Raw genomic sequence first — 72,089 nt, 5'->3', positions numbered from 1 at the left:
TGTTATCAAATATACCAGTTATCAGAATTCAGTTATCATTCATGATATGTGATCAGTAAATATATGTCATCAGTATTCATACTCAGTAGTCATGTTATCACGAGCTCAATTTCAGGACTGTTATATATGGTTAATCAAATCAGTTCTTCATGATCAGAACTATCAGAAACAATCATTTCTTTATCAGTAATATAGTATCAGTCTCCCAGTATTCAGTAGTATAGTATCAGCTCCTCACTTATTAGTGAATTACATATCAATATCAGTAAACTCAGTCATTCAGTATCTCAATATCAGTAAACTCAGTCATTCAGTATCTCAGCATTAGTAAACTCAGTCATTCAGTATCTCAGCATCAGTAAAATCATATTGTCAGTATTCAGACTCAGTAGTTAGTATCACCACGAGTTTAGTTGCAGTTACGTATGTATATATGTATTCTCATGTTCATATCAGTTAGCATTGTTCATGCATATAAAACCCTTTGCATTTAGCCTACCTCACTCGTATACTCAGTACATTCAGTCGTACTGACACATTCGCGCTATGGTGTTTTATTTGATGTCATAGGTAGAGAGGCACGAGTTTCAGAGCAGCAGTAGTATTGCAGATTTCAGCAGTCAGTGCTCCTCTTCATTCAAGGACAATATTATTATTACTTTATTACAGTATTTCAGATTAGTTTTTCAGTTCATAGAGTTAGTTGGAGACATATTCCTGCAACTCCTTATTCAGTTCAGTTAGAGGCTTTCAGACTAGATGTCAGATTATATGTTCAGACTTCAGTATTTATGTTTCTTTTTGGTAGTGTTATACTATGTTTTTCAGATATGTATCAGTATTGAACCTTATGGCCTTACAATTCATGTTTCTGCATATTTTATGAGATATTATGCAGTTTATAGGTACAGATATCAGTCATGGGTTAGCTTGTGGTCCTTCGGGGTCATGAGCACCGAGTAGCATTTCGATTTAAAAATAGGGGCATTACAAAAATATAGTATGACATCATGCACAAGGTCACTAAGACCAACCTCACATCGGTAAATATGAGTTTCCAGTTTTAGTCCCCCCGGGACCTCCAACTTCCACAGCTTTACTACACATCCCGCCTTTATTTCCCAAATAAAACCATTACCAAGCAACCAACCTATCCATTTACTATTTATTAACCAAGGCCATTTAGTGGTGGTATCGTCATACCGACCATACTTGCAAGTACTATCCATAGCCAACCACATATAGGTTTAAGGAGACTTCCAAGTGCCCTTGCATTTACCATATTAAACCACTTAGAGAATTCCATGTACCCCACAAGCATAACCATTTTCATAGCCACCAAGGTTTTACCATTTAATCCTTCCAAACCATGTACACCATTTATACCATTTAAAACCATTTCCAAACCATTTTAGACCATTCCAAACATTTAAAACATTTATATCATTTAAACCATTTAAACCATGCAAAACCATCAAAATCCATTTAAGGTTTCATTACCAAACCAAGCCATGCAAGAGTTCCAATGAAAGTTTAATAATAGAGTGAAAACATTCTTTGAGGCATTTTATCAAACATGTTGAGGGTATCCCTTTACCAAGAACAAAACCAATTCATACACCACCATAATTAGGGTTACTCAAAACCCATTTGTTAAGCCATAACCAACTAATAACCACATATGCAGACCATTACCAAAAATCTATAAAAACATAGTGCAAACCAATACCAAACCATGTACATCAAAACCCTCAACATATATTTTGAAAACCACCATTCATGATCCATAAATCAATGTTTAAAACACAATACGTATGCCTTTATTTGGAACTTACAATGAGGGAAGGAGTACATACCTTAAACGAAGATGATGATGGAAACAAATCACCAAGACAAGCCCCAAATTAATCCTTTTAGCTTCCCTTGTCCAATAGCTTTTGAGAGAATTATAGAGTGTTTAGAAAAGTTTCTAAGTGTTGATGAATGGAATAATAGGGTAAATAACCTCCCAAGTAGGTTAGAAGTCATGGGACCTTATAAGGATAAGTGGGAAAATATCCAGAATACCCCCACTTAAGTTACACAAAATCCTATCCCAAGGGTATGACTGAGCCTCATGAGTCATACCCTCAAATACTATTGGTAACCTCCACTCGTATCCTAGCCTCAGCCATTTGGATCCAACATTGTCCAGCAGATGAATCATCCATCCAAGTTGTATCTGAAGCATACAATCTGTACCCTTCACCCGTATCCCTGGGTAAGACTCGTACTCTGGTTTACGGCTCATTGTGAGCTACTCTTACTCAGCTCCAACCTAAGTAACCAAGTTAAGATTAAGTTAAGGAACCAAATGATTCGTATCTAGGAATACGACTTATACCCCTAAGTCGTATTATTCCAGTAACCAAAATACATCCCACTAACCAACATTGGTCAGCATACAACTGGACCTTACCATCCGTACCCCAACATACGACTCGTACCTATATGTCGTATTAGGTCTAGAGACCAGAATTCTAGAAAATTTTCTAAGGGTCAAAACCCAGGGTGTTATAGTCTCCCCCACTAGGAACCCTCGAATGATGGGTAAGGGTAAGAACAAACATGAGATAATGCATTAACACACATCAAACTTTTCTCAACCAAAATAAAGAACAAGAACACAGACCAAGATGAGAAGGTCATCATATACCGCGAGTATGATTTACACCCAGAACCTTTATTTTGACCTCTATCTAAGTTAGAAAACAAAGATACAAGAGGAACCATTCCTCGCTTTTAACCAAGTTAAATACCAAGATATGATAAAGAACACATACCCTATGCATGAGTTTCTGAAATAAAGAACCAATGCGGATACTTGGACTCCATGTCCTCCTCTACATCCCAAATAACTTTCTCTAACCTTTAGTTCCACCATGGAACCTTTACCAAAGCCATACCTTATTTGTTCGCAACTGGCAAACTTACCAATCCAAGATCCTCATCGGGACCTCCCCAAAAAAATAAAGAACCTAAGACACAAATACCACCAAACGGAACCAACCAACTTAGGACCATCCACACCTTTCCCCAACACAGCACATAGATTACCGAATGAATGGACTTATGCTAAAGGGCAAGTCTAAATTGATTTAGAATTTACCAAGACAAACCACCACGAAAGCTTGAGTCTAGCTATACACCACCGATTCCATGTTCAAGCCTATCCAAAGCACGAAAGAGCTAACTTAGGCCACCATGCTTTACTCCTTACCCTTACCCCGAAACACTACTCTACTTCTATCACCATTATAATATGGGAACCGTGAGTAAAGTACATGGACAAACCATATCGAACCATTATAACCAAAACCTCCATCCTATAATTAAGAACCCAAAACCATACTATGATCAAACCATGAAAGCATTGTATAAAACCGTGCCTGTCCAAACCTCTCAAGTACCCAACACAACTATTGGTATATCTACCAATCACAACATTCAAGCCTACGACTTATATACCCGTGGTATGCTCTATCCTTCCAGAGATCTAACACTATTTCATATTTCACAACAACATCAATTAAAATTATTAAATCCTAAAACATTATATAATGCAGGATATTTTTCTACAGATAATCAGCTATATAGACATTATAGAGAAGAACAAATATCAGTTATAGTAGAAGATTTTAAAATACTAGACTTAGTAAATGCTAAATCTTTAAGACATAAAAAATAATAAAATGATACTAATGCATATGGGTTTAATTGTTATAGGAATAAAAGGTCTAACTAGAAAAAAATCTAGGATCTAAAGTGTTAATAACAATATATGATGATAGATGGTCAGACATTAAAAAATCAATAATGGGATTAACTGAAGTAGATATGACAAATAATGGAGGAATATTCTATATAAGTACAGATTTTTTAATGAACTTAAAAGAATTTGGAAAAAATATTAAAATAGGAATCCAAACTAAAGGGTATGAAGAAATGAATAGTGGTAATAATTTATTAATGTGCATAGGATTTATCGAAAATTAACTTCAAGTAGTAATACTAAATTTAAACTAAAAGTAAATGATGAAGTTGAAATAATGGGAAATAAAGGCATAAGTTTAATAAAACCAATAAAAATAGACCCAAAAGTATATGCAGGTTTAGAATGGAATCTAAATAAATTTAATAAACCAAAAATCCTCACACCAGACTCTCATTTATTATACACTACAAGTAAAGGAGAAACTTCAGTTAGATTTACAGATTATAGTTGTATAACTAAAATAAATTTAGACGATGTCGAAACAGAAAGTAATATAGAAACAGAAAGAGAATTTATAAATATAGAAATTCTACAAGAAGGTTATGAAGTAGATATGGTAATAGAAAAAGCTCAAAATTTAGCAAAAGAATATAAACATATAACTTTTAAATGTAAAGGATGTCAAAAAGATGAAATGAAAATAGAAGAAAGTATCGAACATTTTAAAAATTGTTTAGAAAGAAGTGATAATTTAGGATATAGAAATAATAAAGAACTATTCTTGAAAGAAAAGATGAAGACACAATATCTGCATTAAGTTTTACAATAAGTTATAAAGAACTAGCAGAATTAGAACCAACTAGCTCGTCAAGTGCTAGCCCATTTCAACAGACAAACCCTAATCCTCAACCAATAGATTATAGTACAGGTAGTGTACCTAGAAGACCGACAATTAGGATAAATCCAGATATAGAACTTAGAGGAGATAATATAAGAACAGCAAGTAAAAGAATGCCAATAGAAAAACCAATTAAACTACAAGAAGGAGGTAGTAAAGGTAAAATTCTAAATATAGCAGCACACGACCCACAAATGTGGGATATAGTAATAGATCTATGGAAAGGAATAGTAGCAGCAGATTACTTAAGACAGTATACAGAAACGGATACGGAAACAATGTACAAATATATGGAAATCTTTTTAGGAGAATCTGCAAAAGCCACATGGGAAAGTTTTAAGACAAACTGCCCATATGATTTTCAAGTTCTATTAAGTATGGGATCAAACCCCTATAATTTCACAAATAAAATGCACATGTCATTAACCGGAAAAGATCCAAATAGTGGATTATTAGCATTACAAAAAGAAGCATTAATAAAACTAGAACAACTAAGCATTTCACATTGGTTATATATAAAGAAATTTCTACAAGACTATTTTTATTATTGTACTGTCAACGGAAACACTTTAATAAAGAATTAGTCAAAAAATTATTTAATAAATTACCTGGAGCTTTAGGAAGAGAAATAGAAGATAGATGGTATAAAAGAGATGGTGTAGTAGCCAACCCAAACCTAAAATGAACAATAGGACATAGAACACAACATATAATGGATATACTAACAGAAAAATATACAAACAAACAAACACAAAAACAATTAAAAAGAAATGAAATGAATTTCTGTAAATCTGTTATATACACAACCCAAAATTATGATTAAAAACAATATAGAAAATATAAAAAGAAACATAATCAGAAATCATATAGTCGTAAACAATACTTCTTAAGAAAATCAAAAGCCAAAAACCATGGTTAAATAGAGATAGACATGTTAGAAAATATAGAAATGATAGAAACTATAAAAATAAATTAGAATGCTATACTTATGGAAGCATAGACCATTTAGCTAATGTATGTCCTAAAAGAAATAATAATAGAACTAGAAATTCTCAATTAATAGAGGACTTCCAAGAAACTTTACTATATGTAGACGAATACATGTCAGATACAGAAAGTATATACTCAATAATAAGTATTGATATAAATGATAAAGATAATTCTAAATCTGATTCTTCAGAATCAGAAGAAGATAATTTAGTAAATGAATTAGGACAGGAGATAGAAGATCTAGACTTAAATAATCTAGTAATCAACAATTTAATGAATGTCACACAAGAATGTGTACATGAATTCCAAAGAAACAAAGGTTTAGATAGTAATAGATGTCATATATGCAATTGGTATCCAAGTAAAGACAACAGAGCTAAATGTAAAAAATGTTATTTAGAAGCTTGTATAAATTGTATAGAAAACAATTTAAAGTTAAAAATAGAATCAGAAATAAATAGCGAACAGAAATATACAAATAATCAAATCTTAAATTTAAGAGTATCAACTCTAGAAACCCGAGTAAATAATCTAGAATAAAAATTAACCATCTTAGAAAAAGGAAAAACCAAAATCACTATAGAAGAATCAGATACACAAGAAGCTACACATTTAGAAAAATTAGAGGCAGAACTTATGAACTTGGAAGATAATGACACTAGCCTAATATGCAATGAAGATAAAGAATTCTCCACCATAAAAGTATTAGTAAAAATTAAAATTGAAGACGTAGAGATAGAAACTTTAGCACTAGTAGATCTCGGATGTACTAGCTGTCTAATTAATAAAGAAATAGTACCAGAACATTTACTAAAAATACTGGAAAGACCTATAACAGCTACCCAAATGGATGGATCACAAAATATCTACAATTATTGTATAGAAAATGCACAAATAAGTTTCTTAAATGCATGTAATAAATTCTACAACCCAATTTACAATGTTAATAGAATATTAGCAAGGGATTTAAACATAGGCTTAGACTTTGTTATAGGACTACACTTTTGTATCCAAAATAAAGGAGGATGTCTCTTAACAAGAGATGAAATAATGCTTTTTAAAAATCTAACTTATACACCGGTACAAATAGTAACATTACCAACATTATATAAAACATTAAAAACACATAAAAAGAATTCAATTTCTAAACCATGTTGCGAAGACTACCAAAATAACCAATGCCAAAATAGCAACCTGTTAAAAGAAAACAAAAATTTAGAAGATAACTTAAAAGATTTTAAAAATTATACTCTGCTTAATGCAGAGGGGAAAGAATGCTTAAAAGACATAGGAAAAGACTATACTTTAATAAACATTGAAACTCAATTTGACAACTTTAAAAAAGGAATAAACACAATAGGAATAATAAATAATCCGAAAGACTTAGACAATGTAATAGCAATTTTAGATAAAATAGAAATAATAGGAGAAAAACCTTTGGCACATTGGCATGCTAACGAAATAATGTGTAAGTTAGATATAATTAACCCAGAATACATCATAAAGACAGCATCAATAGAAGCTAATAATGAAGATATAGAAGAATTTGAGAAACAAATTAAAGAATTGTTAAAGTTAGAAGTAATTAGAAGATCAACATTTAGACACAGATCAACAACATTTATGGTAAGAAACCATAGCGAGCAAATCAGGGGAAAAGCTCGTATGGTAATAAATTATAAAAGACTAAATGACAACACTAAAACAGACGCATATAAGCTACCAGATAAAAGTGAGTTAATTAATAGAATACAAGGTAAAAAGATATATAGTAAGTTCGATTGTAACTTTGGGTATTGACAGGTAAAAATGCACCCAGATAGTATAGAATTGACAGCATTCACCTGTCCAGAAGGACATTATGAGTGGCTTGTTATGTCGTTCGGACTAAAAACAGCCCCACCCATTTTTCAGAGAAAAATGGATGATATTTTTAGAGATTATAAAAACTTTGTGTTAGTATATGTAGATGACATTTTAGTATTTAGTAGAGATATGCAACAACATTTAGGACATTTACAAATGGTTTTTAGACTATTTGTCAAACACGGAATAATAATTAGTAAAAAGAAAATGAAACTATGTAAAACACATATTAATTTTTTAGGAATAACTCTAGGAAATGGGAGGATTAAACTTCAACCTCATATATCCAAAAAGGTATTAGAAATGCCAGATAAATTAGAAAATACTAAAGATCTACAAAAGTTTTTAGGATTAGTAAATTATGCAAGGAATTTTATTCAAGACTTAGGAAAATAGCCGGACCTTTATATGCTAAAACTGGAAGCAAAGGTCAACAACATTTTAATAATAAAGACATTAACTTAGTTCAACAAATAAAAGAAAGAGTAAAACATATTCCAGACTTAAAAAATCCACTAGAAACTGATTACTTAATTGTTCAAACGGACGGAAGCAAATTAGGTTAGGGAGCCATATCAAAAGCAAGACCTAATAAATATAGTAATAAAAATGAAGAAAAAATCTGTGCATACTAGAGTGGACAATATGAAGAAAAAGAAAATATACCTAGCATAGATTTAGAAGTATTAGCCATAATATATGGTTTAAATAGTTTTAAATTATATATCTTAAATAAAGAAGAAGTTTTAGTAAGAACAGATTGTGAGGCAATAGTTAAATTTAGTCAAAAGATAAATGATAAAGCTAGTAGTAGAAGAAGATGGTTAAACTTTATAGACACTATATTAGTATATTAAAACATTGTTTTTGAATATATTAAAGGAAAAGAAAATGAATTAGTAGATAAATTAAGTAGGTTACAATTAAAAATATAATCTGTTTAACCGGCTAATATTTGTTTTAGCATGCGATCAGCTAATCAACATGCAGCAGACAAAGGCAAGGGAACAACGTCTTCCTCGTCTCAAGACATTTATTTTCAGACAATGCTAGGAAACGTTAGATTTAGATCCCAAAACTCTAAGAACTCCAAAACTCCATGCAACCACTGGAGAGAATAGACTTTAGGCCTTTTAATTTAATTGCTTTCCCACCTAGTAATTATTCTTTTAACCTAAGACCAGAACATATTTTAGATAGACCCCAAAAATGCCTAATAGACAATTTGTGGATAACACACCATAAACTAGACCATAAACATTTTTTAGTCGCCATGAATGCTTTATGTCAATATATATCAGATAAAAGTAAGCCTAGATTCAAATATTATGTAATTATACATGGTAAGACAAATGAAATTTTTCAGACATGGATAGAAGTACTAGACTTTATAAGTGGTATAAAAAATCCTCTTTACAAAGGTTTCAATGATTTCTCTGAAGCTTCTGATTATACAAGAGGACACCTAGGACCTAATTTTTTCTTATCTCCAGCATTAAGACAAAATCCTAACCAGATTCCTCAATACAATATCCCAAAAGACTCAAGCCCCAGATATATATATATCGATAGTCCCTTAAACTTGTCCCTAAAATTCACTTAGACCCCTAAACTAAGGCTTGTTGTACCTATCAAACCCTTAAACCGCCCAATTTTGTTTCAATTGGGTATTTTTTGCTTATGTGGCACTCCGCGTGTTGTCCACTCACTAGGGGCGCGTGAGACACGTTTTTTAAAATAATTATCCAATAGAAAGGTGCCAAGTGGCACTGAGCCCCAAAAAATATTAATTGAAAAATTTATATTTAAATTAATGTATTAATATAATTTTTAATTTCTTAATCTTTTTTTTTTAAAAAGCACCCCACCCCCTGGTATCATCTTCTTCACAGCACCCACCCCCACCCCACCCCCTATGTCTTCAACCCCACCCCACCCCGCATCTTCATCGTTTTCAACCCCACCATATCCCCGCATCTTCACATAAATAATTTCTTTCTAATCCACTATAATTATCCTCATTTCTTGAACAATTCCAATAAAATTAACTTTTTTTTCCTCCATTAGTAGCGCCATTTCTTAAAAAATTACAACAAACATCAATTTTTTGTTGAAAAATTACAAGAAAAATTACTTTTTTCTCCATTAATATCACCATTTTATGAAAATTTTTAAGAAAAATGTTTTTTTAAGACCCCCTTTAAATTCTTGAAGTAGATTTTAAACAAAAATTTTGTGTGTGTGTTTTTGAGGTTCACAGTGAAGCAAAGTGGAAGAAGATGAACACAGGGGAAGAGAAAATGAATGCCAGGAGCGGGGTGGGGTGGGGGGTGGGGTGGGGGGTTGAGAGAAGATGAACGCTAGGGGGGAGGGACTTGGGGGAAGGTGGGGATTAGTTTTTTATTTTCATTTTTTTAATTTTTTTAATTTTATTTTTATTTTTTAAATAAATTTATAATTTCTTTTAAATAATCAGTTTATTATTTTTATTTTTTAAATATTTTTATAATTATTTTTTTAATAATTTGGATGCTCCAATGCCATTATTTATTTTCATTTTTTTAAAAAATTTTATAATTTCTTTTTAATAATCAGTTTTTTATTTTTATTTTTTAAATAATTTTATAATTATTTTTTAATAATTTGGATTCAACGCCATTTTTTATTTTTATTTTTTTAAAATTTTATAATTTCTTTTTAATGATTATTTTTTTATTTTTATTTTTTAAATAATTTTATAATTATTTTTTAATAATTTGGATCCTCAATGCCTTCTTTATTTTCATTTTTTAAAACTTTTATAATTTTATTTTATTTTTAAAATAATTTTATAATTATTTTTTAATAATTTGTTTTTTTTTTTAAATTTTATAATTTCTTTTTAATAATCAGTTTTTTATTTTATTTTTTAAAATAATTTTATAATTAATTTTTAATAATTATTGGACCCACAATGTCACGTGTTAGCTTTCAATTAGCCATTTTTGCCACATCATCGCGTGTGTGCAACACATACTTTCAGGTGTTAGCTGATTGCCAAAAAAAGGTCCAATTGAAACAAAATTGGGCAGTTTAGGGGTTTGATAGGTACAAGCCTTAGTTTAAGGGCCTAAGTGAATTTTAAGGACAAGTTTAGGGCTATCGATGGGTTTAGCCTATATATATATATATATATATATATATATATATATGTATGTATGTATGTATGTATGTATGTATGTATGTTGTATGTATGTATATTCTACACAACAATGATACAATTCTATCGATATTATGTACAAATACATATTTTATACAACAATGATACATATACATATTTTAAATATTAATGATATAGTTTGTATACATATCTTATACCAATACATATTCACTACAATATAATATCTATATATATCAAATACAAAATACATATTATATACAACAATTATATAATTTTTATACACCCTTTATCTGCAAAAACATTTTTAGATACATATTTTATATAAACTTATATAATTTTTATACACATTTTATATATATACATATCATATATAATAATTATATAATTTTCATAAATATTCTATACATTTGTATCTGCAGTAATTATTTAGATACATATTCTATATAACAATTATACAATTTTTATACATATTATATTTATATATATATACATATACATATACATATTCTATACAATAATTTTATAGTTTTTATATAAATTTTATACAGCTTTTAGCTACAATTATTATTTAGATACATATTTTAAATAATAACTATATAATTTCTATACAATTTTTATATTTTTTTTATATAGATACGCACTTTATAGAGAAATTACATAAATTCTATATAATTATATTAAATTATTTTTTAAAAACATTAGATATTTTTTGTTCAAAAAAAGTAGCAAAAAGTAATTTTAAAAAAAATTAAATTAAGGGCCCAAAATAAGTCATATTAAAAATGACCAATAAGTGAAATTAAACGAAACAAATGTGGTGTAATTTGTTCAAATGTCCAAACTTGACCATTTGTTTTTAAAAAATATCCTTTTCCCTTTTTAAATTTCACAACTTTTACGTGGAATCACCCGCCGCGAACATATGAATTTTGCACGGACTGCCTGATAATAGATACTTCCAAGAATCTCCCAACTGTTTCATCAAACACCATTGCTGCAGCCAACCCAAAGAAAGGATGAATGCCTTTTGGGTTACTCTATCTGCTTCTGTTATCCTCATTCTTTCCATAGCTTCACTTCCTCTTCTCAACAACAACAATGCCAATCACTTTACATGTAAGTACTTAGGGGTCGTTTGAAATTTAATGATCCACCTTATACCGCACCTACCAAACAACCCCTTACTTTTATCAATGCTTCTTATCCACTTTTGTTTGTACAATTTCTTTTATTAATTTCCTTTTTCATTTCTTAGTTGCAGACTTATTGAGCTGGAGAAGTTGTTCATTTTTGAATGAAGTTGCAGATTTACTGGTGACAAATGGGACCATTTATACGAGTGATGATACTCTCCCTTTTGCTGATTCTATGGCCATTCGCAATGGCAGAATTCTTCGTGTTGGGAGTTACTCTTTTACAAAGGTTCTTTTTTAATTTCCAGTTTTCCTTGAATAAATTCTCCTTGGATCGCCATAGCCATTAAATAAACCCGTGTGGTTCGGCTTTCTTACATAAACTATTGCCACAGCCATTGTAAATGTTAAAGGCTTTCCGGAGAACCCTTTTTGTCTAGTCTATTAAAGTTGTGTTTGGATATTAGTTCTTTATTTGTGTATGCATTGTTTGTGATAAGATAAACCTTCTAATGCACTAATTTAAAGGAACTTCCTATTAAGCTCAAAGTTGACTAATCTATATCTTACAAAATTAAATATTCCATTGTGATATTTGAATTCTATAGTATAGAAGAATAGAATAAATAAAGTTGTACTTAAGGAGGATGAAATTGAACAGAGAAGTGTAAAAGTGAGTCGTTAATATGTTGGTATGTTGAAAAAGTATTACAGCAGGACTGTTTTCACTTTAACCCAAGGGTCTACAGGAAACAGCCGCTCTGCCTCCAAGATAGTGGCAAGGTTTGCGTACATTCTGCCATCCCCAAACCCCACTGGGAGTATCCTGGGTATGTTGTTGTTGACAAAGTATTACAGATTCACGTTTAGGGTCAAGATATACATTTCTGGACACGTCCAACAGCGAGAGTAGGAGGAGCAATTTGCGATGGACAGAATAGTAGTTTCAGATAAATAGCAGCAGACCTATTTTTTCTCCTTAATTATAAAAAAGAGTGCTTTTTGTCGCTTGCTTAAAATTCAGTGAAACAAAGGTATATTATATGTGATGAGATAGCATGGCTGTTTAGGATGACTAAGAAGGTTTGGATGGGTAAATTTGCAGTAAAGATGTGTTACTATTCAAGTCATTTGCTACACCTAATCATCTAGTGTCCAAGGAGCAGATGCAGGTTTTGCATCTAATTCAATCCCTGAGCAGTCTTTGATGTTCATTAGATTGCAGCTTGCACGTAGTTTGTGTCACTTTAGTTTTGAAGCTAGAAGTTTACTATTTGATTATGTGTATTGCCTTTTTCAACTGATTGATTTCATGAACTTTCCTCTGGATATATGTCGATGCCTTCACGAGATCACATTAATGAGACCCAATAATATAAATGCATGTTGGTGTTTGTGCCGATTTTCAAGATTTGTGTATGATTAGGATCTGAAGGTCTCTTTGCCATCTTAGAGCTAACCTGGGATTAAAGTGCAATTTATATTTTTGGTTTCATGGATGAACATTTGATTTCTAATTTATTTATCCCTTCATCTTTTCTCAAATGCTAAAGAAACACAATACTCCCTCCGTTTAAAAAAGAATGTCCTACTTTCCTTTTTAGTCTGTTTAAAAAAGAATGACCCCTTTCCTTTTTTGGCAATACTTTAATTTCAACTTTTCACATGGCATGTTTAGGATCACAAGATTAAAGGGCATTTTGGTACAATTGACACAACTTTAATTTAAGGCCACAAGATTCAAAAGTCTTCTTTATATTCTTAAACTTTGTGCCAAGTCAAAGTAGGTCATTCTTTTTGAAAGTATGAAGATTCAAGTAGTAGGTGAAGCATACACTCTATTTAGAGCTTATGTCCGGGTTACATGTAAATGCAGGCATTGACAAGACCTTGGACTAAGGAGCTAAATCTAGACGGAAAGATTGTGGTCCCTGGATTTATTGATTCCCATGTGCACTTCATCCCTGGGGGACTACAGGTTTGCAGCAGTCCTATCATCTCATATCGGTGTTTCTTTTCAAGCTTAATCATTTTACTAGGTTCTTCATAAAGTTAGGCTGCAGAGTTGGTAATTTACATACTTTATGCTTGGTTGTGCTACTGGATGCACTGCAGAAATCCTCTTGAGATATGGTAGGGGGTCATTAAAAGTGAAAAAGAAGCTATCTTACTTGAAAGTATCATTGTAATCAAGCCTAAATATCTGAGTGTACCCCTTGGAAACATGGCGGAGTTTAAGCTGATCAACTTGGCCATTTGGACCAACTTCGATTGGATAAACCCAATGACAACTAATAGTACACGACTCTAGTCTAATGTGGATAGACTAGACGAATTAGGTACCATCTTCTGTAGCTTAGCAAACTCGGATGTCCCAAACGTCTATAAGATTAAGTTTGGAGGATCGGCAACTGGACATGCTGCGGAGGAATTATGAGAGGTAAGGTAGTGAAGGCCTTGTGATTCATGCCCTGAGCCAATTTTCTCGTACCGTAGTCCTGCATAACAAAAGAATCATCAAGAAACATTATGATACAATTTAGGACACAAGTCAAACGACTAACAGTTGCAAGATTAAAAGGACAACCATGGACATAAAGAACATAGTTTAAAGTGACAATGGATAGGGATTAGCTTGTGCACTCCTTTTGCTTTAGTTTGGAACTCATTGGCGAAAGTAACAACGGAATGAGATTGTGAATATAAAACATTTGACCAAAGTGATTTATTACCAGAAATATGATTAAAAGTGCAAGTCCAGGACCCACGGTTCCTGGCGTATGTGCATTGATTATCGTGAGTTGAATGCAAAAACAATCAAAGATAAATTTCCTATTCCAGTAATTGAAGAATTGTTGGAGGAACAGTTTGGGGCTAAATATTTCTCTAAATTAGACTTACGCCAAGGTTATTATCAAGTTCGGATGAAAGATGATGATGTGGAGAAAACTGCTTTTGTACTCACCATAGCATTTTGAGTTTCTGGCTATGCCCTTTGGCTTAACCAATGCTCCATCTACGTTCCAGTCATTAATTAATGAGGTATTTCAGCTTCACTTGAGAAAATTTATTTTGGTATTTTTTGATGATATTCTTGTGTATCGTTGTACCTGGATCGAACATATGTATCATCTGCGACTTGTCTTCAAGTTACTCTCAGATCATCTTTTCTGAAGCAATCCAAGTGTTCATTTGCCCAAACTAAAATTGTTTATTTGGGCCACCTCATCACTGCTGATGAAGTTTCTGCGGATTCCAGCAAAATTTCAGCCATGACTGAATGGTCCAAACCTACCACTCTTAAAGGATTGGGAGGTTTCCTAGGTCTCGCGGATATTATCGTAAGTTTGTGGAAAACTATGGATTTATTGCTGCACCATTAACAGCATGCTCCTTAAGAATTCATTCATCTGGACAGATCAATCAACACAAGTTTTCGAAAAACTCAAGGTTGCTATGACAACTACACCTGTCTTGGCGCTATCAGATTTCTCTCAACCTTTTGTTATTGAATGTGATGCTTCTGATCTGGGTATTGGGGCCGTTTTATTACAGAATAACAAACCCATTGCATTCTTTACCAGAGTATTGGCAAGACAACACCAGCTGTTGCCCGCTTATGAAAAAGAATTGACAGGTCTAGTGAAAGCTATTCGGCATTGGTGGTCTTATCTATGGGGGCAACACTTCTTAGTCCGTACTGATCACTACAGTTTGAAGATTTTATTGGAACAAAAGGCACTAACTCCTCCACAACAACATTGGTTGGCCAAGATTCTGGGTTACACATTTTCTGTTGAATACGGGGCTGGTCGTTTCAACGCTGTAGCCGATGCCTTATCCCGTCGAGATAATGATGAAGCTATGCTTCTTGCCATTTCGATGCCTCAATTGAGCCTTTTTGATGATATCAGAAATGAACAACAAAACTCTCCAGTTGTCCAGAAGTTAATATCTGCTATCTATATTGGTAATCCATCAAATCAATGGAGTGTCAAGAATGGGCTGCTTCTGTATAAACACCGAGTATTCTTGGCATCAAACTCTCCTTCAATTCTGACAGTCATGGCTGCCTTGCATAACCAGGGACATGAGGGATACCAAAAATCACCTTTTTGGATTACAAGTGATTTCCATTGGACGGGTATGAAGCATCATATTCGCGACCTTGTTCGTGCTTGTGATGTTTGCCAGCGACATAAAACAGAAACTTTGCAACCTGTCGGTCTTCTTCAGCCTTTATCAGTCCCAGAGCAAATATGGTCAGATGTTTCATTGGATTTTGTCGAAGGCTTGCCTATTTCACTTGGGAAAAATGTAATCGTGGTGGTGGTAGATCGTTTCTCTAAATATTGTTGTGAGAAATATAGGTGAAGAATATTATTGAATGGTTGTATTTGAATTATTACATTGAGATCCTATTTATAGACACCTAAGTTGCTCGGACTCTCCAAAAATGTTCCACACCCGTGTCAGATCCTTCAAAGATACACTATTTTTGGAGGATCTGACACACACCCGTAGACATTTTTGGAGAGTCAGAGCAACTTAGATAGACACCACATTTCAATCCTCTTCCAAATAGGTTAATACATTACAATTCTTTTCAAAATAGGTTACTACATTACAATCCTTTTCCAAGTAAGATTCTATATGCCATTCCTATTCCTACTCATGTTCTAACACTCCCCCTCAAGATGGTGCGTACAAGACATATTTACCAAGCTTGTTATGGATGTAACTAATACGAGGATCAGTGGGGGTCTTTGGTGAAGATATATGCAAGAAAACTAATAAGGACTGCTCTGAACGTCTCGGAGACCTCAATTGAAAAGGAACAAACTGAAAAAGTGATCCGAAAAGTAGTAAACATCGCCGGACAGTCAATTTGTCGCTGCAAAATTGCCGGAAACTAGTATAAAATATATGGGTCATCTTGAAATCAAGAGATGAACAAATCTTGAACAAGAAAGTCACCGAAGAACTGGCTAAGACATGCTCACGCGCCGAATTATTAGATTTGATGGCTGAAAAATGGTTGGGTAGGGTTGGAATGATGACACGACCCTACTAAGAAAAGGAATTATATGGGTAGGGTCAGAATAATGGCACAATCCTACTAAGAAATAGAAATTATATGGGTAGGGTTGGAATGACGACACGACCCTATTAGAAAATAAAAATTTTATGGGTAGGGTCGGAATGATGTCACGACCCCACTGGAAAATAAAAATTATATGGGTAGGGTTGGAATGACGGCACGACCCTACTGAGAAAGAAAAATTATATGGCTAGGGTCGGAATGATAGCATGACCCTACACAAATCAGATCTGAGGAATCACCATAAAGATGCATGGAACTATGCAAATCAGATCTGAGAAGTCACCGGAAAGACACATGGTGCTATGCAACTCAGATATGAGAAAGTAGTCTGAAAAGATGCCCGGTACTATGCAAATTAAATATGTGAAGTAGTCCGGAGAGATTCATGGTGCTATGCAAATCTAATATGAGAAAGTAGTAAGTAGTCACCAGATAGATGCACGATGCTACGCAAATCAGATATGAGAACGAAAAATATACTATGACCCACTTTTGCTAACATAATCATTGGCCAGACTGGCGACATGTGGATTATAGCCGCGTGTCGGCAACAAAAATTCTTTGATTCTTGATCGTGGAAGTGCTGATACCATGTGAGAAATATAGGTGAAGAATAATATTGAATTGTTGTATCTGAATTATTACATTGAGATCCTATTCATAGACACTTCATTCCAATCCTTTTCCAAATAGGTCACTACATTACAATCATTTTCCAAGTAAATTCTCTATATGCTATTCCTATTTCTACTCATATTCTAACGATTGTCACTTGTTGTCAACTGCTCATCCATACTCTGCAGTAAGTATTGCCAGACTTTTCTTTACAATATTTTCAAGTTACATGGCTTACCAGTAAGCATGGTTAGTGATCGTGATGTGACTTTTACAAGTGCTTTTTGGAGAGAGATCTTCCGCCTGAGTGGTACGAAGTTGTTTTTTAGTTTAGCATATTGCCCTCAATCTGATGGCCAAACAGAAGTTGTCAATCGGACTGTAGAGATGTATTTGAGGTGTTATGCCAGTGCACATCCTACCAAATGGATGGACTGGTTGTCATGGGCAGAATATTCATACAACACCAGTTTTCCCTCTTCCTTGAAAATGACACCCTTTGAAGTGGTGTATGGGCGTCCTCCACCACGTCTTTTGCCTTATTGCCCTGGAATTTCCAAGTTGGATGCAGTGGATACGGCTTTACGATCTCTGGATCAAATTCTTCAGTCCTTAAAACAGAATTTGCTACAAGCTCAACAGAGAATGAAGGCTACATTTGATTCCAAACATCGACATGTTGAGTTTCAGGTGGGGGATAGAGTTCTATTGATGCTACAACATATAGACAGCTTTCTGTGGCTGCTCATCGTCACCAGAAATTGTTGCCCAAGTTCTACGGCCCTTACAAAATTGAGCAGCGTATTGGGCCTGTGGCTTATAAGTTGGAATTTCCCATGGGTACAAAACTTCATCCGGTTTTTCATGTCTCTAATTTGAAGCTTTTTCATGAAGGAGAAATTCTAGTAGTTGCTACTGTTCCTTCAAGTTTGCCAGAAGTTCCCTCACCCCAACATTTAACCGTGCTTGAACGTCGGGTGGTTCGTAATATACCCGAAGTCTTGATACATTGGCAACATACTTCTCCAGCTGAGGCATCATGGGAAACTGTTTCTTGTATGCTGCAACGCTTTCCACACTTCCTGCTAGAGGACAAGCGTGATTTGGAGGAGGGGAGTAATGTTAGCACCCCTTTAGTCTACCAACGGTTTACACATGGAAGATTTAAGGCAGTTAGAAAGTAGATTACTACAGCTTATCAGTTTTTAATTTTTCCTATTTATGTGTAGCAGTTTTTTGTAGTAAGGAGGTTATTCCTCCACTTTCTCATTTCAGTTTTACTAGTAAGTTATTTCCTTGTTTAGATGGGCGGTTAATCCATCAGTGTTTTATTTAGTGTGTTTGAATTCAATGAGAAAAGGCATCCAGACAATCATCAAGTTATTTGAGTACTTTAACTCAAGAGATCGCAGGTTCTCCCTTAACCAACCAGCACCATAGGTCTAAAAAAGAAAACCTCTTTCCAGACTCCCAATTCACTTCGCTTTAACTCTGATTTTGTCTTACACCGTCCCATAACTAGATCTATAACAGGAGACCGTAACACAGGTTGAGCACTCCAGGCTACTTGTGAAGATATCTGCTTACTATCTCAATACTGAAGTAACTCGTTATATTCCCCTCTAGATAAAGAAAAGATAAGGAAAATGCCTGCCTATCCAATGGGGCTATTAGAGAAGCTACTTTGTTTCGTGACTTCTATTCTTAGTCAAGCTTCCTTGTTCCTTTACCTGCAGTGTCAGTTTGGGCAACCTGAGCATTCTTAGGCGGTTGACCTTGCAAAGAATAACATAATTCACGAGTGTGTCCAGGCCTATTACAATAATTATTCTTAGGTTAAGCTCTTACAAAACAACTTTCTCCTCGTCGATTCTCCATAGATTGGGATGTCCGATTTTGTATTGTCCGAGATGCGAGAAAACAGCGGAGTCAATGGTTGGTAATGAGACATGAGTAATTGGGTGGCGCTGCAAGGTGAAGTAATCAAGAGAACTGTTCATCAACTACTCGTGAAGGTTCTGATACCATGTGAGAGAATAAGACAAAGAAGAGAATTGAGAGAAACTCAGCTTGGTTATTCACTCAAGCCACTGGGTTTAAATAGCGAATGTACAAATGCCACATGAAAGAAAATATGCTGACTACCTAATTATAGGAACGAATCAACATAATTAACTCTGACTAATCCTAATTGAGACACATTACAATTTACGATATTCTTAATAATCAGCACCATGGAGGTGCATAGAAAATACAATAAAAAGGCTAAGACCGACACAACGAAAGGATCTACATAAATATATACCAAATGAAGAAAGAGCTATGAACAGAAAGAATCCACGAACTTCACCTACTCTTTTATCCCTTTTGCTCACTGTTCTTTCCCCCCAAAAAAAAAGAAAAGAAAAAGCACAAAAAAGAAAATAAATACAAACACACACACAAAAAAAAAAGAGAGAAGCAGGACACATTCAAATTTTAGTTTGTGAATCGGGTAAGTGGAACCTTTAATTATCTTTTATTTCTCTACTTCCACAACCTTCAAGCAAGCAAGATGGAACCATGTTTCAAATGCTATGTCTATGCTTTCCAATACTGATCAACAGAGGAGTCACAAAGGATCAAACTCTTAGATTTTTTGTTTTTTAACTGTATTCACACTTAGACATATATAGTTATATGAATAGTTACTGAAACACTCTATTGATCAAATGCCATTAGTTTGTTATAGTAGTTCCTCTACAAACCAAAGCATAATATTTTATTTCTTTTGACCTGTTTTTAACTTTGGCAGATGGCAAGAGTGGAGCTTCGTGGAGTAAATACAAAAGATCTCTTTGTGGACAAAATTAGAAAAGCAGTTGCAAGTAAGTTTGTGGCCCTCCAGCTTCTCATAAAGCTATACTGTTTGTCGCTTTGACATGCTCCAGATTGTATATTCCTCCTTGGAACCAGATACAACAACAAACCCAGTGTATTCCCACCTAGTGGGGTCTGGAGGGGTAAGATGTACGCAGTCCATACCTCTACCTCTAAAGAAGTAGAAAGGCTGTTTCCGATAGACCCCCGGCTCAAGGCACGAGATACCACACAAACACATAGTAGAGCACAGAAGCAGATTACATAACATAAATACGGCACCCATAAGTAATATAAAACAGAGGAAAGCAGAGGAAAGCACACAGATTCGTAATAAAACATGGGACACGGAACACGGAATCATAACAGGAAGAAAACCCCCACCAAGTAATTCCCTACACTAGCGACCCAAACTGGCCCTAGTCCTCTGCCCTAATTCGCGTCCTCCAGACCTTCCTATCTAGGGTCATGTCCTCGGTGAGCTGTAACTGCTCCATGTCCCGCCTAATCACCTCACCCCAGTACTTCTTCGGCCTACCACTACCCCGCCTAAAACCATCCAACGCTAGTCTCTCACACCTACGGACCGGAGCATCCATGCCCCTCCTCTTCACGTGTCCGAACCATCTCAATCGGGCTTCCCGCATCTTGCACTCCACTGAAGTCACACCAACCTTCTCCCGGATAGTCTCATTCCGAACTCTATCCCCTCTAATCAGCCCACAAATCCAGCGTAGCATCCGCATTTCTGCCACCTTCATTTTTTGGATGTGGGAGTTCTTAACTGGCCAACACTCCGCTCCATACAACAAAGCCGGACGGACTACCACCTTGTAGAATTTGCCTTTAAGCTTGGGCGGCACCTTCTTATCACACAGCACCCCCGACGCGAGCTTCCACTTCATCCATCCCGCCCCAATACGATGCGAGACATCCTCGTCAATCTCACCGTTACTCTGGATCACGGACCCAAGATACTTGAAATTATCCCTTTTACACACCTCCTGTGCCTCCAGCTTCACTACTACCTCATTCTCCCGCCTCACGTCATTAAACTTGCATTCCACATACTCTGTCTTGCTTCTGCTCACCCTGAACCCTTTAGACTCAAGAGTTTGCCTCCACACCTCTAATTTGTCATTCATACCCCCTCGAGTCTCATCTATCAGAACTACGTCGTCTGCAAAAAGCATACACCACGGCACCTCCCCTTGAATACGCCGCGTCAACACATCCATCACCAACGCAAACAAAAAGGGACTAAGAGTAGATCCCTGGTGCAATCCTGTCAGGACAGTGAAATGCTCTGAGTCTCCTCCCGCCGTCCTCACCTGGGTTTTCGCTCCATCATACATATCCTTAATTGCTCTGATATATGCCAGCGGTACTCCACTCACCTCCAAGCATCTCCAAAGCACCTCCCTGGGGACTTTGTCGTAAGCCTTCTCCAGGTCGATACACACCATGTGCAGATCCTTCTTCCTTTCCCTATACTGTTCCACCAACCTCCGTACCAGGTGGATTGCCTCCGTCGTCGAGCGGCCGGGCATAAATCCGAACTGATTTTCCGAAATAGACACTATCCGTCTCAGCCTCACCTCGACCACTCTCTCCCAGATCTTCATAGAGTGACTCAATAACTTAATCCCCCTATAGTTATTGCAACTCTGAATGTCCCCCTTATTCTTATAGAGAGGGATCATGGTACTCCACCTCCAAGCCTTAGGCATCTTTGCTGTCCTGAAGATTTCATTAAACAATCCAGTCAACCACCTTACACCAGCCTCTCCAACAAACTTTCAAAACTCCACCGGTATCTCATCCGGCTCCGTCGCCCTACCCCTTCGCATCCTGCGAACAGCCCGTCTAACCTCTTCTACCTTAAAACGTCTACAATAGCTAAAATCCCGACACTCCTCTGAGTGCTCCAGTTTCCCTAACACAATAGCTCTATCCCCTTCGTCATTCAAGAGCCTATGAAAGTACGACTGCCATCTATTCTTAATGTGGCCGTCCTCCACCAACACTCTACCGTCCTCCCCCTTAATGCACCTCACCTGATCGAGGTCACGACCCTTCCTCTCCCTAGCCTTAGCGAGTCTAAACAACTTTTTCTCCCCTCCTTTCCCCTGTAACCCTGCATACAAGCTCTCAAAAGCGGCTGTCTTAGCTTCCGTGACTGCTGACTTAGCCTCCTTCCTCGCTAGCTTGTACTCTTTCCTGTTTACCCGCTTCTCCTCTTCGTCCTTACTCTCCACCAACTTAGCATACGCCCCTTTCTTGGTCCCCACTTTCTTTTCCACCTTTTCATTCCACCACCAATCCTCCCGATGGTACCCGGCCCGGCCCCTAGAAGCATCCAACACCTCACTTGCATTCTCCCTGATGCACCTTGCCGCTCTGTCCCACATACTATCCACGTCCCCCCTACACTCCCACACCCCCATTCCCCCCAACCTCTCCCCTATCTCCCACGCATTCACTGGCGTCAGGCCGCCCCACTTAATTCTAGGTCTGCACTCCTTACTCCTCCTCTTTCTATTCTTCTTTATACCCAAATCCATAACCAAGAGCCTATGCTGGGTCGAAAGATTCTCACTCGGGATGACTTTACAGTCCTTACACCACGCTCTATCTCCTTTCCTAAGCAACAAAAAGTCAATCTGGGTCCTGGCTATCGCGCTTCGAAAGGTGATCAGGTGCTCGTCCTTCTTCGGGAAGCCCGAGTTCACCACCACCAGCCCAAAGGCCCTCGCAAACTCCAATAGGGTAGCCCCCTCTTCATTTCTCTCCCCAAAACCAAAACCACCATGCACATCACCAAAGCCTCCCGGTAACGCCCCGATGTGCCCGTTGAAATCCCCTGCTACAACAATCTTCTCCGAACTAGGCACGCCTCTCACCACCTCCTCCAAAGCCTCCCAAAACCGCATCTTCTCCTCCCCCTCTGATCCCACTTGCGGCGCATAAGCACTACACACGTTCAGGGTAAACCCTCGAATGACCAACTTAATAGTCATCAACCTATCGTTGATCCTCTTCACCTCTACTACCTGACCTCTAAGCTCTTCATCTACTAAGATGCCAACTCCATTCCTACGCCTCTCGCTCCCAGCGTACCACAGCTTGTAACCATCCACATCCCTAGCCTTAGACCCTACCCACTTAGTCTCTTGAACACACGCAATGTTGATCCTCCTCTTCCTAAGAATCTTCACAAGTTCTATAGACTTACCCTGAAGGGTCCCTATATTCCAAGACCCAACCCTCAGCCTACCGTCACTATCCACAAGCCCTCCACTACCCCCCCTGCGGCCAAACCTTGGCCTCCCTCCCACTCTCGCCCTCTCCTCATCCCCCGCCCCCACCACGGCCCCACGCCCCAACCCCCTCGGACATGACCCTATCCACCCATTACAGCCCACAACCACAACTACACGAAAGTATAAGAAAATATAAAGACTAAATTAATTTCCATTTATTACAACTTTAAAAAGGGACTAAATTCAGTAAGTATTTGACATGACTCGACCGGAGGCCTTGTCGTAATGGGCATCCCAAGTCCAACCAAGACCGGACCACCCCCTGTTACCCAACCCAACCACCATTAGCATACATTAAGTCGGCTGAGTACCGATCAAATAGCAAGATAGCATAACTGGACAAGGACTGACTTTGGGATAGGACTATCCCTAGACCAACCCTATTAAGTCATCCCGTCACACCCAACCGTACCAACCAAACCACCAAGCCAAACCAATACCGAACCAAGGCCGATAAATCATGCCATAACCAAATAAATTCCAAAACATAATGTGATTAATCCTAAAATGAAATACGATGGAACAGTGAGAAATTATGTCCAATGATGTCAGCCCAATTCAAATGCCAATATTAAGGCCGACACCAATACCGATCCTGCCCATTCCAACCCATAACAGTACCACAAAGCCTCTAACCAAAAGAGTAAGAATATCCGGTTGGGACATGCCCCCAACCATATCCATAATCAATATCCAGAAATAAACCAAAATGTCTAAAAATATCCATAACATGAAATGGAGCCTTTCGGAAAGATGGAAGCTCACCACTTCAATCCAACAGCTATCCCCGAGTAAATCACTATGTAGGAGGAGTAGAATGACCGGTTCCTGTATAGCGTGGAGCTGCCCGAAGACGGGTTAGCGAGTGATCGTTAGCATGAACTCAGGACAAGGATAAACTAATGCCATTTATAAAACCAAGTAAAATCATCGATATGCATACAAACCATACATATATATATATCCATGCCGGCAAAAGGAACCGGGTTTAGCATGCCGTTAAAACCTTTACCTGCGCTGTGTAGATTTGCCGTCCTAAACCACCCACGAGCTATATGGATTCAACTTCCCTTGCTGAAAGGGCCCCAAAGCATGTAGCCGCACGACCAAGGAAGAAAACTTGGGATGACTAGTACATCCCCCAGAGATAAAGTGTGACTTCATACATGCGGTCACTAAGAATAACCTCACATCGGCAAATGTGAGTTTCTAGTTTTGGTCCCCCCGGGACCTCCACCTTCCACGGCTTTGCTACACACCCCTCCATTATTGCCCAACTAAAACCATTACCAAACAACCAATCAATCCATTAACTATTTATTAACCAAGGCCAGTAGTAGTGGTATCTTCATACCGACTATACTTGCAAGATTTCTCCATAGCTAACCATATATAGGTTTAAGGGATTCCATGTACCCTTCATGATTTCCAATTAACCAAAACCATGGCCACCAAGGCCTTTCTAATCGATTTAAAACCATTTAAACCATTCATATCATTTAGAGTTCCATTACCAAGTTTAAATCATGCATAAGTTCTATTGAAAAATCAATATTATAATGAAAACATTGTTAAAGGCATTTTATCAAACACATTGGGGGCATAGTTTTTCCAAAACCAAAGTCCATTACCAAAGAACCATTCCCATGCAACCAATTATCTAAAACCACCATTAATGAATACAAAAACATAATTAAAACATGGATAACCTAAACCCTTAAATCATATTTAAAACCCAAAATCATACAACAATGAAATCATAAAAATATTGTATAAAACCATGCCTTTAGTTGGAACTAGCAATGAGGGAAGAGAACATGCCTTAATTGACAAAGTAGACAGATAGAAACCACCAACAAGATCCCCAAATTAGTCCTCTAGTTGAAACCCTAACTTTCTTTCCCAAAAGCTTTTGAGATGATTATAGAGTGTTTAGGAAGAGTTTCTAAGTGTTAATGAATAGAATAATAGAGTAAATAACCTTTAGAAGTAGTGGGACCTTATTAGGATAAGTGGGAAAATGTCCAGAATACCCCCACTTAAGTTGCACAGAATCCCGTCATAGGGGTACGACTGATCCTCACGAGTCGTATCGATTGGTACCCTCCACTCGTATCCTAGCCTCAACCTTTGGACCCAACACTATCCAGTGTATGACTCATCCTACCCAAGTCGTATTGACAGCATACTATCCGTACCCTTCACCCGTATCCTTGGCAAGATAGAATCACAGAAGGTTTGAACACCGTCCACCATACGAGTCCTGGGTATGACTCATACCCTGGTTTACGGCTCCTGGTGAGCCACTCGTACTCAGATCCAACTTAAGTTACCAAGTGAAAGGCTAAGTGAAGGAACCAAAAGATTCGTACCCACCAATACGACTACCCCTAAGTCGTATCCATTCCAGTAACCAAAATCCATCCCACTAACCAACACTGGTTAGCATACGATCGAACCATTCCATCCGTACCCCAATATACGACTCGTACCCATGAGTCGTATTGGGTCCAGAGACCAGATTCCAGGAAATTTTCTAAGGTCTAGAACCTAGGGTGTTTTAGTCTCCCCCACTAGGAATATTCGTCCCCGAATGATGGACAAGGTAGGGGTAACCACACGCACGAGTCATTTGCATTATCAAATATATTTCCAATCTTTAACAAAGTTCGAAAACAAAGAGGCAAAAATATTAATCTTTTCTTTAACAAACTCAGAAAGTAAAGATGTGTTGAAGACACATACCTTCCGCATGAATCCCAAGAGCAGAAAACAGATGCAGATACTTGGACTTCATGTCCTACTCCGCTTCCCATGTAGCTTCTTCCATCTTATGGTTTTGCCACAGGATCTTAACCGAAGCCACATCTTTGGTCCGCAACCGACGAATCTACCTATCCAAGATCTCAACCAGGACCTCTTCATAAGACTGAGAGTCCGAGATATCCAACCCCTTCAAAGGCACAATCGAAGAAGGATCACCAAACATGGAGACATGAAATACCGGATGAACCAAACTCAAGATAAAAGGTTACTCCAACTCGTAAGTAACATTACCAACCCTCCACAGAATCTCATAAGGACCAACATATCGGGACTGAGCTTTCCCTTCTCACCAAACCAGACTACTCCCTTCATGGGAGATACCTTGAGGAAAACCTTATCCCCAACCTCAAACTCCAACTAACATTCGCATAGGACTTTTGGCGACTTTGGGCAGCTTAAGCCTATCCCGAACACCTTCACTTTCTCCATAGCCTAATAAATAAAGTCGGGACCAAACATATTCTCCTCCCCAAGCTCAAACCAACCAATAGGAGATCTACACCTCCTACCATACAGTGCCTCAAAAGGAGCCATACCAATACTAGAATGTTGTTGTAAGCAAACTCTACCAAAGGTAGATGCTCAACCCAACTGCCACCATAATCAATCACATAAGCCCGAAGCATATCCTCTAATGTCTGAATAGTTCTCTCTGCTTGTTGATCTGTCTGCGGATGAAAAACAGTTATCAAACTCACCTTAGTTCCCAGCCCTTTCTGAAAAGACCGCCAGAAATGAGACGTAAACTGCGTGCCACGATCAGAAATAATCGAAACAGGTACCCCATGCAGCTTCACAATCTCCTGAAGATATAACTAAGCATAATCCTCCGCCGAAAAGGTAGTTCTCATTGGCCAAAAGTGAGCAGACTTTGTTATCCTATCCACGATGACCCAAATCTAATCATATTGATTTCGAGACCGAGGAAGACCGGTAACGAAATCCATATTGATTACCTCCCATTTCTATTTGGGCAAATCAATCTCTTGATATAATCCACCGGGTCTCATGTGCTCAACCTTAACTGTTTGACACACCAAGCACTTGGCCACAAAATCAACCACATTCTTTTTCATACCGTTCCACCAATACATCTCCTTGAGATCATGATACATCTTCGTGGAACGGGGATGAACAACATAGCGCGAGTCATGTGCCTCAGCCAAAATCCTTTGCCGCAAGCCGTCGACATCAGGAGCACATAACCTTCCTTGGTACCGTAAAGTACCGTCACCACTGATCTCAAACACCATTACCTTTTGCCTACCAACATCACCTTTGATTTTTATCAAGAAAGGATCCAGCACTTGTTTCTCCTTAATCACTGCACCAAGAGATGATCGAACCACATCTTGTATCATTACACCTCCATCCTTGGAGTCCAAGAGGCGAACTCCAAGATTAGCCAAGCGGTGAATATCTCTTACCAATTCCCGCTTTCCTTCCTCCACATGAGCCAAACTCCCCATGGATAACCTGCTAAGAGCATCAGCAACCATGTTAGCCTTACCTGGGTGATAGTGAAGACTCATATCGTAGTCCTTGAGATACTCCATCTCCTCTGCCTGAGATTAAGCTCCTTCTGAGTGAACACATACTGTAGACTCTTATGATTAGAAAAGATGTCCACGTGAACACCATACAAATAATGCCGCCATATTTTCAAAGCAAACACAACCGCTAACAGTTCCAAATCATGAGTAGGATAGTTCCTCTCATGTACGTTCAACTGCCTGGAAGCATAGGCAATCACCTTCCCATACTGCATCACACACAACCAAAACCTACTCAAGATGCATCAAAATTGACCACAAACCCAACATTGCCTTCCGACAAAGTCAGAATTGGAGCTGAAGTAGCTTATCCTTCAACTTCTCGAAAAACCCCTTACAAGTATCAGACCAAGAAAACTTAACCTTCTTCTGAGTCAACTTAGTCAAAGGAGCAGCTATCGACGAAAAACCTTCCACAAATCGCCTATAATATCCAGCCAAGCCCAAAAAGCTTCGAATGTCTGTTGGAGTCATGGGTCTAGGACACCTCTTAACCATAACCACCTTTTGCGGATCTACTATGATCCCCTCGCTAGAAATAATATGACCAAGAAAATTCACAGCGTTCAACCAAAACTCACACTTGGAGAGCTTGGCATACAACTGTTGTTCCTTAAAGATCTGAATACCACACGGAAGTGATTAGCATGATCCACCTAACTTTTGGAATAAATCAAAATGTCATCAATAAACACAATGACGAAGAGATCTAAGAACTGCCTGAAAACCTGTTCATCAAATCCATAAATGCCGCTGGGGCATTAGTTAATCCAAATGACATCGCCAAGAATTCAAAGTGCCTATATCGAGTACGAAAAACCGTCTTAGGGATATCCACCTCCCTAATCTTTAGCTGATGATACCCAGACTGAAGATCTATCTTAGTAAAGAACTTGACACCTTGCAGCTGATCAAACAGATCATTTATCCTTGGAAGAGGATACTTGTTCTTGACCGTCACCTTATTCAACTGCTTGTAGTCAATGCACATCCGAAAGGAACCATTCTTCTTGTGCACGAACAACACCAATGCACCCCACGGAGATACACTAGGACAAATAAACCCGTTATCCAAAAGATCCTTAAGTTGCTCCTTGAGTTTCCTCAACTCAACCGGAGCCATTCTATAAGGAGGAATCGAAATTGGACGGGTGTCCGAAACCAAATCAATACCAAACTCTATTTCCCTATACGGAGGAACACCAGGAAGATAATCCAGAAAGACCTCAGGAAACTCATTTACTACCAAAACCGAATGAAAAGATGGACCTTCCAAGTTAGAATCTTTAACTCGGACTAAGTGATAAAGACAACCTTTAGAGATGAACCTCTGAGCTCTAAGATAAGAAATAAACCTCCCCCTAGGAGCCAGGGAACACCCTCCCACTTTACAACCGGTTCACGGGTCTGACAGTCCAAGGATGCGTAACAAGAGTGTAACCAATCCATCCCCAGAATAACGTCAAAATCCACCACATCAAGTTCCAACAAATCCACCAAAGTCTGCCTACCACCAACAAATACCACACCCCCTCTATAGACTCTCTTAGCAATAACCGAATCACTTACTGAGGTAGAAACCAAAAAAGGTTTTGAAACAACCTCAGGATCAAAACCAATACATACAGCCATAAATGGGGTCACATAAGAAATAGTGGACCCCGGATCAAGCAGACAATACACGTCACGAGAAAAGAGTTGTAACGTACCTGTAACGACATCAAACGATGCCTCAGATTCCTGTTGAGACTCCAAAGCATACAACCTGTTCTGGCCAACACTAGAACCAGGAGTAGTAACAGAAGTAAACGCGGCACCATTGGGTGCAGGAGCAGAAGATGAAGCCACCGATACCTTATTTGCTCCCGTAGCAACCGTATTAACCGGACAATCCCTGAGCAGATGGCCTGCCTGGCCACACCTGAAGCATTTGTCCTTCATTGAAATAACCCCTATGAGAATGACCACAGAATCGGCAAGGAGGGCATGAGAAAACCGATTGGCCCCTACTCGCCTGAGATTGGGCACCCTGTGCCCGGAAATTGTCACTACCCTGGTGATGCCTGTCATACGACTGCTTCGTGTAATGAGCACTAGCAGTAGAGAAGGATCCCGAACTCCCCCACTTTTTTTTCTGCCATTTGCAGCCATCTCGATTACCCTGAGACTAAGCACCTCCCTGATCAGAAAACTTCCTCCTCTTACCCTGCCGATCTCCGAACTCCGCCTGTTTCCTCTTCTCATCCTCTACCTGCTGCATATGAATAGTCAACCAAGAAATGTCCATATCTTTAATCAACAAGGTAGTCTTGCTTTCCAAGATCAAATCCCGATTCAACCCAGAAGCGAACTTTCTCATTCTCGCTCTCATGTCAGCCACCAAATCAGGAGTATACCTTGACAGATATCGTCCCCTGCTTGAGGTTCACAAACTCCTTCATTTTTGCTTCCCTCAGCTCTTGAGGAAAGAAGCGATCCAAAAAAGCTCCAGAAAAAGCATCCTATAAGAATGACTCCTGCACATCTCCTTTATCCTTATCTCACTCTTCGTACCATTAGTATGCAACATCCTTGAGCTGATAAGCTGCAAAGTTAACACCTTCCACATTAGTAGCCTGCATCACCTTGAATATCTTCTCCATTTTATCCAAGAAACCATGAGGATCCTCCTCCATCTTCACACCAGTAAAAGTAGGAGGATTCAGTTTCATAAACTGACCAACCTCTGTGGCCTCAACAGACAGGCCACCAGACACATCCCGCTCAGCCTGATCAGCAACCGATTTAGCAGAAGTATGAATAGACTGGCGAAATTCCGCATTAGTCACCTTACCTTAAGGAGGACTTGTAGCAACTGGAGGAATTCCAGAACTATGGGGGATAGGACCCTGAGATCGAAGAAGAACTTCAAACGTAGGACGTACCCCATCAACATTGTCCCCAGATGGGACTGAAGAGTTTCCTTGTGTTCCAGATTGTCAAGGCATGATCTGAAAAGTGAACAACCAAGGATTAGAGAAGAATTCCAGGACTTAAGACTCTAAGCTTGAAAATAAAATACCAAGAAAGTGAAACATTACTAAATGCCTTCTAACCTCTCTCTTATGAGTGTGGCGCGCTATACACCCTTAAAAGAGACTATACTCGACACGGCTTTATAGACTCCCAATTGACAATAAACCTAAAGCTCTGATACCAACTTGACCCGACCGACCGGGGGCCTTGTCGTAATGGGCATCCCAAGTCCAACCAAGACCGGGGATCACCCTCGTTACCCAACCTAACCACCATTAGCATACCTTGAGTCAGTTGAGTACCGATCAAATAGAAAGATAGCATAACTGGACAAGGACTGACTTTGGGATAGGTCTATCCTAGACCAACCCTATTAAGTCATCCCGTCGCACCCAATCATACCAATCAAACCACCAAGCCAAACCGATACCGAACCAAGGGCGATAAACCAGGCCATAACCAAATAAGTTCCAAAACATAATGTGATTAATCCCAAAATGAAATACAATGGAACAGTGAGAAATTATGTCCAATGATATCAGCCCCAATTCTAATGCCAATATTAAGGCCGACACCAATACCAATCCCGCCCATTCTAACCCATAGCAGTACCACAAGGCTTCTAACCAAAAGAGTAAGAATATCCGGTTGAGACATGCCCCCAACCATAGCCAAAATCAATATCCAGAAATAAACCAAAATGTCTAAAAATATCCATCACATGAAATGGAGCCTTCCGGAAAGATGAAAGCTCACCACTTCAATCCTATAGCTGTCCTCGAGTCAATCACTATGTAGGAGGAGTAGAATGGCTGGTTCCTGTATAGTGTGGGTATACAGCCGCTCGGGGACGGGTTAGCGAGTGATCGCTAGCATGAACTTAGGATAAGGATAAAATAATGCGATTTATAAAACCAAGTAAAACCATCCATATGCACACAAACCCACATATATTTATCCATGCCGGCAAAGAAAATTGGATTTAGCATGCCATTAAAACCTTTACCTGAGTTGTATAGCTTTTCCATCCTAAACCACCCACGGGCTATATGGGTTCAACTCTTCTTGCTGAAAGGGCCTTGTGCGTGTAGCTGCACGACCAGTTAAGAAAACCTGGGATGACAAGTACATCCCCCAGATATATAGTGTGATATCATGCACACGGTCACCAAGACCAACCTCACGTCGGCAAATATGAGTTTCCAGTTTTGGTCCCACCGTACCTCCATCTTCCACGTCTTTGCTACACACCCCGCCATTATTGCCCAATTAAAACAATTACTAAGCAACCAACCAATGCATTAATCATTTATTAACCAAGGCAATTAGTAGTGGTATCGTCATACTGACTATACTTGTAAGATTTGTCTATAGCCAACCATATGTAGGTTTAAGGGATTCTATGTACCCTTCATGAATTTCAATTAACCAAAACTATGGCCATCAAGGCCTTTCCAATCCATTTAAAACCATTTAAACCATTCATATCATTTAGGGTTCCATTACCAAGTTTAAATCATGCATAAGTTCTATTGAAAAACCAATATTATAATGAAAACATTGTTAAAGGCATTTTATCAAACATATTGGGGGCATAGTTTTTCCAAAACCAAAGTCCATTACCAAAGAACCATTCCCATGCAACCAATTATCCAAAACCACCATTAATGCATACAAAAGCATAATTAAAACATGGAAAAACCGTAACCAAGCATTTATAACCCAAACCCCCAAATCATATTTAAAACCCAAAATCATACAACATTGAAATTATAAAAACATTGTATAAAACCATGCCTTTAGTTGGAACTAACAATGAGGGAAGAGAACATGCCTTAATTGACAAAGTAGACGGAAAGAAACCACCAACAAGATCCCCAAATTAATCTTGTAGTTGAAATCTAGCTTTCTTGTCCAAAAGCTTTTGAGAGGATTATAGTGTGTTTAGGAAGAGTTTCTAAGTATTAATGAATAGAATAATAGGGTAAATAACCTCCCAAGAGAGTTAGAAGTTGTGGGACCTTATTAGGATAAGTGGGGAAATGTCCAGAATACCCCCACTTAAGTTGCACAGAATCCCGTCACAGGGGTACGACTGATCCTCACGAGTCGTACCTTCCGATACGATTGGTATCCTCCACTCGTATTCTAGTCTCAACCTTTAGACCCAACACCGTCCAATGTATGACTCATCCTACCCAAGTCGTATTGACAGCATACAATTCGTACCCTTCACCCGTATCCTTGCCAAGATAGAATCACTAAAGGTTTGAGCACTGTCCACCATACGAGTCCTGGGTACGACTCATACCCTGGCTTACGGCTCCTGGTGAGCCACTCGTACTCAGATCCAACTTAAGTTACCAAGTTTAAGGTTAAGTGAAGGAATCAAACGATCTGTACCCACCAATACGACTTGTACCCCTAAGTCGTATCCATTCCAGTAACCAAAATCCATCCCACCAACCAACACTAGTTAGCATACGACCGGACCACACCATCCGTACCCCAACATACGGCTCATACCTATGAGTCGTATTGGGTCCAGAGATCAGAATTCCAGGAAATTTTCTAAGGTCCAGAACCCAGGGTGTTTCAGTATTATTGAGGAAACGGGATATATACTTTGATTTGGTTCTGTATGCTTTATTGTGGTTTACTTAATAACAGTGTTGTTGAAAGCTCACTTAACTAGCGTTTAACACCTGAAGCTTGGTGTAACGCAGGTTAGCACTCTGCTTTGCTCTCATGATGCTGAAGTTCAAGCATCAAAGGTGCTAAAATATGTGTCTCATTGCTTCTGGACTCTGTTTTGAAGAGGGGAACTCTAAATAATATATAACTGACAATAGACATATAGACGTATATGCTAGTGATTGAGAATAGGACACCGACAAAAGTATTTGCATTTGAATAGCACCATACACTGACAAAAGTATTTGCATCTGAATAGCACCATGAGGTCTTCAGGTTTAATTCCCGACAGAGACAAACACTAGGTGATTTATTCTCATCTGTTCTTGCCTTGATGGACAGAGTTACCTGGTACCTGTTGTTGGTGGCCGTGGAATTAGTCGAGGTGCGCGCAAGCTGGTTCGGATACCACGGTTATCAAACGAAAAAGTATTTGCATCTGAAACATAAACCAACTCATTCTTTTACATAGTAAATTTAGTTTGAAATTTGTCGTGACTTTGGATAAAGGTTATGTATAAGGAGCAAATGTCACGTGATATACCCTATTTAGCTTGCTATAAATTTTGGCAATGCTAATTATTGTTATTTTGCCTATCAACTACGAATGAACTATTTTTTTAATGCAACTAACATATTTGTTATTCTTTCTTTGAGATTATCTCGTCCCTCTCTAGCTTTTTTGAGAGTAGCAAACTTTTTGAATTATTTGAAATCGTTAACTAAAATGCCTTTTAAGTTTTCTCCTTTTATTTTCATCAGTGAAAGATAAGTCGATCAAGTGTGACATATGCTAAGAAAGAAAAGTATGCACTTAGAAGATGAGGAGGCCCAATACTGAAAGTCCATTGAAGATTTTGTCTAAAGAAAATGAATGATAAATATCTATACGGCATAATACATAGACGTGCCCTTTAACTTGACCTCAAATTACATCTATGACCTCTAACTTTGGGTGTGCACAAGTAGGCCCTTAAACTTGTATAAAGTTGAACAACTATACACATACGTCCTATGTGGCATAATACACCTAGGATGTCATGTAGGACAAGAATAGGCCACGTAGGATGCCACAAAGGACATATGTGTCTACTTGTTCAACTTTATACAACTTTAAGTGCCTACTTGTGCACACCCAAAGTTGGAGGTCATAGATGTGATATGAAGCAAGTTAAAGGGCATGTGTATGTATTGTGCCTATCTATACTATTGACTGTCTTAAATGCCCCTACTTTATGGGATTACACTGGGAAAACTGGGTGGTTGTTGTTGTCTGTCTTAAATTGACACTAACCTAACTAGTATCAATTCTATGATGTCTTTCTTTGGAAATTCTAATAGATGTGAAACACGGTTCTTGGTTACTGGGTGGTGGTTGGAATAATGATATTTGGGGAGGTGATTTACCAATGGCATCGTGGATTGATAGTATTACTCCTCATAACCCTGTAAGACATTTTCATGAAATTTCATTCTTTCGTTTTAGAAGTTACATCGGTCTCTTGTTAAGATTTGGCATTTCACATGCAGGTCTGGTTAACAAGGATGGATGGTCATATGGGCTTAGCTAATACATTGGCTCTAACACTTGCTGGAATTTCACGTATCAATGAGAATCCAAATGGTGGAGCTATTGTTAGAAACAATGACAGGGGTAATTCGGTTCTTCTTTTTATATATCGCCGAGTTTCTTTGTTCAGCAATACAGATCTTAAAACGGCCACTTGCTAACAGCCATTAGGTAGGTCAATGAAATTATGATCTCACTTGAACCTAGACTTTTTTCAGTTCACCTAAAGGTTCCAGCTATAAGCATTTACCAATATGGCTCACTTTTTTTTCGAAGCATACCTAAATTTTAATCCCATTGCTATATATAAGTACTTTTATTTAGGAGACCTTTGGAGTTCGATTACTGTTGATGACTTGATTCCTCAAAATAAATGAAAATTTTCTACTGCATTCGGATCATTGTGTGCTACTGGAATTTGTAGATGTTGCCTTGTCTATGTTTTTTATGTTTTATAATTCATCAAAATGATTTCTTTCTTTTTTCTGCTAACCATGCGAAACAGTTTGAAAGGGTGTTTGAGTCTGTAATCATTTTTAATGAAGATAATAGTTTATTCAACTGATGGGAACTCTGTATAATATATTTACAGAAGTGTAGAATCCTACCTAAGAGTATGAATTTCTATAAAGATCATTCAATCATCAATAGTGATTGGAATGTCATATTTGCACTTCATTAAGAAGAAAAATTTTCAACTAATGTGTATAAAAGGTATTTTCAACTCCTTTAGAAGCTCTTGTTTTCCTCTATCCTCATTCTATGGGTCCACATGAGTACAAGCGAGCTACTTTCCTTGACCTTCTTTTCACAGTTTTGGCAGCAGCTACTCAATTCCAAACATTTTCCACAAGATATAGTATAGCCAGTATGTAATGGAGCAGCGAAACGATCAATGATTGATATCCTCTTTCTCTTTGTTGACATAAAGCACCATCTGATGTAGATTATCCTTCTCAAAATTTCTGTTCTGTTAGGGTCGCTTCATTGCCTCTGTTAAAGTGAATTAAGCACTTACCTCGGTGTCTTAAGAACCCTTATTGAAGAGTGTGGGGATTCCCGATCCCTCCTTTTAGGATTATGACATAGAAGGACTTAAATGTGGTGATCCATTCCTCTATTTTTTTTCCTTCTTTATCCATAAATGATATTCGTTTGCGGGCATAGTAAACCAAAAAATCTGTTGAGCTTTTCCAGCTCTAATCTTGCAGGTTTCTCCTAAAATTCAGGTCCTATAAATTCCACCTTTGTTGTCCGCAAAACTGGGCTAATGCTGGTGTCTACTGAGCAGGATATTGGAGATGAACTTAGAAACTATTCTAGTTCCATGGTCTATAAAACTAAAATCCAAGCACTTTTATTGTCTTCCTCCAAAGAGTTGCATTGTGCGGCAACATAACCTGGTTAGTCCAACTATCTACTTGAACTCTATACTTGTCGATAATGACTGTACTCTACAACACAGGACACCCCTTGCCAAAACCTCTAAATGCATTTTCCCTGGGAGCTCTAGAAGTCAACCATCAAGTCCTTAATCCTAATCCATAACTTTTACACATGATATTGCTATTTTCCAATTCACTAGATGGTATCCCATAAAAGGTTTGTCTACAGTTTTTCTGATATTTTGGCAACAAGTCCAAGTGCAGATACTAAAGATGCGTGGTATGTCTGTAGACTGGATAGAGTGCTCTTAGTCTATGCTCGCTCTACTAGTGCTGTCTTTCCCCTTCCGTTGGATCTTTTTCTGTCACCTTGCTATTCTCTTCTCACTCTCTCGTCACTAGATTCGATAGGTGAGTTAAGACTCCGAAAAAGAGCCAACCTTACAGCCCTGACCTTGCTAAATGTTCGATGTTCTGTATGTCACCATTGGAATGATCTTTCCCTTCTTCAGATTTATTTTCAGGCTCAAAACTGTCTAAAAACATAGCAGTTTCTTCAAGTGTTGGAGCTAATCACTACCCCATCTTTCCTTTATTTGATAGTGTGAAATGTGAATCCCTTCAAGCAGCCTCCAACAGTTGCTCTATTGTATTACTCCTCCCGTCCCAATTTATGTGACACCATTTGACTAGGCACAAAGTTTAAGAAAGAAAGGAAGACTTTTGAAATTTGTAGTCTAAAACAAACCTTAGACATTTGTGTGGCTGTAAATCATTTCATTAAGGGTAAACGGAGAATTTTAAAGTTAAGTTGTTTCTAATTAGAGAAAGATGACATTCTTTTTGGGACTGACTAAAAAGAAAAGCGTGCCACATAAATTGGAATGGAGGGAGTATTTTTTAGGTTCTTCCATGACCATATTGAACATCATGTGGATGTAGGATCACCTTTTTGTAGACCCTTTGAACTTTCGAAGAAACCTATGGAGTTCTTGAACTAGGTCTAAGAATTCGACAATAATTTTCCTAAATTTATCTAGTGTGTCCACTCTCCGAACCCTTAAATAGTCACTGCTTTTCCCAGATTCAATTTGCACAGTATACTTGCTTCTTCACTTTTTGTCTTGGAGTGCATTAACAGATTTGCAATTTAACTTGCATCTAAAATCTGTCTTCCTTTCACAATTAGCATTTCGGGATATTGCCGTCATGGCATCTATGGCCTTCGTAAGTCCAAATGAAAGCATTTTGTGAAAATCTTGTAGATGTTTTCCAATTAACTTGTAGGTCTAAAGGATGTTAAGTTTCCCATTCTTCTTCATTATAAGTGCAATAAAAATTGCATTTACACTCCTCTTAAAATTTTTTGCAATGGAAATAATTAAATGCACTCAGGACATCTTATACCCTGTAGCAGTATTGTCGGGGGTATAATTCGTCAGTAGTTTGGCGTCTTTTGTTAATCACCAATTTCATGGAAGTGTCATGGTTTAGCTTCAATGCACCTAGGTCATGTTTTTCGTGCCACAGTAAGTTTCTTATATAGTTTACTAAGCTTTGGGTTCATGTGGGTCAGGAAATAAGTGACCTATTACTATGCAAACCTTATATCGCCTCAAGTATCGTTCATCATTTAAGCACCCAATGACATGGATCTATGTACTTTTTGATGTTTCTGTGTTGGGTTAAAATAGTCAATGCCTTTGCATTAGTATTGAGCGAAGTGTCTGCTCTGCAGCTCAACACAATGTAATGTGATTTTTAATATTTCTGAAGCATGCCTACAATCTTTTTCGATTTTTTATTGTGAAAGTTGTTCAGTTATGCATACATGTATGGCTTTATCTTTTAAATCATACTAAAATGTAGTAGTGAAAACACGTGTCACAATTATGATTAACAGTCTGGAATCAATGAAGTACCCAATTGACTGCCTTATAAAAACAGATTTTTTTTTAACCCAGATCAAATGCACCAACTTCAATGAAGTTGCTAAAATTTTTCATCCTCGAGCAAGTTTAGAGAAGATCCTTACTTTCTTTGGGTTTTTTAATGCAGAACCTACTGGTCTGTTGATCGATTCTGCTATGAAGCTTGTCCTTCCCCACATCCCAGATGCTTCAGTTGATGAAAGGAGGGAAGCTCTGTTAAGAGCCAGCGATCATGCATTAAAGAGGGGTGTGACAACAGTTGTGGACTTTGGCAGATACTTTCCAGGGTCTTTACCTGAGTACCCATGGCAGGACTTTTCAGGTTTCAGTTCTGACAAGAAATAAGATGGAATAAAATCACTTTATTTTTCTTTTTAGGAATACTATGGCATGGTTACTTTAGAAGAAGGGAATTGCAATACTGGAACTTTTAAACATTTTAAAGATAAAGTACTTGCTCAGAGATGAGATAAGAAAATTGACTAGCTTTCTAGCTTTTCAACTAGGATATATAAGTTGGTCCCATTGAACCTGTAAAAAATGAAGCTTAACAGCTAAAGTTTTTGTGAGGACTAATGGAGAAAAAATAATTATTGAAAATTGTGTGTTTACATAATAACATCCAGTCCCTATTTAAAGACACTACATTATAATCCTTTTCCGAGAAGGATTTTATTATAATTCCTATTCCTACTCATATTCTATCACTCCCTCTCAAGCTGGTGCATACAAATCCTATGTACCTAGCTTGTTACAAATGTAATTAATACGAGGACCGGTGAGGGACTTCGTGAAGATATCAACAAGTTGATCACTCGACTTTACAAACTTTGTAACAATATCTCCTGAGAGTATTTTTTTCTCTGACAAAGTGACAATCAATTTCTATATGTTTATCCCTCTCATGAAACACTGGATTTGATGTGATATGAAGGGTTGCTTGATTATCACACATAAGTTCCATCTTACCGGTTTCTGCAAATTTTAGTTCTCTCAACAGTTGTTTGATCCAAACTAGCTCAAAGGTTGCTACAACCATTGCTCGATATTCTGCTTCTGCACTAGATCGAGCTACCATACTCTGTTTCTTGCTCTTTCAGGACACCAAATTACCTCCTGCTAAAACACAATATCCGAATGTAGAGCATCTTATCAGAGGGTGATCCTGCCCAATTAACATCTGTATATCCAGTGATATGGTCATGACCTCGATCCTCGAAGAGTAGTCCTTTACCTGGAGCTGACTTTATATATCGTAGAATACGAATAACTGCATTCCAATGACTATCATAGGGGGAAGTCATAAACTGACTTACAACACTTACAGAAAAGGATGTGTCAGGTCTAGTCACTGTGAGATAATTTAACTTTCCAACCAACCACCTATACCTTTCAGGATCACTGAGTGGCTCCATATAGACTTCTTTCTCAAGATCACCGTGCAGAAAAACATTCTTAATGTCCAACTGATAAAGAGGCCAATGACGAACAACAACAATAGATAAGAAAAGACGGACAGATGCTATTTTAGCCACGGGAGAGAAAGTGTCACTATAATCAAACCCAAATATTTGTGTGTATCCTCTGGCAACAAGGCGAGCCTTAAGCCGATCAACCTGGACCGTCTGGACCAACTTTGATTGCATAAACCCACAGCAACCAACAGTGGATTTACCTGCAGAGAGGGAAACAAGCTCCCAAGTACCACTCGTATGGAAAGCAGACATCTCATCTATTGTAGCCTGCTTCCATCCTGAATGAGATAGTGCTTCACTTATAGTCTTAGGGATGGAAACAGAGGACAAAGATGATACAAAAGCATAATGGGGTGATGATCGACAATAATAACTCAAGAAAGTATAATGTGGATGAGTATTACGAGTGGAACGCATACCTTTTTGAGGTGCAACTGATTGGCTAGGAGGAAGCAAATCCGTAGTAGGAGCAGTGTCCGACGCATGACATAAATCATCTAGGAGTAATGTTGGACGTGAACGACGATGATAAGTCAGAAGTGGTGGCACTGCCGCTGTAGATGTAGAAGTAAGTGGTGGCGCTGCAGCTGGAGTTGTAGAAGCAATCATCGATTCCTCAAAGGTTGGTACAGGTAAATCTGGAGATACGGGCAAGACCTCAGAAGATGTATAGTAAGGTTGAGATTCAAAAAACGTGCAGATAAGGTAGCGACGAAGATCCAGTGAATAACAATGATACCCTTTTTGAACTCGAGAGTAACCAAGAAACACACTTGAGAGCACGAGGGGCTAATTTATCTTTTCTAGAGGCTAAGTTATAAACAAAGCATGTGCTTCCAAAGACACGAGGGGGGATAAAGTAGAGAGGTGACTGTGGAAACAATATTGAATGCGGAACCTGATTATGAATGGAAGATGATGACATTTTATTAATTAGATAGTAAGATGCAAGGACTGTATCTCCCAAAAAATGCAGCGGTACATGGAATTCAATGAGAAGAGTGCGAGCAGTCTCAAGAAGGTGTCTATTCTTCCTTTCTGCTATACCGTTTTGCTGAGGGGTGTATGGACAAGATGTCTGGTGAATAATTCCTTGATGGGAACTCCTGAAACTGAGAGGATAAGTATTCTAAGGCATTATCACTATGAAAAGTACGAATAGAAACACCAAATTGAGTTTGTATTTCAGCACAAAAATTTTTGAATATCGAAAATATCTCAGAACGATCTTTCATTAAGAAAACCCAAGTACATCTTGAAAAGTCATCAATGAAACTAACAAAATAATGAAAACTTAGTGAATTGACTCTACTTGGACCCCAAACATCAGAATGAACTAATGAAAAAATAAACTCTGAACGACTCTCAATACTACGTGAAAAGGTAGCACAGGTGTGTTTCCCAAGTTGACATGACTCACAATCTAATGTGGATAAACTAGACAAACTAGGCACCATTTTTTGTAGCTTGGATAGACTCGGATGTCCCAAACGTTTGTGAATTAGGTCTGGAGGATTTGTAATGGAGCATGCTGTGAAGGAATTTGAAGAGGTAAGATGGTAAAGGCTTGTGATTCATGTCCTGTGCCAATTGTTTGTCCCGTAATGAGGTCCTGCATTAGAAAAGAATCATCAAAAATGGTTATGCTACATTGAAGGGCACGTGTCAAACGACTAACAGATGCAATATTAAAAGGACAACCAGGGACATAAAGAACAAAATCTAGAGTGACAGGAGACAGGGGTTTGGCTTGTCCAACTCCTTTTGGTTTTGTTCGGATCCCATTGGCTAAAGTAATAGCAGGAAGAGATTATGAATAAACAATATCAGACAAAAGTAACTCGTTTCCAGAAATATGATCAGAAGCACTTGAGTCCACAACCCATGATCCAAGAGTACTAGACTGTGAAACACAAGCAAAAATATTACCAACAACAGAAGCATCAGGCCGGACAACCGAGGCTACTTGTGGAGATGTCTGCTTACTTGCTCGATACTGAAGGAACTCATCATATTCTGTTTGGGCAATATGAGCATTATTGGATGGTCGATTAGGCTGTGGAGATATCTGCTTACTTGCTCGATTACGAAGGAACTCATTGTATTCCTTTACAACAATAGGATCATAACTGGGTGGTGGACCATGCAAACTATGATATATATCCTGAGTGTGTCCAACTTTATGACAATAACTACACTTCGATCGAGATTTTCCAGAACGACCTCCTCTTCGCTGATTTTCCATAGGCTGATATGTTCATTTTTCTACAGTTTGAGATGCAAGAATAGATGAGTCAACAGTGGGTGATGAAATTACTTTGTGACTGAGAGGCGCGGCAAGACGAAGCAGACGAGAGAATAACTCATCAATTGTAAGAACCGTAGGACTAGCTAAAATTTGATCACGTACAGCATCATGGTCAGTAGAAAGTCCAGCAAGTGTAAGAACTAAAAACAACATTTGTCTGTGCTCTTGCTATTTTTCCACATCCGTAGTGATGGACATCAATGTATCAAATTCTTCTATGACTGCTTGTACTTGTCCTAAATAAGTAGACATATTGGACTCTTGTTTCTTCAAGTTGGTCATTCGAGATATCACATCATAAAAACGAGATATGTCATTAGTAAGGGTGTACAAACCAAACTGAGAAAAAAAAATCGACTTATGGTTTGGTTTGGTTGGTTTGGCGTTTGAAAAAAAACCCACCATTCTTAGTTTGGTTTGGTGCTAACTTTCTCCCATTATTCTTTAGCTTTCGCATCTTCCGCGCTAGATTTTGCCTTTTCATCTACCACACTAGCCTTGTTCTTTAAGTGATCTTGGACACCTTGACCTTTGCGCCACAACTCAATCGAGGAAGCCCAGACTAAATAATTTGAACTTCCCATTAAAGGTTCAGAAGTGATCATAGGACTTGAACTTCCAATTCCAGTATTTTTGGAGCCAAAAATATCATGCCCAAAAGTCATCTTGGGAATTTGACTTGAAAACCCCAAGAGACAGTTACTGAATGTCTGAAAGTAGTTACCAAAAATATGAAGTCGTCGGAATTTAGGTTCCGTCGATCGGAATCTCAAAATACTCGGCCGAATCTGGAAAAGAGTAAGTGGTCGGAGTCAGAATAGATCGACGAACCCAATGGAAAAAAGAACAACTCAAAAATTCGACCGGAGATGGGCTCACGCGCCGGCACGTGATGAAGATCTCACCGGAATTTTAGGATTTCAGCTGGCGCGTGGGGGGGCGCGTGGCAGGTACTTTTCCGGCAGTTTTGGTCGGGTTTTTGTCGCCTGATCTTTCCGATCCTCTTGGTGGTGTTGTATTTTTCACACAACCCACAAAATAAAATATGACACAAATTAGTCACCGGAATTGACGCACGGTGACTGAGTTGTCTTTTCTGATGTTTCTCACCAACTCTCTGATACCATGTGAGAACTAATGGAGAAAAAAATATTATTGAAAATTGTGTGTTTGCATAATTACATCCAGTCCCTATTTATAGACATTCCATTATAATCCTTTTCCAAGTAGAATTTTATATACAATTCCTATTCCTACTGATATTCTAACAGTTTCTTTTACTTCTCTTTCACTACGGACCAAATTTTTGAAGGAATTGCTCCATAATCCAGCAGGGGCGGGTATTAGGGGACAAATTTGATGTTAAGCATCTGTAGGCCACAGCATTGAAACTTGACCCATGGAAATTTCCTGTAAGATTTAGCAGTGTATGCCGTGATTAATATTTAGTTTTTTGCAAGATATAACTAAGATGATGAAAGAAGCGTGGGAACCAAATCAGTTATTGAAAATTTTATCACATATCAGAGAAGAAATCAAGGAAAGATAATGTTTCTGTTAACATGCAGATTAGTTGAGGTCTAAGGTAAAACTGCAATGACATCTAATCTATTCCAATTTCAAAACCCCCCGGTCTTTTGCTTTCTCATTCTTTTGGTGGAACTTGAGAGTTGGGATTCCTCCAAAAAAATAATCAGAGACTGCATCCAGTTCTTGGAGGGGAAAGGGAGTCTGAAAGCAGGCTGTGAGCTGAGAATGAGAGGCCACAAAGAATGGTTCGGGGCTGGGTGGTTGAACGCTAAACACTGAACATCTAGCTCTCTATTTTTCATGCTCATTTTGTTATTCTTCTATCTACTGGTGGAACATTTAAGTAATCATTAGCTTAGTCAATGCTTCCCTTATAATTGCAGATGTATATAAATGGGCAGATCTATCAGGAAATATGATGACCAGAGTTTGCTTATTCTTTCCAATGGAGACTTGGCCGCGGTTAGTGGTATGTCATGATTAACAATGCTTTACTTTTAGAGTTTTTCCTTGCATATGTAGATCTGATCTTTTGACAAACCAGTCAACATGAACTCCTGTGCTACCCTTCAGAATATGTAAAATTGATTTAAGAACATACTAAAAACTGAAGTGGGAAGACTAATGTTGCATACTGTTCTGCATCCTATCTTGGTCAGTGAACGTGGAAAAGGTGCAGATCTTCTGATTAAAACGAATTCTGAGGTTCAAAAGTTTCGTATTTGTCTTTGCAAATTCCTCCCCAACCTCTCCTTCACACTTGTAGGATTAGTATGTGAAAATTTGATTGTTAAAAGTAGGTCAGATTTATCACCATTTTGAACAGTATGTCAGGTTTGTTTCAACATATTGATGGGATTTAGATAGCACCATATAGTTATCGTAAGTCTGGATAAAACAATTAGTGCCAAATGCAGCCTTTCCCTTTGGCATCCCGTACTAACTTCCATTATTGGTTAGAGAGCTCTACTTATCTGAAGTATAACTGATTCCTTTGTTATTTATTCTTTTATCATTCTTTGCTTCCCAGACCCACTTTGTGGGACGATACTGGGTATGTTCTTGTTGATGTTGTATCCTCCTTTGCTCCCTAAACTTCTTTCTTCTCTCTTCTGTGTGCCAAGGAACTTCCTGCATCTGTCCATTTATGAAGCTGCAACATATATTTATCAAGTATTTTGTCTGCCACATTTATTTGTCAAGTATTCTGGTCGATAATGGATTAGGGGGTAGTCCATTGAAATGTTTTGGTGCTATCAACTAACAATCAATCGAAAACCCTTTTTTCAATGACACTTTAAAGCACAAGCTCCTCCCTTGATCATAGTTCTGCATATTCTGATTTCCATCTGATGCACTCACGCTCATCTCTATGAGCAATCCATCCATTGCTGTGACGCCATATAGTTTACTACTATGTTGCTCGGACTCTTCAAACATGCCACTGGATGTGTGTCGGGTCCTCCAAAGAAGTGCATTTTTGGAGGATGCGACACGGGTGCGGCTACACTTTTGAAGAGTTCGAGCAACATAGGTTGACGATGCTGTATAAATTTCCAATTTTCCTTCTGAAGTTCCCACGATTTTACCGTCAGTCTTATGCGGTGTATGGTTCATGTAATAAGGGGTGAACAGAAGCGGATATGAGCAAGGACAATATTAATTTTTCTAGTTTAAAGATAAATCTAATCAGTTGCACCTCATTGGTTGGGTGCAAAAGTGAGGAGACTGAAGCTATTGCTGGCCCTCCACTTTATTCATTGGAGAGGGAAATTATGATAGGAACTAGAACTTCCTCTTTCTTCTCTATTATCCAACCAAGCTAGGTGTAAATAAGTTCTTGTCGATTCATCAATGCCTCACTCAGTTGTTGCAGTTTCCAAGACATTGAAAATAATTTCTGCTGAAAAAAACTGACCTCAATACCATATCTGTTTTAATGGATCTGCCACTCCACTTACACACACAACACTTGGCATTTTACCCTACTTTGCCTGTGGCTTGCTGATTAAGATATTCGATCAATGACAAGGATAGTGTATCCAGGATTTCATGTTTTTTCGTTGTCAGCTTATATCATCTTGCTCTTCTTATTGTTTTATTAGTTCCAAACTTCAATTTGCAACCATTCTGCTTCATAACCATTATCAAACGAGAAAGAACAATTCTCTAGATCTTTATCTATGTACATCATTTTATCTTACGCAGTTAATAATTTGTCACCCCTAAGAAAAATACGATAGATGCTGAATCACCCATTAGGAGATGATTGGTAAAGTTTGCATGCAACAAAAATACGTTGTAATGGACCTTTGAACTAGTTCAACCCTTAAAGTTAGCTCATGAGGTGAGAATTGCTTAGACCGTATAAGGAAACAACACATTTTCTCAATCAATTTAGGGCACTCAACATCTTTCATGTTTAGGGTTGGGCATGTGGTGCGTGGATATTTAACATGAGGCCCAACATTGGTGAACCAAGAATAGCTACGAGTCTGGCTCCGATATTATATAGAATGAATCTGAGCATCTGGGCCAAAATGTTAAGGCCATGGGTGGAGTGACCCAGAACATCATAGGCCCCTTTAGAAGCTCTTACGAAACCGCTGTGGGACAAGTGTATCTTTTAACACCCTTTTGCATGTCTAACTAAGATCTAGGGTTTAAACGTGGACTGGAATTTTTCTTCTTCTTTTGAACTTACTTTTTTCTTCACCCTTTTTTTAAAAGAGAGTGGATGGAGAGAGAGAGAGAGAAAGAGAGAGAGACAGCAAGATGAACAGTAGTCCTGGAGCAGCAAGAGTAGACTCAATAGGTTGAAGAGTGAGCCTGGAGTAGAGAGAGTAGGCTCAATAGGTCGAAGAGTGAGCCTGGAGAAAAAGAGAGTAGGTTAAACAGACTACTGCGTGGGTTGGAGCAAAATTAGTGGCTTGATGGGCTAACATTAAGAGAGAAGAGAGAAGCCAGTGAGTTGAGAGTGAGAAACCCAAATCAATACATAAGTTAAGGGAAGACTGTTTTCTTGTCAACGGGTTTATCAAAGTTTGGCTCTGATAGTGTTAGGAATGGATTTGGGTTTAACTCAGCCCCAAAAGCTAGCTCATGAATAGAGTTGGCCTTTGTGTAAGATTCTATGGTTATTCTTATTCTAGCTGATACGAATTTTCAGTGGATTATGTTGCATTTCTCCTTAGATGCATTTTAACTAAGCTTGATTTTTAAAATCTTGTACTGGTATTCAGGATCTTATGAGCAAGTCAGGCCGCGTGCTGAGCCAATGGATATATTTGGGTGGTGTCAAGGCTTTTGCTGATGGGTCTTTAGGATCTAACAGTGCATTGTTTCATGAGGTAAGAATAAGATGCTTGCTGGTTTGGAAGAGCCTCTCTATAACACAAATTTCTCTAAATTCTCCTTCAGGGTTCTATCTTCTCTATTTCTTGGTGGACCTAGGTGACCTGCTTGTTTGTCTTTGACAAGCATTTTTCTGAATACACATTCCGTTATACATTCTGCATGGGCAGTTAAATGTGACAGGGCCCGAACCTCAGGTGGGTGGGTGGGGGCGGGGTGGTTGGGGGTGTGCTTCATTGTATTTGGTGTTCTGATATCTGTTATGTCTCTTAGCCATATGCTGATGATCCAAACAATTACGGGCTGCAAGTGGTGGATCTGGATGGTCTATACAACATGACTCTTTCTTCAGATAAATCTGGCCTTCAGGTCTTCAGCTCATCATTTTTATCTACCATTTCATCTCTTTTGAAGTTGCAAAATTCACTGCTCTTCGGGTTATAATTTACATTTCAGGTCAGCATCCATGCTATTGGTGACAGAGCTAATGAATTGGTATTGGATATGTATGCGTCTCTGGTGTCGGAGAAACGAAATAGAGACAGAAGATTTAGGGTATACCTAATTGCTGTAAAGATTAGAGATTAATTAGAACTCTTTTGAGGTCAGTGATTCCTTTGAGGAGTAGAATCTTCAAGTAATCTTCTAATTATTACTACTACTTCACAGATTGAGCATGCTCAACATTTGGCTCCAGGAACAGTAGCTCGTTTTGGTGAACAATCTTTAATTGCTTCAGTGCAGGTTATTTTTCAGATGTTGTATCTCATTCTTCACTATTGAGATTAATTATGTTCATATAGATAATAAATAATGAGGATTATGGCGTGTGTGCTTTAAAGGCACTCCAGTGGTTAAGTGTTTAGAAACTCACATTCAAATCTCTATGTAAATATATGCAAGAAGCCAGGTCTAACAAACTCTATCACTATCCATTTTCGTCAGCATTGGCGATTCATATCAATTTCTAAGTTTTCAAGATGCCTCGAATAAAATAATATAACAAAATCTACATGAACAGCCAGATCACTTACTGGATGATGCTGATTCTGCAACTAAGAAACTTGGTTCTGAAAGGGCAGAAAGAGGAGCTTATCTGTTCAAGTCACTCCTGACGAACAATGCTCAATTGGCATTTGGCTCAGATTGGCCAGTATGTGATTTCTGGATTTCATCTCTTAATGTTTCTGTCAGTAACTCAGTACTAAGGGGGTGTTTGATTGGCTTTTTTAAAGTGACTTATAAGCTAAAAGCTAAAAGCCAACCAACTTTTGGCTTTTAGCTTTCTTTTGTGTACTTTTTAAGCCTAAAGTGAAGTACTTAAAAACACTTTGTATCTGGGCCAAACACCTCCAAAAATAAAAAAGTGCTTAAAAATAAAGACTTAAAAATAAGCCCGTCTAAACACCCTCTAATTTCTTGTTAAATTCTGTTCTCTTTTCAGGTAGTAGATATTAATCCATTGAAAAGCATAAGAACATCGATGAAGAGAATACCTCCCCATTGGGAAAAGGCTTGGATTCCATCAGAATGCTTGTGTCTCAAGGATGCATTAAAAGCGTAAGTGGTGTTGTTCTGTTTGAGTCATTTGTTATTTCAGCAGTCCACTCTTATCTGCGCATTGAGATAATTCTTTATGTAGCAAATCTATGGTATTTTTGGTTGAGCCTGGAACTCATTTGAGCAGGACCCACGAGAAGCCACTTTAAGTGGTCAACAGGGGGAAAAAATCAATATTATAGTCGATTAACTGATCTGCTGCTATTAGCTCAGCTCTCTGGTCCGTTTGAATTTAATTTGACATTGGAAATGCTAACAATTAGTTACAGCTTGGTCTGATTTCATAAGAGGTACACAGTGAGAAGATAAGAACCTTCATAGATGATACAGTAGTCAGTTGCGTCAATTACACATGCTGGATGAGTCGTGTTAAATTGTTACTTAGAAATCAAAGTGCAATTCATTTTCTGTAACCAAGGGTGTGTCCTAGTTGTCAATGAAGTGGGTTCTTCCCGTCTTCCTAGACCTTTGTGGACAGAGTTACTCGATACCTATGAGAGCTAGCCAGTAGCCGATAACTCAAAAAAAGAAAAGAAACAGAATAGTTGCAATTAATTCTCTTTCCCACCAAAAATAACATTTCTAAATGTCGCTGGCTTGTTCTCCAATATTTCTCTTTTTAATTTTTCAATCTTTATCTGGTGAACTATGTCAGTGTAACCATGGGGTTCAATATATCCGTGAATTGTTTTTTTCTTTCGAAAACATGCTTTCTAAAATTCTGTTACCTATCCTGGCTTATTTTTATCTGTCAGGTACACCATCTCGGCTGCTCATGCATGTTTTCTTGATAAATATGTTGGATCATTGTCTCCCGGAAAATATGCAGATTTTGTGGTATTGTCAACTAGTTCATGGGAAGACTTAGCAACTGAAGTTTCTGCTGATGTTGAGGCAACATATGTTGGTGGTTCTATGGCTTACTCCATAAAACCCGATGTTAAACGTGAATAGCACAGGCAACAACAATTATGCTTAGAATGATTACATAAAATGGAAAACATTGTGCCAGCCAAGAAGCGCGATATGCTAATTGAACTTGGCTGACTTCAGCCGCATTACGATTCTTGAAGCTGTTATAAAGGTGTTTGTGAATTTTATTAGTGAAATTTTGTGGCTTTTATGTACTGGAATGTGATTTTCCTTTTCCTTTTTTCAGCCTCTGCTTAATATATGTTTCTATAATCATGAGTGCAAGTGATGCAAGATTTTCGGTTTGTAGTTTTATTGGATGTCTCCATGGTTAAATGTTTTAGATCACTTTAATCCACCTCCATTGAATAAGCAGCGTTCCATTCACTCTCCCACATGACTTAAATTTCCAATCTATTTCTTTTTTAAAATAAACCTATAGGTTTCTTTAAGGTTTATCAATCAGTATCAATTAGTTTAGTTCACATTCATCCATTTTCATGTCTTCCATAACCTGCCATTGAACTGCTTTCAAGGTATACGGACCAACCTCACTTTAGTGTATATGCAGTTACAATTGATGTTCATGGATGGATAGATATTCCATTGGTTCTTAATTTTTGGGCTGAAAAAACTCTTCTTCGGTTCCGCTTATCGATTCGCTTCGACTTGACCAGATCACAAGATAACTTGTCTGAGCTTTCTCTCGCACTCTGCCTCAACTATTCATTCAATGATCTTTGCAATTCCAGTATAAAGAGCTTCCTCAATAATTCCCGGAAAGCATGGAAGTACTCTTCCAGCCAAGGTAGTCAATTGTTACACAGGACGCTATTCAATCCCTGAGCTTTTGGGCGTTGAGAACCGACATTTTAAGTTATTTTGAAAGCCCGAAGGCTGATACCCCAATAGGAAAGACGTTCATTCATAGATTTTCAAACTTCTGGTAAATGTCATACCGATTAGTTGGTTTACTGGTGGTATATAGTAGGGCTGTCAAGGAAAGACGTTTCTGGCAAATGTCATACCAATTAGTTTGTTTTGTGGTGGTATATAGTAGGGGTTGTCAAAATGTTGAATCACTTTTTTACGTCGCGCAAATGATTTTTAATATGCTTCTTTCTTTGTCGACACTATTAAGGACCTATGATTTGCCCCATTTACCTATTAAAGATAATTAGAATTGATTATTCAAACAAAAAAGCTATTTTGTTTTCGCCGAAAATAACCTATAGATAATAAAACAAAAAAGTTCATACTTTTAAATTCTATCCAATAGTCAATTAATAATGAGAATTCTATACTTTAATAAGTTGGATAGAATTTAAAAGTATGAACTTTTTTATTTTCGCAGAAAATAACAAACTTGTCTGGAACATTCTTTTAGATCTTGAATTAATTTTGCGTGATAACTTCAAACCTGAAAATTAACCACAGTAATCCAAATTGGATGAAAGCACTTGAATTATCGTGGTTAATTTATAGCTTTAAAGTTATCATGCAAAATTAATTTTAAGATCTAAAAGAATGTTGCAAACGTGTAGACTGTTTTGCCAGCAAAAACAAAAAGTTCATACTTTTGAATTCTATCCAACTTATCAAAGATTGTTATATGATGTATATATAACCATGTAATGTTATGTGGCTAATATAGTGGCCAAGCTATTAAACTTGGCCTCCAAGTACTATTAGTGGCTACTGCTGACTTTGTCCCCAAGGACTGTTGGCTATAAATAGCCATTTGATTGTACATTGTAACATATGAACAATACAATGAAATAATTGTACTTCCTACTCCATTCTATCTCTTTAAATTGTCTTTGCTTGTTTTTCTTAATTTAATATCTTGTTCTATTTTATAACACATTATCAACACGAGCCTCTGTCATTTTGAGTAAATATTTTTAACTGTAATAAAAGTAAGAAACTTATTTTTTTTTAAAAAAATAATGTCGAGTCTATCTAACAATGAATTTGTTGCCCTGGATATATCGAATAAAACCTACTTATTTTGGCACTTGATTCCAAAATTCATTTAGATGTGATGAGTCAGGTAGATACCATCAAAGATAAAAAGCAAACATTGAATCCAGTCAGTGCCAAGGCTATGCTATTTCCTCGTCGTCACCTTGATGAGGGATCAAAAAGGGGTATTTCATTGTTAAGGATCCTCTTGAAGAGTGGAATAATTTGAAAAATAGATATGACTACATGAAGATGGTCAGATTACAAGATTTTAAAGATACAACTCCGTATAATTACGATGTTTAGAATTATTTCATAGTTAAACTTATGCGGAGAAAATATCACAGATCATGATATGCTAGAGAAAACATTCTCCATCTTTTCTGCGTCAAGTTTACTATTGCAACAATAATATCGAGAAATGAGATTTAAAAAGTATTCTGAATTAATTTCACATCTTTTTATTGATGAACAACATAATGATCTTTTGATGAAAAATCACGAGAGCCGAGCTACTAGTAATGCTCAATTTCTGAAGTGAATGTAGCAAGTTTTCGCCAACCCAGGTATGAAAAGGTCCTGGTCGTAGTCGTGATCATGCCTGGTCGTAGTCGTGATGGTGGTAAAGGAATAAATTCTAATCATGGTGATTATCTTGCACCAATAGTAATATTCCTCACCAATAGTGTAACGCCCCGAGTCTGTATCCCGGACGCTATACGGTGCTCATAATTCCGAAGGACCATGAGCTAACCCATGACTGATACCTGCTGCAATAACTGAGTAATAATATGTTATAATGCAGAATAATGGGATAAAATGCCATAAGATTCAAATAACTAAAATAAATCTGAAATAACTGTCTGAATATCTAGTCTGAAAAGCCTCTAGCTGAACTGTCTAAACTGTGGAGTTGATGGGACAATCCCCTAACTAACTTCATCTACTGAAATACTGAATGTAATGAGATAATAAAATAAAAGAATATCCTTGAATGATGAGGACTCACTGCTAGTCTACTGCTGCAGGCTAAATCTGAATCTACCTACGTGTGATCAGGAACCTGAGCATCCAAACCTATGGTATAAAATACCATAACGCAAGAGAAAAGTATGCGTTAGTACGCGTGAATGTACTGGTATGCAAAGTGAGGTAGACTGAATTTAAAGGTTCACATGCATGAACTATAACTGACCGAATAACATGGATATAGCTGAGTGAGAAATACATGCATAAATACAGAAGCTGTAACTAAGTCATAATAATACTGAATACTGAGTTTACTAGTAATATGGATTACTGATAACTGATATACTGTTACTGAGTGACAGTCCTGACTCTGATGAAACTAGCTGAGTTCTGTACTGAGCTGAATGACTGTATTTGACAGTCCTGAAATCTGTAGAACTATCTGAGTTCTTTATTGATGAATGAGACTGAGACTGTGGGAAGTAATCATCTAACCGATATGCCCCTTTTAAACTGATTTGGGGTCCAACCTATAACCCCAATTGGAAGGGTGTCAATACTGTGCCACGAGTAAATAAAAGCTGAGAGTTACCCTCATCTATCAGGTACTTTAATACGAATAGTGAAACCCTTAACTGACAGGTTCAGCTACCTCATCAACCCTCATCTGGAAAGTTTGATGTCTCAACCTACGCTGGCTACGTAGTTCTGGAACACAAGGACTGCTTCTAAGGATCACACCCTTTACTGGCAGGTGAGCCTTTATCCTTGGGTTCACTCGATGTTGAATCCTACTCCCAACTGAATAGACACTGAACTGAGTATACTAGACTGAACTGGACCAAGTTTACTGAGTTCCGTTGATTGACAAAATGCTACTGAATTCTGTTTACTGACTGAGTTTTACTGAGGCATGAACTAAATACTACTGAGTTTTTCCTAAATTCTGAGACTAGCTGAGAGTACTACTGATCGTGACATGGCTGGGATGGATTCTGTAAATGGCACTGGCTCTAGGCACACAACTAATTTGTCAGGTATACCCCCAGGACTCGATAGCATGAAGATAATAAGACATGATAATTCTTGAATACTTGACAATAGTCAACAACTCACAATACAATTTATTAGGCATTTCATCAAGCACTTGAAAGTCGTGAACTTGCACATAAATAGGAATGCATGCTAATATGTCATAATTTCATAAACTAATCTCATGAACATTCCATCAAACACTTACAAGGCATAAATTTATACTTAGGAATGAACAACAATACTAATACATCATGACTACCATATTAATTCATAATTCAGGAATTTCTACCTAAGAGAATCAAAATTCAACTTACGTACCACCATAATATCAAGAAATACATTAAAGATTTCAACTTGAAATGCATACCACAACATCAACATGATTACATTCAAACCAACAACATGGGCATAACAACTTATGTTTTTAAAATAAGTTTCTTGAACTGCAAGGGTGGAAGGGACCCTTGGATGAAAACTTTACATACCTTATTGCTTGAATTTGGAAATATTGATGGTGAAATCTCTTGGATTTGATTCTTGGATTAATATCCCTAAGGTTTTGTTCTTGAGGATTTTATGAATAATGATTGTATTATACCTCTAAAGGGGCTAAACTTCGTGTTATGGGGGCTAAAGGGCGTGGGAGAAAGACCTAATTACCCCTTGAGATGCGACTTTTAAATGTCTGAAAAACTGGGTTACTGATGCGCAGGTCGACGCGGTGCGTCGATGGCATCGATGTGATATCTAAAGTGTCGTGCCAAGTTAGCGTCGACTCACTAGAATTTAATGGTAGTAGCTAGGAAAAATATTAACCAACGCAATAGTCGATGTGACGCGCTAAGATCGCGTTGGTTCACTATTTTGGGATTCCAAAGGAGCTTCAAACAAAGTTCAAAAAATCCAAAACTTGTTCGGGTTCACTTATTGACCTTCCTGATCATAAATTAACTCAAATATAGACATTAAAAGACATTAAGGTCGCAAAGTAAAATCGCTAACTTATGAAGGCTAAAAATATAACTAAGTCGGAATACTTAGCTAAATATTCTAAGTACTTAGCTAGCTAAATATTCTAAGTCTAGGACCCCTTGACAAGCTTAAAAGACTGAATTAAGCTAGAAATTTTGTGGGGTCTTACAATATCTACCGCTTGGGAATATTCATCCTCGAATGGGATGGAATGAACTGAGAGTACTAGTAGGTTGAATCTACTTACTGGATATGGATATCTAGGATATGACTATAGGACTAATATTACTGATATACTGAATTACCACATTGAACATGCATATCTGATGCATGAGTACATAATTGAGCCAATTTATAAGTACATGACTGGGATTTATGATAAGCTGAGTTTCTCATACTGAACATGCATATCTGATGCATGGATACATGACTGAACTGACTCATGAACATATGCCTGAACATGCAATGGTATTTAATACCAACTTTGTAACTGAAATCTGAACATGAAACTAAATAAGCTTAGGAAAAACTATTACCTTGGGCTGAGTCTGTGTTTGCGGAGAAGAGATGAGGATACTTGGTCCGCATGTCTGCTTCTGCTTCCCAAGTAGCTCCCTCAATGGATTGATTCCACCAAAGAACTTTGACTATAGGGACTTCTTTGTTCCTCAATCTGTGAGTCTGATAGTCATGGATTTTGACTGGAATCTCTTCGAAGGAGAGGTTGTTCTGAATATCTATGCCCTCAACAGGGACTACAAATTCTGGGTCATCTATGCACTTATTTAGCAAGGAGACACGAAACACTAGATGGATTGAAGCTAGATCTGAAGGAAATTTGAGATTATAAGATACTTTGTCAAAACGATTGAGAACTTTGAAGGGACCAACATATCGGGGACTAAACTTTCCCTTTTTGCCAAACCTCTTCACTCCCTTCATGAGAGAGATTTTCAAATATACATAATCGCCAATCTCAAACTCGAGATCCTTTCTGTGTACATCTGCGTAAGATTTCTATTGGCTCTGAGAGGTCTTAAGATTTTCTCTGATCAACTGAACTTTTTCTAAGGTATTGAATACTAGGTCAGGCCCTACAACTGCGGCCTTTCCCACTTCGAACCAAGCAATTGAAGATCTGTAGCTCCTACCATAGAGGGCTTCAAATGGAGCCATCTGAATGCTGGAATAATAGCTGTTATTGTATGAGAACTCAATCAAAGGCAAGTGGTCATCCTAACTACCTTTAAAATCTATCGTACACGTTTGTAGTATATCTTTCAAAGTATGAATTGTCCTTTTTGCTTGACCATCTGTCTGAGGATGAAAGGTTGTACTGAGATGAACTCGGGTAACAATACCCTTTTGGAATGTTTTCCAAAAATGAGAGATGAACTGGGGACCTCTATCTGAGATAATAGATAACAGAACACCGTACAATCTGACCAACTCCCTGATATAGAGTTTTCCATAATCCTTGGCTGAATAGGAGGTATGAACTGGAAGAAAATGAGTTGATTTGGTCATCCTGTCTACAATGACCCAAATTGAATCATGCCGACGATGAGTACGAGGCAAACCCATCAAAAAGTCCATGTTCACTTCTTTCCATTTTCAGGTGAGAATACTAAATTCCTGCATGGACCCACTAGGCCTCTGATGATCAATCTTAACTTGCTGATATATTGAGCACTTAGCCACAAACTCTGCAATGTCTCTTTTTATCCCACTCTACCAATAGATCTCCCGCAAATTGCGGTACATCTTGGTGGCCCCTGGATGAATAGTGTAGCGCATACCATGCGCTTCTGCAAGAATTTACTGCCTCAAGTCATCTACACCTGGCACACATAGACGACCCTAACAGCTTAATACACCATCTCCTCCTTGGGAGAAAACCTTCATATTTTACTTTTTGACTGACTCTTTCAACTTGACTAAACTGGGATCTCTATCCTATTTTTCCTTTACTTCAGAAACTAGAGATGATTTTGAACTATTCTGAACCCACACATTACCTTCAGCTAAATCGACTAAGTGGATACCTAGTCGGGTAAGTTGATGAACTTCCTGAACTAACTTTTTCTTACTGTCCTCAACATGAGCAACACTACCCATAGACAGTCTACTGAGAGCATTAGCCACTACATTGGCCTTGCTCGGGTGATAAACAATACTCATGTTGTAATCTTTCAACAACTCCAACCACCTTCTTTGACGGAGGTTTAAGTCTTTCTGAGAAAACACATACTGAAGAGTTTTATGATTGGTGAACACATCAATATCCACCCCATGTAAGTAGTGCCTCCAAATCTTTAAGGCAAACACAACTATTGCTAACTCGAGATCATGAGTCAGATAATTATTCTCTGGGGCTTAAGCTTTCTGGAGGCGTAGGCTATGACCTTACCATGCTGTATGAGGATACAACCCAAACCTACTCTGGATGCATGACAGTATGCCACAAACCCATTCGAACCATCTGTAAGAGTCAAAACTGGAGCTGGGGTGAGTTGATTCTTCAACTCCTAAAAACTCTTCTCGCATGAATTTGACCACTGAAATTTGACTTTCTTTTAAGTCAATTTGGACATAGGGAATGCAATAGATGAAAATACCTCAATAAACCACCTATAATAGCCAGCCAAACCTAAGAAACTCCTAATATTTGATGGAGAGATAGGTCTAGGCTAATTTCTCACTGCTTCAGTCTTTTGGGGATCAACCCTAATTCCATCACCGAAGATGATATGACTAAGTAATGCTACTGAACTTAGCAAAAATTCACACTTACTAAATTTGGCAAACAACTGGTGATTTCTGAGAGTCTGTAATATTATTCTAAGATGGTTTGCATGATCATGCTCATTACGGGAGTAAACAAGAATGTCATCTATGAAGAATATGATGAACATATCCAAGTACTAATTGAACACATGGTACATCAAGTCCATGAAGGCTGCTGGGGCATTGGTAAGACCAAAGGACATAACTAAGAATTTGAAGTGACCATACCGAGTTCTGAAAGCTACTTTTGGGATGTCACATTCTCTGACTCTAAGTTGATGATAGCCTGATCTGATGTCTATCTTAGAGAAGTAACTGGATCCCTGAAGTTATTCAAACAATTCATCAATTCTGAGAAGGGGATACTTATTCTTGACTGTGACCTTATTAAGCTGATGGTAGTCTAAGCATATTATGAGAGAACCGTCTTTCTTATGCACGAATAAAACTGGCACACCCCATGAGGACACACTGGGTCTGATGAATCCTTTGTCTAAGATATCCTTCAACTGTTCTTTTTATTCTCTGAGTTATGTAGGTGCCATTCTGTATGGAAGAATAGATATAGGATGAGTGTCTGAAAGAAGGTCTATTTCGAAGTGAATTTCCCTTTCAGAAAAAAACTCTGAGAAGATCTTATGGAAATACATCTGAATATTTATTCACCACTGGAACTGACTCAAGACTGGGAGATTCTGAACTAGAGTCTCTAACTCGCATAAGATGATAGACGCATTCCTTAGATATTATTTTTTTACCCTTAGGTAGGTAATAAGCTGACCCTTGAAGGTTGAAGTACTACCTTTCCACTCTAGGACAGGTTCATTTAGAAACTGGAACTAGACAATTCTATTTCTATAGTTGACTGAGGCATTACAGGAATAAAGCCAATCCATGTCGAGAATGACATTAAAATCGGTTATCTCTAATTCGACTAAGTATGTTGAAGTGACTTTCTGAGATATCATAATAGAAAAGTTCCTGTATACCCATCGGGCTATGATAGATTTACCCACTGGGGTAGAGACTGGCAAAGGCTCTGCTAAAATTTTGAGACTAACTCTGAAATCCACTGCTATATAAGTAGTAACAAAAGACAAGGAATCTCCTAGTCTAGCAAAGCATAAATATGTATATAAAAGATCTATAACGTACCAGTGACCACATTAGAAGAATTTTCCTAATCATATCGGGATTGAAGAGCATAAAATCTATTTGGGCGCTACCCACTGGTGGTACTGGATGCGGTACCTTGCTAATTTGGGCGATCAAACTGAGCTGGAGGACGATTACGTTGACCCTGAAAACCTAACTGAGGATAATCTCTAACTCTGTGGCTTGGCTTGCCACATCCAAAACACACATCATTGCCAACCCTGCAGATACCCTGATAGTTCTTTCCGCAAGTCTGACAAAGAAGATTGGTTTAGGAACTGCTTACACTGCCCCGAGGTTTAGGGCCTGATTCCCTATCTCTATTTCTGTCTCTGAATTTTAGCACTAGAGCACTAGATGAGGATAGAGATGGAATCAAAGATTTCTAGCAGAACTGAGAACGTTTCCTACCCTTTGACTTAGGCTGAGGAAAGTGGAAGCTACCCATTCTAGCTCTCTTATTCTGCTTTTCTCTCTCTTTATTCTTTTACTTTTCTATTTGCTGAGCATGGATCATCAGCCTAGTCAAGTCCATCTCACTGATTAACATTACGGTCCTGCAGTCTTTGACCACACTATCATTCACTCCAAATACAAACTTGCTCATTCAGGATTTACTATCTGCCACCACATGAGGAGCATTTCTAGTTAATTAAGTAATCTTGAGAGAATACTCTTTCACTGTCATACTGCCCTGCTTCAGATTAATAAACTCTAACATGTTAGCTTCTGTCATCTCTAGGGGAAAGAATCTATCTAGAAAAGCAGTGGTAAACTCCCCCCACTCTATGAGACCTACATCTACTGCCCTCTTTGCTTTCTACTATTTGAACCATGTGTGACCCACATCCTGCAACTGATATGCAGCTAACTCAGCATTCTCACTAGCTGTCATCCCCATAATATCTGTAACCTTCTGCACCTGATCAAAGAATTCCGAAGGGCCCTCATCTAACTTAGACCTTGTGAAAGACAGAGGGTTCATTCGGGTGAAGTCTCAAATCCTGGATGCTATAGTATTGGCCATTGGGTTGGCTGGAATGGCAGCTGGATATTCATTCTAAGTAGTAATTGAATGAGCTAGGGTTTTTAAAAGCTACTCTGAACTTAGTGTAGGAGACATGGTCACCCAAAGGATTTAGCTGATCGGGCTAAGAGGCTGATTGATCTCCCATTCTTCTTCCCTGAGTCCTCTTTGGAGGCATTTTCTATAGATGGAATAGAAAAGAGAAACTTGGATTAAAAAGGGAGTTTATCTGGAGCTTATGCTCACTCGCACCATATGAATGCTAAAAGAAGGAAAACTATTCCTAAAATATCTCGTAGCCTCCTATCTATAAGCGTGGCGTATTACACACCCATGCATAAGACTCTATTAGGTATGACTGTCAGACTTCCTAGGATACTATTGAACCTTAGGCTCTGATACCATGTTTGTAACGCCCTGAGTCTATACCCCAAATGCTATACGGTGCTCATATTCCTAAAGGACCATGAGCTAACCCATGACTGGTACCTACTACAATAACTGAGTAATAATACGTTATAATGCAGAATAATGGGCTGAAATGCAATAAGGTTTAAATAACTAAAATAAAACTGAAATAACTGTCTGAACGTATAGTCTGAAAAGTCTCTAGGTGAATTGTCTGAACTGTGGAGTTGATGGGACTATACCCCAACTAACTTCATCTACTGAAATACTGAATGCAATAAGATAATGAAATAAAAGAATATCCTCAAATGATGGGCACTCACTGCTAGTCTACTGCTACCGGCTAAATCTGTATCTACCTACGCGTGATCAGGAACCTAAGCGTCCGAACTTATTATATAAAACACCATAGCGTAAGAGAAAAATATGCGTTAGTACGTGTGAATGTACTGGTATGCAAAGTGAGTTAGGCTGAATGCAAGGGTTTACATGCATGAACTATAGCTGACAGAATAACATGGACATGGCTGAGTGATAAATACAGGAGCTGTAACTAAAGTCATAATAATACTGACTACTGAGTTTACTGGTAACGTGGATTACTAATAACTGATGTACTAATAACTGATATACTATTAATAAGTGACTATTTCTAACAGTCCTGACTTTAATGGAACTAGCTGAGTTATCTACTGAGTTGAATGACTGTATCTGATAGACCTGAAATCTGTAAAACTATTTGAGTTCTTTACTGATGACCAAGACTGAGACTGTGGGAAGTAATAATCTAACCGACATACCCCCTTTTAACTGATTTGGGGTCCAACCTGTAACCCAGTTAGAAGGGTGTCAATACCGTGCCATGGGTAAAGACAAGCTGAGAGTTACACTCATCTGTCAGGTACTCTAATGAGAACGGTGGGACCCTCAACTGACAGGTTCAACCACCTCATCAACCCTCATCTGGCAGTTTTGATGTCTCAACCTATGCTGGCTACGTAGTTCTGGAACACAAGGACTGTTTCTAAGGATCACACCCTTTATTGGCAGGTCAGCCCTTATCCTTGGGTTCACTCGGTGCTGAATCCTACTCCGAACTGAATAGACACTGAACTGAGTATACTGGACTGAGTTTAATGGGTTCTGTTGACTAACAGAATACTACTGAATTTTGTTGACTGACTGAGTTTACTAAGGCATGAACTAAATACTACTGAGTTTTTCCTAAATTCTGAGACTACCTGAGAGTACTACTGATCGTGACATGGCTAAGATGGATTCTGTAACTGGCATTGGCTCTAGGCACACAGTTAATTTATCGGGTATACCCCCAGCACTCGATAACATGAAGATAATAAGACATGACAATTCTTGAATACTTGACAATAGTCAACAACTCACAATACAATTTATTAGGCATTTCATCAAGCACTTGAAAGTCATGAACTTGCACATAAATAGGAATGCATGCTAACATGTCATAATTTATTAAACTAATCTCATGAACATTCCATCAAACACTTACAAGGCATAACTTTATACTTAGGAATAAACAACAACACTAATACATCATGACTACCATATTACTTTATAATTTAGGAAATTCTACCTAAGAGAATCAAAATTCAACTTACATGCCACCATAATATCAAGAAATACATTAAAGATTTCAACTTGAAATGGATACCACAACATCAACATGATTACATTTAAACCCACAACATGGACATCACAACTTATGTTTTTTAAAAGAAGTTCTTGAACTGCTTGAATTTGGAAATATTGATGGTGAAATCTCTTGGATTTGATTCTTGGATTGATAGCCCTAGGGTTTTGTTCTTAAGGATTTTATGAATAATAATTATATTATGCCTCTAAAGAGGCTAAACTTTGTGTTATGAGGGCTAAAGGGCGTGGGAAAAAGACCCAATTACCCGTGAGATACAACTTTTAAATGACTGAGAAACTAGATTATCGACGAGCAGGTCGACACGATGCATCGATGCCATCGATATGATATCCAATGCATCGTGCTAAGTTAGCGTCGACTCACTAGAATTTAACGCTGGTAGTTGGGAAAAATATTAACCAACGCGATAGTCGACGCAACGCGCCAAGATCGCATTGTTTCACTATTTTGGGATTCCAAAGGAGCTTCAAACGAAGTCCGAAAAATATAAAACTTGTCCGGGTTCACCTATTGACCTTCCTGATCATGAATTAACTTAAATATAGACATTTATAGGACATTAGGGTCGCGAAGTAAAAGCGCCAACTTCCGAAGGCTAAAAATATAACTAAGCCGGAATACTTAGCTAAATATTCAAAGTCTGGGACCCGTTGACAACTTAAAGGACTGAATTAAGCTAGAAGTTTTGCGGGGTCTTACAAATAGTGTAAGAAGAAGGGTGAAAAGCCTGAAGAAGTGCAAAAAATAATTAAAAAAATAGATACTATTAATATAAAGAAAAAGGGCTCTATTCACGTACCTGTCATATGCCAACACACCTTGTTGATCTCTACCAAGAACCCTGAAAGAGATGAAAAATAATGCAGAAGCAAGCTTTATTTTTGAAGATAATGTTGAGCCTTTGCATTTAGATATTGTAAATTTCTTTGAGCTCCTGAAGAAAATATAGATCATCTTGTTGGTGACGAATCTGTAATAGTGTAAGTATTTTACTTTTCTGTTGGTTGTATTAGTTTATGTTTCTATTAACTGTGTTTCTCTAGTCTTGTAAATAAATATAGTTTTGTATAGTATGTTGTTTGCTAGTAATGCTATAATGTTTATTTTTTTTTTTATATTTTCACCTTAAAGAATATATGAATATTTCTCAAATTTTATTTGGATCAATGACCAATTATGAGTATAATTTGTGCAGCTGATTGTAGAACTTTAAAATTTACTCTAGAAGTAGTAAATATGAAATTACTCCTAAAGTAGTAAGATTGTGTAACAGTAAAATCTTGCAAACTACTCTCGAAGTAGTAGAACTTTAAAATTTACTCGAGTAAATTGCACATGCCATGATAAATTTGAAGTTTATTAGTTCAAATAATTTTATCTGTTGGTGTGAATAATTTAATCGTCCTAAAAATTGACGTATTGAGCATTGGACATATACTGAAGAACTAGAAGACTCTTCAAGAATTATTTCTTGTTCTCATGATAAGTTGATTGGACCAACTAATGTTGAAACTGAATTTCTTAAATTTTAAAAAATATAAGAGATGAATAAGGGCCTGTTCACTTGTCATGTGATATGATGCATCCATATTGGTGCACTTATGTATTTATCTAACACTACTAGATCTGACATAGCCTTTTCTATTAATTTGCTAGCCAAATCTTGTTGGTCATGATGCAGGTTATTTATCTGACTCTCATAAAGCTTGATTTTAAGTTGATCATGTTCTTACATATGAAGGTACTGCTATATCATGACGATCTATAAAATAGTCTATTATTATTACTTCTTCAAGTCATGTTGAAATAATAGTTGTTCAAGAAGCAAGTAGATAATATGATGATTCAGATCAATGATGCACTTCATTAAAAAAAGTGTGGCCTAATATATGGTACCAAAGTATCCATTATGCATAACCCAATTAAAAGAAACTTTATAAAAGGAGACAGAACAAATCATATCTTGCCAAAGTTATTCTTCACACATGACCTCCAGAAGAATGATGATATTGATATAAAATAAACTCATTTAAGTATTAATCCGGCAGATTTATTCACTAAATCTTTACTGACTTCAACTCTTGAGAAGATGGCACACAACATTGAAATGCAAATACTAAATCATTTGAATTAGGGTCTTTACCAAGGTGAATAAGAATATACATTGTACCTTTTTTTCTTAACCAAGGTTTTATCCCCCTGATTTTTCAGGTAAAATTTTTAATGAAGCAGCAAGTAAATGCGTATTCACTGAATTTTCTTTTGCATGAATATCCTAGGAGAGCGTTATATAATGTGTGGATAACCATGTAATACCATGTGGCTATTAAACTTTTCCTCCAATTACTAGTAGCGGCTACTGCTGATTTTACCCCAAGGACTATTCACTGTAAATAGCCATTTGATTGTACATTATAACATATGAACAACAATGCTTCCTACTACATTCTGTCGCTTTAACTTGTCTTTGCTTATTTATCTTAAATTAATATCTTGTTCTATTTTATAATAGAGATGATAAATATTATAATTTCAACTTGTAATATTTTTTTCAATTTATCAGAGTAAATAAACATAATAATTTTAAATGGCCTTCACGAAGTCCTAAATGAGGAGAAAATTTGATTGATAAGTCTTTTAAGTATCCAATTGACAAATGATCTTTTATTTTTATCATTCGAAAAAAAATAATAATTTAATAAAGAATTAGATTATAATAATATATTAAAAATCATGGTGCTTTTTTGTAGACAAACTTAAAACATAAAAATCGTTTCTCATCTTTCCAATTTCAAATTATCAGTTTTCCGATTCCATTCCCCTCGATCTTAGTAATTTTGTTATGTTTCCAGCTCTTTTTTCCTCTCTTCTTATTAAAAGCCAAAATTCACACTGTAAAACTTAACATACAACAATTCATCCCTAAAATTTTGAAGAAATCCTCAAATGATGCTCATGCTACTCCTCACTCTTTGAATTCACCAAAATTACCTTGATAAAAAAAATGAGGAAATAATCTAAATAAGGTCAAAACATCCCATTCATCAACTTCATAAATGACACTGGGGCATTAGTCAATTCAAATGACATAATAAGGAATTCATAATGGTCTTTTTGAGTCCTAAAATTTGTCTTAGGTATGTCCAAATTCCTAATCTTCAACTGATGGTACCTTAATCTCAAATCAATCTTCAGAAGTATCGAACCACTCTGATGCTGGTTAAACAAGTCATCAATGCCCAAAGGGAATACTTGCTCTAATGGACACTTTGTTCAACTGTCGATAATCAATACACATCTATATTGATCCATCTTTTTCTTCACAAACAACATTGGATCACCCCAAGGTAAAAAATTAAATTTAATGATTTTTTACTTAATAAATGTTATAACTGATCCTTCAATTCCTTTAACTCTGTTGAAGTCATTTTATAAGGAGGAACAAAAATGTGTTTGGTTCTTGGCTCTAAACCAATATCAAAACTAATGTCCTAATATGGAGGAATGCTTGGGAGGTCTGTCGATAACACATTTCAAAACTCTTTAATCACCCACACCGACTCTAAAGGAGGTATGTCAGCACTAGTAGCACGAACATAAGATAAATAAGAGAGATAACCCTTCTCGGTCAATTGTTGCACTTTAAAGAAAGAAATCCCTTATTCAAGTATGAACCCTGAACTGCTCTAATCTCACTACACATAGCATAATTAAAGTGATTGTCTTCACATAATAATCCAAAATAATGTGATGTGAAAAAAGCTAATCCATGCTTAATATCACATCAAATTCCAGCATGTATAAAATAATCAAATCTATCTAGGTATCATAAACTAAAAAAGTCACAACAGATTAGTACACCCAATCTACCACTAAAAAATCACCCATTGAGGCAACAACAAGAATAGTTACAGAAAAAAGTTTGCACATCATATCAAGACTTAATGTGATATATGTATACAAATAAGAAAAGTAGAATCAGGATTAAGTAATACCAAAGCAGGTTGATGGCATATTGGGATGATACATGTGATATATCTAGAAAAGCACGACACTGAGTCCTATCACACTTGAATGGATAAATCCATAACTACCTCCTCATCCAGCTGGTGGTGTACCTTTACCTAGATAAGGAAGGTTTCAAGACTTCCAAGAAAATTCGCATCTATTGTACCACTAGTCCACTCCAAAAGAAAGAATCCTTATACATTTTCACTCTTTAAGCCATATTTCTAGCATCCCAACCAAATTTCTCTATGTATCTAATTTTCATATTCCTGGACTGTCTTTATACCCAAAAGTTGATTGAAATTGAAGTCCTGAACATACTTGGTTTACCCAAACTCTACCATTAGCACCACAAGCTGATAATCATACCAAAAAACTAGAGCCAAGTTTGTACCAATATAATACAAAGAGTCCTTAGTAATCCGTTGCCACTTACCACAATTCTAAATTTTACTTTCTATTTCTCAAAAAGGCCTTTGCTATTTCAAAGTCTGCTTTAAGCATTTTCTATCAAAATCAAACTTACCAAAGGCTAATACATAATTTTCAAATTAAATAATACTGTTTCTACAAACTGAAGCTACTGAGTTAGATATCGATATCAATTCCACACGAATATTCAAATGTCATAATTTGACCACTATTTATACAATTATATTCCATGCCAAGCGCGCGCACACACACATACACACACACATATATATGCAACCCATTCATGATAACTTGTAACGTTTTTCATAAACAAAATAGAAGTTTTCATACCTCTGATCCCATTAAGATAGACAAGCACCCGATGCACTAAAGGCTTGAGAGATCTAACTTATAACCTATGTTAACGTATATATAAATATGATAATTATAAATATTTGACAAGTATAGGTAATATTCCAACCAAATACTAACATAGATAGGCCCAAAATAGACGTACGTGACTTGGCTATTGAGGCCTCAATTGCTAAAAGGCAAGACAAAATTACTCTTTACTTTCATATTAGTCTAAAAAGTCTCTAAGAGATAGAAAACTTAGTATAGTTTGGTAAAACACCCCACCATACCCTTAAATATAATATAGTTTTAAAAATATGCGCTAAATACTCGACAAGCCTTGAACCAACTAGGAGCTCACTAAACGCTATTGAGTATTCTATATTTCTATTAGGGGGATCTATTGGCTGAAGTACCTATACCTGTGGGATGAAACACATCATCCCTGTGAGGGACATCAGTATAAAAGAATGTATTGAGTATGCATGGCATAAAGTAGCCATATGTAAAGAAAAGCTCAAGTAGAGTAAGGTACAAATGCATAGATAAGGATTAAAGACCACCTGTACTTATACCTGTGGAATTATGTACATTGCATTTTTTTCTTTACTTTAATATTCTTTTATTTATAAACTTTATAAGGAGTATAATAAATGACCAGGTTATCAGTGGTAGAGGAGGATGATCCATGCTAGGTATTATAACCCATGAGATACCACCCATAAATACATAGATTGAGATTAGACTATGCTAGATATTATAACCCCTAAGTTGCTGCCTATAAATACATGAATTGGGATCATCCCATGCTGTGATTTTTCACCTGATCTACCACTCATATATTCATAAATTTACTTTTGGGACCGACCCAAGCTCTTAGCCCATAAGCTGCCACCTATAATCACATAAATTTATTTTACCTTGTTTATTTAATATTTGAGATTGTTCTTTTGGTGGTCATAAAATTTTTAAGATTTGGACTATAAACATATTAAAAATACACTTGGGTCAATAAGAATTACGTAGGAAACAAATGTAATATTAAGAACTCATACGACACAATGAACATTTAAACTTTTCAAATGAAAGAATATGTGCATATAAAGTGGAAGCATAGTCCTTAAATGAAGAGGTAGGGACTCTATAAGATGATACAATAACTAAATAATTAGTAAATGACATCAAATAAAATGGTGCATAAACATGTAAACTAACGAGACTCATGACTAGATCCAAATTAGGGACAAGTGTACATTCCACCTAAGGACATATAAAATATATAATGTACAAAATGTATATCCAACATATAAACACATGTAATATGTGTAATGTAGGATCTTATTGCCTCAACGAACCACATTTGACTTAGAGGATAACTTATGAAAACTTTTTGCGTAGAATACCTTTGTCATATTGTAACAACCCAAATCAATGTTATGATGAAATAAAAAGTAAAATCTTAGCCTAGTTTTCCTTAGATAAAAATTTGAAAATTTTGGGCTGGCCTAGTCTTAGTCATATTTTAAGTGTGTGGTGGTCTAGAAAATTTTGATAGTTATTAGAGCATTGGTTGGTGATTTTGATTTTATTTTATGTTAAAGGATGAGTTTAGAAAGTTGTAACAACTTCTATTGCGTAAAATAGACTAGTAAAACTCTAGTTATAATGATTACCTCAAGAGGGTTTATTTGTAGTGATAAATTTTTAGAAGTGTGTTGTGAAATGACCAGAACTAGAAACCAAGTCTAGAGTTACTAGTTGGGTTCCCTGCAGTGAAAGAAGTTCCTCTATAATGACAGAATCATTACTGTAGTGGTAGCCCATTTGGTTTGAGGGAAACCGGAGTGATAAATCCTCCACTGTAGTGGTGAAGCTGTAGAATTTCAGCTTTTAAAATTAAATAATATATTCTTTATACCCACTTTTCTAAAAACATCCAAGGTCTTAGAAAGAGGAAAATTTCTTTAGTTTTTAGGAGTTTTCATCTTTGGAGGTAAGATATCTTTATATTCTAAACTTGAATTACTCCTCTAAATTTATAAAAATTGCAAGAACCATGACTATGGTAAAATTAGAGTTTATCCCTAACTTATGAACTGGTGGAAATTGGTGGGAATTATGTTATCTTCAGTTGTTGTTGATCCTAAGGTGTTAGAAACTACTTCCTATTGTAAAATTCTTGTTGGTGATTTTGAGAATGAAATTAAGGTAGGTTATGGTTTAATTATAGTAAATACTTTCTTAACTCTATGCTTATTTATGAGATGGGTATTTGTGATTGCTTTCAAATGTTATTTTTAATTTATTGAGTACATCATGCATTGATATATAGTTCTGAGATGATATTGAAATGATATATATATTGAGTGTCATGCCGACACTTTTATTTGATTGGGCACCACAGTGGTATTAGTACATGGGCTGAGCTTGTACACTATAAGTTATATATGGGGGTCCCTACTAACTCTAGTATATGTATGTCTGCAATCATTATTTCATTTAGTTATGTATATCTTTTGTGGTGATCATTGTTTAAGAATCTACCTAAGTGTTTGTGATAAACTTGTATACTTGTATTCCTGATGAGATGTGTTTGGTTGTCAATTAATTGTAAGTAGTATTTTGATCGCTGTTACTTGCATTTAACTTGTTTATTTGTATGGTGCCGAGTTGAGTCGGTCAATGATGCTTATCAGTACTTAGCTAATGTACTGATGTTATGTGCTCTTCTTTTTGTTAAGTGAAGAGTGTGTTCCAGTGTTACAGACAAGACCTCGACTCTAGCCCCATAATTCAAACTTCATTTCACGAATAAGCACCATGTTTGGGTATTCATTGGATCACTCTCATATTGTTCATGTATTATGTTTTAGAACTAAGACATTTTTTTTATTTTGCATTTTGGGTTATGTTTTGGATATTGTTTACATATTCTTGTATGGTGACTTTCATATTCTAGGATTTGTAATAATTAGAGATACTTCCACACTCTATTTTGTCTTTAAATATTAACTAAGTTAGCATTGGACTTGGTTTATTAATATTTTATTTTAGTGAACTAGTGTTAAGTATTTAAGGAAAGTGACTTGGGAAGGTTTGATTAGTTGGTTAAGGGTTGGGTTAGTTGGTTCTCTTACCATAGAGTTAGGGTGGGTACCAATCATGACTAATAGGGTTGTGATAAAGATGGTATCAAAGCACTGGGTTCATTGGTCTTATTGTACAAGAATATATCTAGTGGAGTATTAAAGAACAGTATGAATACATCTATACTTTTCTTTGAGAGGTTAAAAGGCTTTAGGAAATAATTTTTGCTTTATTTCATGCTAGTATTTGATTTTAATTGGTATTTGGTGATCCAATTTTGTCTCTAACCTCCTTTACTTTTATTTTGTAGATGATGAATAGTCATTTTACCAGAGTAGTAGTAGTCACACCAGTAGAAGCACTAGTAACACCAGTACTAGATGCTAGAGTCGCAATTTGGGCCAGTCCTCGAGTTAGGGGTAGGGATAGAAGGGGAGAAAGATTAGAAACACCTGTCAAGGGTTGAGCTTAGGCAGTTGAAAGAACAGCTTGGTAGAGATCACTGTACTCTCTCATAGTAGGATGACTCTGATTTAGTTCAAAATAATAGAGAGATGGTTGAGGAGGAAGAAGTGGTAGTTCCAGAGAAGGTAGTTCCAGTTCCAAATAGTGTAGTTCTGTTGACTATGTTCACAGAATTGATTCAGCAAGTGTTGGGTTTTTTTGAGTAGTTTGGTTGGCACAGGTACTACTCCAGTAGTGCATGCGGTTCTATCCCAAGCTTTACAACATGTTATTGCTATAATACCTTATATGGACTAGGGCTAAGAGAAAGAGAGTGTTTCCCCTATAGGTATTAGGACCAGTGAATGATGATGATGAGCATGGACTATTCTGTAAGTTCATAAATATGAAACCTCTAATATTTCAAGGTTAGAGTCAGATAATGCATTTGAGTTCTTGATCGACTGTCATGAGAATTTACACAAGATGGGCATTCTAGAGAGGTATGGGGTGGATTTTATGACATTCCAATTGCAGGCAGAGGCCTGGATATGACAAAGGTATTTTTTGTGTATAGGGCCAGTTTACCTCCACTTAGTTGGTCCTAATATCAGAATATGTTCCTTAAGAAGTATGTTATCATACCTATCAGGATCAGAAGAAGGATGAGTTCTTAAAACTTGATGAGGGTTATTTTTTTGTGGTAGCTTATAAGGCCAAGTTTCATGTTTTGTACAAGAACTTTATTTGATTACTTTAGAGTAACGAATCGGGTATTTTTTGAAAGGTCTAAATTCAAACTTTTAAGTTCCTACACTGTCAGTAGTTGTGCTTAAAAAACTTTTTAGGAAGTGATTGAGTTTGTAAAGAAGGTGGAAGGGATTAAGAAGCAAGGAGAGGTGAAGGTAGATGAAAAAAGTCCTAAAAATGGGTTAATTCAGTGTTATTTATTCGTAAGTCCTAAAAATAGGGCAATTTAGTGTAACTTATTAGAAGGTCCATAGTTTAAAGGGTTATTCTTCTTATCCATTTCATTTAGTTATGCTTGTGTCTATAGAGGTCCTACTAAAAGTCAGTTATCAACCCTCTCAGATAGATAGTTATACACCTTTAGTTACTTTAATTTGGTGTCCTTCCTTAGATATCAAATGTCAAAATTATGGGGCAATTGGGTCATATCTGGAGGTATTTTCTTAACTTTTTATTTGTAGGATATTTATCTTAACACACAACTTCTAGTGATTTATCTCCAAATGGTCATGGTGGTGGAGGATATATTATGAGTCATTCACATATTGGGTATGGTGGTTACAATATAAGAAGGGGTGGCTACCATGCTAATAATATGGAGGATAGGTTAGTCGAGGTAGCATGTATGTTGGAAGAAGTGGTGGTCAGGGTAGTGATAAGGCTCTTCTTTATGTTGTTCTGGCCTGTCCTAAAGCTAAAGCTTCTAATATTGTGATCACAAGTACTATTTTTATTTGTGATCATATGACTTTGTTATTTGATCTTGGGTATACATTCTCTTACATGTCTGTAAAGTTTCCTTTAGGTTGGGATTTAAAATGTGAATTTCTTGATACTCTTTTATATGTGTCTATATCAATAGGGATTTTGTATATGTGGATTAGTTTTATCAAGCTTGTCCTATGATATTTATGGGGTATTGAACTTTGGTTGACTTAGTGATCCTAGACATGGGGAAGCTTGATATTATTTTGGGGATGAGTTGGTTATCTCTTCATCATGTTATTCTTGATTGTATAATAAGAATATCATTGTAGTTATGCCTGAGATAGTATGTTAGAGTCGGAAACTACTCTTAAGCCTACTCCCTTGAGATTTGTATCAGCTATTCATGCCCGAAAGTTAGTTAAGTAGGGGGTTAGGGGATTCCTATCTCGTTCTCGATTAATAGTTTGACAGTTCCTCCTAATCCTTCAGTTTTTTTAGTTTGTG

The 72,089-nt window shown here is 37.2% G+C and overlaps 1 protein-coding gene across 6 annotated transcripts; it reads left to right on the top strand.

Moving 5' to 3' along the window:
- Nucleotides 1–11,524: 11,524 nt before the first annotated feature.
- LOC107847392 (protein LONG AFTER FAR-RED 3) lies at nt 11,525–50,130 on the top strand. 6 transcript variants are annotated; one of them, XM_016691617.2, is made up of 15 exons: nt 11,526–11,784; nt 11,924–12,090; nt 13,678–13,779; nt 20,315–20,387; nt 35,132–35,238; nt 35,321–35,444; nt 38,804–38,998; nt 44,373–44,458; nt 47,232–47,339; nt 47,617–47,712; nt 47,800–47,898; nt 48,013–48,087; nt 48,365–48,496; nt 48,788–48,903; nt 49,733–50,130. In XM_016691617.2, the coding sequence occupies exons 1-15, from the start codon at nt 11,685–11,687 to the stop codon at nt 49,752–49,754; spliced, it is 1,602 nt and encodes a 533-aa protein (XP_016547103.1). In that variant the 5' UTR covers nt 11,526–11,684; the 3' UTR covers nt 49,755–50,130. The 6 variants fall into 6 exon arrangements, with proteins under 6 accessions (XP_047265175.1, XP_016547103.1, XP_016547088.1 ...); XM_016691602.2 differs by having other exon boundaries at nt 49,659–50,130; XM_016691607.2 differs by having other exon boundaries at nt 11,530–11,784; nt 11,930–12,090; nt 49,659–50,130.
- The last annotated feature ends 21,959 nt before the right edge of the window (nt 50,131–72,089 follow it).

This window comes from Capsicum annuum, chromosome 1, assembly GCF_002878395.1.
Source record: "Capsicum annuum cultivar UCD-10X-F1 chromosome 1, UCD10Xv1.1, whole genome shotgun sequence".
NCBI classification, from domain to species: Eukaryota; Viridiplantae; Streptophyta; class Magnoliopsida; order Solanales; family Solanaceae; genus Capsicum; species Capsicum annuum.
Note: the sequence above shows the minus strand (reverse complement) of the source record. Positions and strands in the feature narration are given on the sequence as shown.

Bases quoted from the DNA above. Each gene is read 5' to 3' on its own strand.
- LOC107847392 (XM_016691602.2), top strand. From the start codon at position 11,685: ATGAATGCCTTTTGGGTTACTCTATCTGCTTCTGTTATCCTCATTCTT. The intron at 20,388-35,131 runs GTAAGTTTGTGG...AAATTCTAATAG, and splicing joins AATTAGAAAAGCAGTTGCAA to ATGTGAAACACGGTTCTTGG. The intron at 47,899-48,012 runs GTATACCTAATT...ACTACTTCACAG, and splicing joins ATAGAGACAGAAGATTTAGG to ATTGAGCATGCTCAACATTT.